The sequence below is a fragment of the Teleopsis dalmanni genome, chromosome 2 (assembly GCF_002237135.1).
Source record: "Teleopsis dalmanni isolate 2A chromosome 2, ASM223713v2, whole genome shotgun sequence".
NCBI lineage: Eukaryota > Metazoa > Arthropoda > Insecta > Diptera > Diopsidae > Teleopsis > Teleopsis dalmanni.
In genome coordinates this window covers 98,892,222-98,951,449 of record NC_051847.1, presented here as the reverse complement: position 1 = coordinate 98,951,449, position 59,228 = coordinate 98,892,222, and the positions used below count along the sequence as shown (strand labels likewise).

Below are 59,228 nucleotides of genomic sequence, written 5' to 3'. Positions count from 1 at the left end.
GAAGTTTTTAACAGTAGCTTACGCACAAGTGACTCAGTGTCGTCATCGTCAAGCTGCGAGCAAACAGAAATTCTTTAGCGATTCTACGTTATATTGGAAATTACCTTAAAGTCATTTAAATCGTTTCGCAACATCGTATTAGGTGGCAAGGTACTCTGTGCTGCCATATAAAAGGGCTGCTTGTACTGTTGTTTGGTACAAGTATTCATATCCATACTGCTGCGTTTGCTAAACGGAGAAACTGAAGTTTCCTTACTTGGTGCTGCAATTAAAGCATACGACTAGCTGATTATATGTGATCGTATATATATTTGTTTTCTTACCATTAACAAAACTGATAACTGACTTTGTATATAAGGAAAGTGGAATGTTTTTAACGTACCTGCACATTCTACAGATGATTCACTGTCAGAATCTGTTGAACTTTCATCTTCTGTTGAATCATGCTTTACTGGCCGCGACATACCTGACATGTCTATATATTATACAATGTCGTTCTAGGCAATTGTTTACATTACCTGGTATATTCAAAATATTATCGAATATCTGCCCACTGTTACGGCTTTTTTGTATGGCTTCCAAAGATAAGCGTGCTTGTTCATGGTTGGGTATGAGATTTAAACAGTCGGTATAAGCTTTTATTGCTTCCTCCAGACGATTATCTTCCTTATAGCTGTGGCCAAGTGCTACTAAAGTTTCGCCCATGTATTTACGTGCATTAGCATGTTCTGGCTTTATTTTCATTGCACTGTCGAAGTCCTCGATTGCTTTCAAAAAACTGCCTTTATTTGCATAAAGTGCACCTCGAGCAACGAGTCCTTCCTCATTTCTTGGATCAATTATTAATGCCTTATTAAGGCATTGAAATGCTTCCAGTTGTTTACCTTGCTTGAAGTAATCAATACCTTCAGCAACGGAACTGCAATATTAAAATTAGATAAGAAAACATAATTTTATATATAATTCAATAAAATATAAGAGATACCGAAAAGCCCATTTATATGCTTGAGCTTGGCGTAGTTCCTTAGCATAATCTTTTTTCTGAAATCCGTATTTTAAAGAGCTCATTAACGAGAAGTTATCATCCACATCTAAACCATTCATTTCAAATAGTACATCGTAATTAGGATTTTGTGCTTCACTCGATTTTAACAAATTTTCTTCATAATTATCTGAAACTCGTTTTATAGACTTTCTTTTTTGTGGAAGCGGAATAATAAAAACAAATAGTTAATATTGAAAATCAAACTTATATATGACCTACTTGTAATAGCTCGGCAAATTATGTGCGTTAACCAAACCTAAACGCACATTACCGTTCTTAGGAAAAACGTTTTCTATTCCTAATAGCAAGCGATCAGCATCCACTGAAATTTCCAAAACTTCACAATACACGTGGTCGTTAACAGCAAAACAGCGCGGCTTGCCGTGTTCATCCAACGGTAATTTTGCTGTACTAACTTGTTGCAGGAAAGCCTTAAATACTATGTGTATAATATTTGTTTCACAACAACCATACAACAATATATACCTTTGTTGGTATATCATCCAGATGACGAACCAAAGGTGGTGCAGTGCATAATGGTTGCACTTTTATAGCAGAACCTGGTTTAGGTGCCTTTGTGATTGCCACATATATCAGGTCACCAGGCTTAATGGCATCCAAAATGCAACGCCATCTTCTTACTTTATCCTTATGCTTATTGACGAAAACTTCATATGGTGGCAATACAGCTGCATAAGACTTGGCTAGAAGTTTGAAATTTAATTGGAATAAAGGATTGACTTCTTCAGTCCAACATTACACAACAATTTATACATTATATTACCTTTTTCTGCATTTTCATTATTGTTTGCCTTGCTGGGATCCGGTGTCAATTCGTTATCATACAAATCCGTAGCCTTTTTAGCAAAAAACTGATGTAATTTCAATCGTTTGGCACGGTCCTGAAAAGTAAAGTGCTTCTGCCGTTCTTGATAGATGGAATAATTGATTTCTGCTGGCAGACCGCAGTTTTGTAAGTCACCTGTGCCTCTTTCATCCTCCCATATTTTTTGCATTGGCTGCCCGTGAAAGCACAATGCTCTCGATAAAAAATTCGAGTTCATATTTTTTTTTTATTCTAAATTAAAATATACACAAAGTACAACTTCTGAAATATAAAATCAACTCATACGAATTTTGCGTGCATATACACATATCTGTTCTTATATGAATCGATACTCATATTGTGCAGTAAAACTGTATATATGCTTGCATTAAGGCGTTTACCGAATTGACGAATGCGACGAACGGTGTCTGTACACGAAACGACGTAGTAAAAAACTCACAATATGAGCACAAATATTATTTTTTTAAACACGAATAACGATTATTAATTTTTTAGCACTTCAGCAAAATTAACTTGATAAAAACTAAAATATTATACTTTCCACTTACCTTTTGTCCTAACCAAATATCTAAATATCTCAATGCGTCAAGCAGCCATTTCTGTACTCCATAAATGATTCTTGAATGTCAGAATAAAATAATAACAAAATGTACAAAGTGATGCCAACTTTTCAAATGTCAATCTCAGAGTTGATAATGCAGTTTTGTTTTAAAATCGAATGGGTCACAATAGTTTTAATATATAAAATATTTGGTTTGCTAATTATTTTGAAATATAGTGATTAATTTTTTATTAGTACTTGTAGTTAATTTTTAGGATTCTACGATGTTAGTTACCTTTGACATATTAGTTTAGATGTGTAATTAGTTATATATGAAAAAATAAAGTAATTTGCTTAAGTTACATCAAATTAAAACAGATATCTAAATAATAAATAGATAGATTTTTCTTCTTTCATAAATTTAAAATTAGATGTTGTTTTATGACGCACTTCGAAGCTATTGTTAAACAGTGAACAATTATTAAATGAACGATTATTACAGCAGTGAAACTGCCCAACAGTGAAATAAAAGACTAAACAATAAAAAAAGCAAATATTACAGTAAACTTCGAATAAAATTAAATTATTTTACATCACTATATGATAAAAAATCGTTAATTAAATTAAGTTTTATTAAAAATAAATTAAATTAAGTTGAAATTTCTTTAACATATTCCAAACTTTATTGTGTTTATCTGCAATTTGCTATTGTGAATACGCTTTTTTCTCCTAAATGACATTTTTAAACGTATTTTTTACGCACAGTTAAAATTCCCTGTTGAAATGTAAAATATTTAAGCATGCATTCGCAGGTAATGGTACATGCAAAAGTTCGTTTGTCCGCAAGCGTTCATTTTGGTGGGGTTATACGTTAAGATGCCTAGTTCAGATGCTGTAATATCAATAGTAGTTTGCTTGACATTAGGAAACGAATAGGTTTCCTTCTTTTTGTCTTAGCGGAACTAGATACATAGGTATATGAAGTTTTGAATTTATTTAATTAAATCTTTATATACAGTATTTTATTCAAGATTAAAAGGCTTGCATTCTAAGCTTTAAGTTTATCCGAGCTGTTCTATTAAGGTATTTTTGAAAAAACAGTTATATTGCCAAAATTTTTTCATGAGAGTGCCGCTTCCGATTGGTAAATCTGGGTAACTTTTTCAATCGACATTCATTTTTAGTGCAATTTTGATTTTTGGTTGATAAATCTCGAGTAAAATTGAGATTAATATATAGATTAATATATAACATTCTACATATTTCTCCAGAGTAATAAGATTAACAGCTGATTTTTATGACTTGGTAGATTTAGTGCGTTTTTATACGACATACATATGTATATATGTATTTATTTTTTTTTTTTTTTTTTTCCTCCTTAAGTTCAAATACTCTCCCACCTTGTTAAATAACATCGACGACATTTGGTTCCAACAGCTATAAAGCACTTTTAAGAATTGATTTATTTCGATATCAATTTGGTTTTAAAATTTATTTCCAGGAATGGGCCTCTCGATAACTTTTTATGGAGTTATGTTAATTCATTGGTTTATGTCGACAAACCATATTATTCTATGTTGAACCATTGTTCATGCCACCATTGATGCAATACAACTACATTTATTGTAAAAAGGGTCAAAATTTGGACTGATCGAATGAATGTAACTCGTAACCGCGGCGGACAAATGCTGGTAATTATAATCACGATCTCTCATGTAATACAGCAGAGTCTACAGTACAGGACTTTTATCAAATGAATTGATTTTCGATTTCAAGATGATCGAAATCATATCATCATCAGGGTAGTTTTGTAGATGGTCGACACAGAGTGCCTAATTTACTGTGAATGATGTATACGATGTGAACTGTAAGCGACTGAAGGCGCTTAAGGTGCTGCCAATAACATTAAATTTAGGTGTGTTCTATCTGTCAAAGCGGATATTACTTTTTCCGATTGTGATGACGAAAGTGATGAACGGAATGATATATTCATCGAGTCTATCGAATTATGGCGAATTATCAAGAAAATTTGAGAAAATTACAAAAAATTTGAAATGTACTATAAAAGCCAAATGAATGTACCAAATGAAATCAACCAAATGAATCATTCCCATAAGAAAATAAGGAACGCATGTGGCATACCTAACTAGTATACCTAGGTCGGTGAAGTCAGCTGGCCAAAACCACGCATGGACTTAATAAATCTGAAGCAATACCAGATTATTGTTCTTTAAGGTAATTCAGCCGCGGCACAATAAGTTTTGTGTTTAATTAGAGATCTTTAAGAAATGGTTCACTCTATTATCAGTGACGAAGTTTCAATCATAACTATTAGGTATTATTTAATAAACGCCATAGTCGAGTAGTATTAATAAATAGTTTTAGAAATAAAAAAATATATATAAATAAAATAAAATTAACCTAAAAATAAGATGAAAATACGCAATGGGTTATCTACTTACTCGTCCTTGCATTCATCTGCTTCAGCTGCTAAAGCATTTACTACAGCTGTAATAGTGTTTGATTCTGGATTACTTAATTGCTCATCTTTTTGTTGCATAATATTTGGATTTTTTCCAATCTTATTTAACCGCTCCGCAGCAACAGTCTCCATTGTCTTTCTCATTAATGGATATTGGTCGAGTACACAATTAAAGTGATCCACGCTTAATGAAAAAAGATTACAATAAGTTTCAGCACGTACACTTGCAACTCTTCTTGCATTAGTTAGAAGACAGATTTCTCCGAAATATGAGCCATCGGAAAGAGAAGTTGCTACCTGAAAATACGAGTTAATAAAATATTGTTAATTGCATGTGTATGGAAAACAATAATACTGAAAAAAGCTTTTTCAAAGTTGCTGAGTTGGTGAATATTAAAAATTTGTGGCGTATAGTTTGTGGCCCTTTAAAACTGTTTTGATGCTGGTGTTCGAATATATGCAGCATACTGTAGTCAATGCTAAAAAAAATAGCTCTGTGCATACCACATAATGTACATACATAAATTAATTATTCTAACTTTTTAATTATTTTTGGATTTTTGTCGGAGATGTTATATATTGGATAAGTTTTTTAGTTGATCGTATGTTTGAAAATGTATAAACGCGATGGAAGTTCAAGACCGTGTGCCAACTACCGCATGTTTAAGGCGCAGACTGAAATACCGACCTGCATCCTGCATGCGAAAAGATTATTTTTATATGTTGACTTGCAGAAGGCGTACCAACCACCAAATTCCCATCGCACTAGGTGATATACGGAAGACGGCGATTACTACCCCTATTGTGTTGTTCGAGTTCCGGTCCGGACGTTTGGCTTACGGAGCGCAGCTCAAACATTCCAAAAGCTTATTAAATTGGCAACGATACTGGATTGCTCTCTTTCACTAACTGTAAAGGAGTCAAAACGTTTTCTATGATGATTAACTGTTACCGTCATTTTTTACGCAACACCGGCAACCACTGACTTATATTCAACCTCAGTCCATGAAATCGTAAAAACGATAAAATCGAATTCATCTAGAAGCCATAAGACATTACAGCATTCGTTGCTCAACTTTATGACGCAGTAGGTGCAATTTTGCAGTAGATTGTAGAGAGTGAAACTCAACCTTTAGCATTTTATTCGAAGCATTGAATACTGCACAGTTAAAATACAGCGCACATGGTTGAAAGCTGACTGCCATCACCAAAATCATTCATTCATTTCGGTACTCCGTGTGTAGTCATCATGGACCGAGGGCGTTAATTCTAGTCTATTATATTCACAGAAGTGACAAAACTACTGAGAATAACGCATTGGCATACAGCTGCCTATCACTTTCAGGCGAAAGACATGGTGCAACGATTCCATATTATACTAAAGACGTCTAAAGGTTGTTACGATTTTAGCAGCTGGACCCAATAGCTTCCATTAGTATTATTGAAACAGATGTGTTACCATCAGACATTACCATCAAGCCAATTGAATCAAATTTTGGTAAATCGTTATGTAGAAAATTAGGTGTTGTCAAAACCCAATCTGGCACACAACATGGTCAACAATTAGTGTTTGTGCCCAGCAAGCTGCTAACTAGCAAATATGTTTTCTTGTGAGCCAATCGCATGTGGACCCCTTTCGAGCACCTTATGAAAAGCCTTACCAAGCAAAACCAAGCCGCCATTTGTGAACCAACAAGCACCAAATTCCTCGATCTCACGCACGGGCATAAGCGTACTCTGTCCTTCCAAGTTGTGTGTCTACACTAATTGAAAGACTTAATGACAGTCGCACCAACAGCGCGAAGTCGCATGTACTTCCCCGTTAAAGGGGGATACTTTTGTGGCACCACATACAATCTCGCGATAAAAGTATAACGAAAATTCATCATTTAAAAAATTGCTGAAAAGAAACACAGCTAGAGTTCTTCTCTGTACCCCTATACGACTCTAAGCTCTCTTAACGAAATTTCACCACAAACATTAAAAGTGATTTAAAAAACTATTAACTTTGAGCGGAGAAATATAAGAGAACGCATAGACACAAATACACAATCATTGTACTTCGTCCTGTATTTTTGCACCCATGTGATATGCATGTATAATTTAAACTGGTATCGAAGAATATATATGTATGTTTTAAAAATTGAAAATGGATATGGTGTTCATTATACAAATCTTTATAATTATATTTCTGGTGCAAGTATATTTATAATTTTTTCTAACCTCTCCATTCGCCATAACAATATCTACAACTCCTTCTTGTATAAAATACATTTTTGTTCCGATTGTACCCTCTTTTATAATAATGTCACCTAAAATAAAATAAAAATTATTACACCATATAATCACTTAACCAAGTTTATGTACCAGGCTGGAATACTTCATATTTTAATTTCGTAACGACATCTGATACAAAGTTAGAGTCAGCATTTGCAAAAAAAGGCACAGAAGCAACTAAAGACCTTTAATTGAAAAATGTGAAAATTTTATTTAAAAAATTAATATGTCATATAATATATAATTCAATGAGTTGTATTCGATTTTTTGATTTATTTACCTACAGTTGTAGTTTATCACATCTTCTCTTAACTTTTCACTCAGCTCTCCAAGTATGCATTCTTCATCAAAGAATTTACCCTGATATCGATGTTCAAAATATTCTGTAATACGTTGTCTCATATCACGTGGTAGTTTTCTATAAGCCATATATTCTTCGACTTGCTTAACTTTCTCACGATATTGCCTTCTACTGGAGTCCAAACTTTGAATCAAGTTGGTGGCATGTCCCAGAAACAATGCATAACACGTTGCACCTGATATCATCGACAGCATTGTAAGCCACATATCTGTTAGTGATTGCGGTGGAAATCTGTAAGAAGTAATGGATATAATATACACATGCCATAAAAACTGAATTATTATTATAACACACCTTCCGTAACCTATACATAGCATGTGAGACATTGCTTTAAATAGTGCCCATGAATACTGTTCCAACCAATATGACTCCTGGAGTATTGAGAGAAAATTATGACAAAAATTTAAAAATGAATGTGAATCTAAACTATATTAAGCTTTTTACACGCATATTAACATAAACTGAAAGCTATAGTCTGATTATGTTTAAGACTACTAAATGGAATTAAGAGTAAAAGCACAAAATTTCAAAACTGTTTGCTTTTACTGTCTATGTAAATACTTCGATGAGAGTCGTATTTCATATATTTAATTAATAACATCATCGCTAGCTTAAAACTCTAGCTTCAATTTAAACCATTTTAACTTAATTGAAAACTTTGTTTAATTTAATTTAATTTAATTTAATTTGTTTAATTATTTGAAACAAATGGGGTGAATATTTTACAAGCAGTATTATTTAATAATGCTTTGAAAAGAATTACTTTTTCACTTGACATTTTAATAAAAAAAATCGTATTTCTGCCACAAAAATATCATATTTGATTCATGCAATAATTAATTTAAATAGAAGAGAAAAATTAATATTAATTTCAAGAACTGTCACAGATTAACAAAATAGATTTTGTGTGCAAGAAAATAAGAAGAGTGCGGATAAGTCAAAAAAACGTCTATTACAATTATTAAAACATTTATTGAATGATAAATTAGAAATGCAACAAAGAAAAATTTCTTTTTTCAATTGATGTTCATAGCAATTATAAAATAAATTGCTTCACTCCATTTACGCAAGCTGTCAATACTCAATTTTACTTGTATGTAAATTTTCGGATTCCATTAAAATTCGCGGTGAATTCGAAAAAGTTTTGGCAGCACTTCTAATTCTTCCAGATCGATTCAGTTCGTTACGGCAGAAAAGTTCATATGTGCTGCGAAATTCTCGAGGTCACACTCCTGGACTTTGTACAAATGAGTCGATAAAAGATTCCCCATAAGCTTTGAGCATAAATTACACAAATTTTTCAACATATGAAATTGTCATATTTTATTGTTTTTTTCGCAACGCCCTACTTAACTTTCACAGTTAAACAACTGTCTGGATCTCATGATAGTTAGAATCACTACTTATAGAAAATAAGCGCCAATTTAATGAGACCAAAGCTTTTCGGTAATGTTGTACATAGGTCCATTAATTTCAAAGCAAATTCCGGGCATCCAATCGCATACAGAATAAATTTAAATTAGTTCAATGAATGGAAATGCCCAGCAAAATTAATAACTTTCCATAAAATTCATATTTGATTGCTTATATCTCCGACATATTTAACTTTACATAAAAACTGTCTTCTCAAAGAGTTATAGACCTATTAAAAATAAGCAATTCACTCATACAAAGTTTTTCTGTATTTCTGATAGTTATTGAATAAAAGCAAATACAAGCTAAAATCCCCAATTAAATTTAGGTAAGTTCTATGAATGCATTTGCCCGCAAAATAATAAGTCCAACATTTGTATATTTATATACATAAATAAATTTCTGTGTTATTCATTGGGAAACAAAGTGAATTTTATAATATTTTATCGTAGTGATTAATTCAAAGTGATTACATTAAGAAGTGTTACCGAGATTTCTTCTTTGAATTTCTGTAAAAATATATACCTTCTTGGTTATTGTTGAACAATTATTTGAAATACCTGCACTGAAAAATGGTACCGGAAGAGCACAGGCATCGAAACTTGTTTAATTATTGAAAAACATTTAGAAAAAGATCTTTTATATTTAGCTTGCAGACATCACATTTACAAAATTATTCCCAAAATTAACCTCCATGCTAAGGTTTGCAAGTCTGAAAGCTCAAATGTTTATTTATTTCAACAATTTGAAAACTTTTGGCCGCAAATAAACGTTGACATTTTGACAGTCAACTTAGAAAATGAAAAAGTGAGAAAATCATTGAACACAGATGATGTGTTACGAATTACAAGTTTTCTTTATAAGATTCGTAAGGGTGACCGACTAAGAGTTGATTATATGGAAATTCTGAAACCATGGTACAGCCGCACGAATGACTTGCTAAGAGGCCTTAGAATAGGTCAAAAAATTCATAAGGGACAGAGCTCTGAAGCTATATGCGAAAACCGACAGGCTGCCCCACTTAGCACTATCTAATCTCAGAGTAATCTCTAACCGCATGGGGCGATACGAGGATCTTAGATCAATCATTGAATAATCACGAAAATTATCAGGAATACTCAAATTAGTCAGTGAGATGGGCAGAATCCCCCCAGCTATCATAAAAGTGCCCAGATGCACTAACTCGGAAAAAACTTAACATAATAATAATAAAATTTTTAAGAGAAAAACCGAACTGCAGATGACGAAAGCCATGCATGCATTAAAATTATTTTTATTTTGGAAAGAGTTCAAATTATCTACAGAAGAAGAGAATGCTCTTTGCGATATATGTATATTTATTATTAAAGTGTGTGTTGAAGTGTGATTTAATGCTTTGTCATCAGTCAAAGCTCATTACCAAGATTTTAATCTTCTTTCTAGTTTCAGTCAATATAAAAAATTGATGAAGATATATCTAGAGCTACTTTGGAGAAATTATGTAATCATCTTTGGTATTTAAGCTCAGCGCTTGTTCGTTTCGCTTTTTTTGAATTTAAATATATCACCTGAGACAAAGACAAAGATGGTTTCGAATTTGAATATAGAAAGTGATGACATGGACGTCAAGAGAGTATCAATAGATCGCGCAAAAATAACTGAAATCGTAGAAAAGGGAATTGAACAGTTTGTATACAAACATACTAAATACATTTTTAATCGTTTTAAGTTGTGCGATGACTTTTTGATAGAATGACCTAAGCTTGAAAGTAGTAAATGATACGGCAGAGCGAGGAGTGAAACTAATACTGGACTATAATTCAATTTTAACAAAAAATGAGATCCAAACACAGTACATATTAAAAATTGTTAACGATTACCGCCGTCGTTTTTCAAATTCTAATAAAGATACTTTGTTCCAGCAACTTTAAATAAAATAATAAAAATTACGTCGGAGAAAACCAGAACTAGCACATTTTTATTAGAAGAAATATTAAATTATAGCAATTATTGTAAAGTTGAAGTGACAATTATATTCATAGCACTTGGAAACCTAGCAATCGGGTGACTTTAGCTTATTTTTTCTTTTATTCAATAATTATTAGAAATACAGAAAAACTTTGTATGAGTGAATTGTTTTTATGTAAAATTAAACATGTTTTTATGTAAAATTAAACATGTTTTTATGTAAAAATTAAATATGTCGGAGATATAAGCAATCAAATATGAATTTTATGGAGAAAATCCGTTAATTTCCAGTTTTTGGGGCTCTTGATGCGCCATTTCCACTTATTCTAATTGAACTAAAAAATTTTACACAGAATTTACTTTTTTAGTAAAATGAACCGATCTAGAGGGTGCTTGTCAACCGGATTTTTCGAAAAGAAATTGCCCATATACCTTAATTATTATAAGTATTAAATTAAAAGTCACATTTAAGCTACATGGGCCAGAATCCAGAGAAACAAGAACAATGCAAACACAAAAGAAAAACGATAAGAATTTGCTGTATAAATATTCAGATATATTAAAAAATTGAGAAAATATCTCTCTATAAACATTTTTTCAATGTTAACATATATTTTCTGATGTGATCCATAAAACTATATAGACGCTGAATAGTTCAGCAATTTGTAATACCCTAGGAACCAAATTTTTTGAGCAATTATTAGAACTATTAGTTATAGAAACAGGTATTTCAATCATTGTTCGAGAGTTCTTTATCTAATATATGTATACAATAAAATAATAATATGAAAATTGTGGACAATATAGTGTCTGTTTATGCCAAAATAATATAATGAGCAATATAGGTCACTTTTTCATTAAAAGATATTACTTCGTCTATAACTAGAAGTTAACGTGATTGCAATATAAAAATTTTGAGTAATTATATAGTTCAGTTTTTGGTTTTTGGAGAAGTTTTTGTAAAAAGTGTTGCATTATATCAATTTTTTTAGTAATATTGGTCAAATTCTGGGAGATTAATTTTTTTAAACTTTTAATTAAAACGAAAACGATATTTGACTTATAGTTAGATATGTGTGTGTGACGAATAATTTTTCAGAATTCCTGTGTTATTTTTTGTACTTGATCCACACGAGAGTTTTGTTTGTAATTTTAGCTGTTATGTTTGTAATTATAACTGTCATGTTGTTGCTTTCAATGCAAAATGAAAATTTTTGACAGCTGAAATTACAAACAAAATCTTCCGTGTGAATCAAGTATTAGTGAGCGTTCAATAGCTCTTAAAATGAAATAGTTTTTCAAATAACAAAATGTCTAATGATAACAATTCTTAAGAATATACATATGTATTCAATAATTTCTGCGTGAATAATATACCATAACTATATGGTATCTCTGAAATGTCAAAAAATGTAATCACTAAATTTTGTTTGGTTAGCTTTAATACGATTTGTTTCAGTCGACGCAGATAGATAGGTAGAGTTATATGGATGAGACAATATAAAGACATGAACATAATAAATTTTGTAGGGACTTATCTCTTTTACAGTAACATAGGTACTATATATATATATATAATATATAATTAATTGTAATTAAAATTTCAATAATTTTAATGTAAATAATAGTGTGGTATGAATAGGTGGGTATGAAGAATTTATCTACCTTATTCTTCGTATAATATTGCACTGTGTAGTTGTATAAATTTTTATCTTTTTAAATTTTAATGTCAAAAATGTTTGATTGCTCAAAACCTCAAAAAACCAAATGTTCGAATATTTTCCCGACTATTTTAAGATTATTCGAGCGTGAGCTATAGGTCTATATTTATTTTACATATAGATCTCACATCTGTAGTAGGTGAAACGATTATTTTGGTAAAATACTGCGTTTAACTTAGCATTTTTAATTTTTCCGATTGTTATATTCTATTTTTAACGAAATTTAAAAAAATCTATATAAACAACGGACCATTATATACCTTAACATCCATTTCATTAATACAGTTTTTGTTTTATTTTTTCATTGCTCTTCAGTTTGTATTTTAGATGATTTTGTTTTTTAAATTTTTTTCTTATTTTTTAGTACAACAATAAGATATTTCGTTTTTTTTTCACTTTTTTTAGTTCGTGTTTATTCCTTTTGAACTGTTTGTAATTTCATATCTTTTTGTTATTACATTCTGTTTTCTCTTGTTTTTTTTGGAAAACATGTTTCAAAGATTTCAAAGATGATCCAATTAAAAATCAAATATCAATTGTTATAGTCGCAGATCAATTTAAATTGAAAAAATTTGGAGAGGCTTATAGATAAGGCACCTTAAATAAAGAAATTTAATCTTTAATAATCTGTATTACTTTTCTGGTGTAGTGCCAATAGATATCATTTCAATGGTAAAGTTTATAAATCAAGACAGCAGGAAAAACCACATGAGAAATGCAGCACAATAAACTATTATTCTTACCGATTAATGACTAGAGAGAATAAAGACAATCACATTTTAAAATGTCGTCAATTGTTTCATCAATACATAGTAGATAGGTATCCAAAAATCAAATCAGATCGTTTAATATTCATTCGTTCGAAGGTTAACTCTGACTAATCGAAAATTATATTATATTTCGAAATAAAACCCTCTTCTATTTCTAGGAGGGATGTCTACGAGACATAGGAGGGATGTCCTATATGTGTTATTTAAGCTTCTGCCTACATGCTTAAAATAAATACCAAAAGCTTGTGAAACATTGTTTTTTTTACTTAATAAAATTTTAGCAATTTCTAGTACTCTTAACTTTATTCATTCTTTTAATCCTTTTTTATTTCTATTCAAAAATATATCTTATCAATTTTTTGCTTATTTTTTCTAATAGTATTTCTCTTCAAATATATTTTGAACTGAATAGCACTTCAGTCGTTAACAACTATAGTCGTGTGAAATCAGTTTCATTTTTATAACATTTGTATAGTTAACTTCGGATTAGAGAGATGCGTTAAAAACAAATAAAAAATACATATATAAAAATAATTTTTTTATTATATCTTACCTGCAGTTCATTAATGGATACCCATGAATTCGATGGAAAGCCTTGCAACATTGGAACTAAGAATTGAAGGCAACCGCTCCAGTGACCAATTAAAAGCATCATACATATTAAATTAAATATTCTCATGAAGACGGATGCCATATTAAGGAACTAAAATCAGATTTATCAATACGAAACTCACTTAAATGATCATTTTATTAGATGAATTATAAGTCAAAAATATTATGGTTGTTAAACTACAGTAAAATAAAATAAAAGAGAATGAAATTAGCATTATTACAATAGAACAACATTAATAATAATTACATATAATCGTTTTATTATTTGTAATTGTTTTGTTAGGTTCAAACGCCAAAGTCGATAATTATGGTAAGAAGATATGTGTGTATCTTAATACTGCATTTTGTTTTCTGCTTTTATCGTAATTTTGTAAAAGATTTTTGTATAATATATCATTTAGTATTAAACGTAATTTAACCAAATATTATTACTTTTCACACAAATTGAACCGCGATTAATTAATACAAATCTAGAAACGTTTGCAATTAATTTAACAAATATGTATGTTTTAGGAGTGATAGCTACCAACTCAAAAGATTTTCGTTGCAAAATTGTGTTGATTTATAAAACTTTATTGAAGCATTATTCACAACAAAATGCTTTTAACTGATTATGCACAAACCATAAAAACTGAACACAAAACTCAAATTAATTACGAATGTGCTTACTTACCCACATTAATTTTAATTCGCTATTACCCAAAATAAGGAAATTTAGTGTTGGTATTACAATAATAAAGTAGAAAAATTTAACTTATTCAAAACCATGGCATGCTGGCGATTTTCGAAGTCTTAAATTATAAAAATACTAAAAAGGACCAACTAGTGTTACTGTTTTCTGATCCAAGATCTATCTGTTAAACAGAGTACAGAGAAATTATTTTACGATATACTAAGTGTTTTTTTTTTTTTAATAGCGACACAGTTGGAAAGGAGATTGATAATCCTAAGTGTCTGATTTCAACTGATAACATATAATTATCTGGTTTAGTTTTCATTTTTTATTATCATTAAGTTTTATGACCGTCTTAAATGCATTTTTAATATAGACCTTTTTTTTTGTAAGCATATCACAAAAGAATAACATACGAAACAACAACACTGCTGGCTTATTTAGTCCAACCTTTTTGAAATCGCTTAACTAACAAGCAACTCAAATTACATGGTTGCCAAGACTAAAAATTTATCTATTGTGAACAAATTTTGGAAGTAACGTACCTACGAAATTTCTAGTTAACTGTCAACGAATTCGTTAATTATTCGTATTTCGTGTCGTCATTTTTCGTAACAAATACGTTATTTTTTCTATTTATTATTTTTCTGTTAAAAGGCATGAAAATTCATATTTTATTCACAGTCATGTAAAAAAAAAAATATTCTAATATGTTAATTTTAAAAAATTATTGTTAATTTTTGAAATTTTAACATTAAATTTTATAACGTGTTTTGCATTTATAAGCCTAACAAAATCTCCATTTTGTCCAGAGTTGCCATCGAAAGTAGTGCTTATTTTTATTTTGTTTTTTTGCAACAAGCTTAGAAAAGAAAAGGTCTTATATTGAATCGCTTCGATGAATGCAACAACATGAAAAGCTTAAAGCTTCTGTAGAAATTTTTAAGTGCAGAAAAAGATTTATAAAAACATCTTATGACTGAACAAATAAAATTTCAACAAATTTTCTATATATTTGCATCTTTTTAATTAAGAACATATTTACTGAAATAAAAAAAAAAAAAAAAGTAAAATTGTTCAATATTTCAAGTTTTTAGTAGGTACAATAATATCTTAAATACAATATTTATATTTTTTAGCACTTTATTAAAAGGTTTTGTTGCCTATTTCTATTTCTTAGGTTAAAATATTGATAATGAATAGGTTGAAAATAATATCTTTATAAAACCCCCTAGGGATTTAGGATATTTCACATTGTCACGAAATATCTACATGGGATGGCCCAATTGAACTGAATTCAAATTCAAACTGATATAACTTTTGAAGTAGTGACAATACTGTTTCTATTATTCGACTAATGACAATATAACAACTGATATTATTGTTTAAAGTCATATGGAAGCATTTACGCTTTAATTTTTTTTCTGGAAAAGCAATTACGCGTATTGAATAATTTACACAAATCACATAAATGTGTAAGTGTGTGAGTGTGATAACGCAATATTTTAGCGGAATAGTGGGTATTGTTAAAGTCCTTGCAACGTAAACCCGAAACCAAGCTTAAAGTAAATTGTAATATATTCCAGAAACAATATTTTACGGATGTTAAAGAAACAAGTCTAGAAGAAGTGAAGGATTCACGTTTACGTATTCACGTTCTTACAATACGATATGATGATTGAATATTTTTTAATTAAGCAATTAGTAAACACATTGCTTAACCGAGTTGGTATTATAAGACAATGATGTCAAGGTTAATACGAGTGTAAAGTAGACAAAACCCATAGTCATCAAAACAATTTATTCTGGAAGAGTGGGCATTTTAACAACTTTCTACACGAACCAACCAACAATACCTGAGCGAATTCTTTCACATAACACAAATATTTTATTGTTTCAGCAATAGAGAATACTAGAGTATTGATTGGTTCAAGGAAGCTGTTCTTCGTAAGTAGATGAAGATTTAATAGCTTAACATCCATGGTGCATGGGACTCGCTTTTAAACTGAATCAATGCTTTTGTTTGCGCTAAAAGGGATCAAATTAAAAATTTTATATGAATTCGAAACATTTGATTACTTTTCAAATTTTTGTCTGTTGGTTTACGTTGAATAGACTTTTGGGAAAATATTTGTACCACTCACTTTTTCACTACACATACAAATTGCTGTTTACATAAAAGATTTGAAAATAATACTTCTTAGAATTCAAAAATAAAATCTAACTTAAGTCTGCCTATTGCAGATGCCGAGTTAATAAAAAATAAAACGAAAAAAAATATACAGCATTCTGAAAAGACGCAGCTCAATGGGGCCATCTGTATGCATGCTTTATGACCGACGACAGACTTAACGGTAAATTGTATCAATATAGTTAATACATATCATAAAAAAAATCTTTCTCCTTATTTATTAATGTAATTAATGTAACACGTAATTTAATTTTATAGTATTATTCAATAACATAAATAATAATATATCAATTTTTTATGTTTTCAACATATTTCTATTCAGTTTACATACATGCCAAATTATATTTTGAGTTATTGTTTATCATTGCTTTAAATAGATGATCATTTTTTACAGGTTTTTTTGGGCATTATAATTTTTCTGATTAGTGGTGCCGTAAGCATTCAGCTAAACAAGCAAATTTAATATTTACATTAACCAATGACTTAAAGGTTTGTTTAAATTATTACTTTCAATTTTTCCTACACTGTTATTCATAACATTCAAAAATTGGTTTAATAATTACCTCAAGGCATAAAGAAATTAATGCTTTGAGAATGTATTATTGGAAATTGCTTTTATAGAAGTAGAAGATTCGCATTTATATATAAAACTAAAAAAAAATCAGTAGCCCCATTTATGATAGCTATTTTGTAGAGCTGTCACTGAGTTATAATAAACCAAACATGTAGGTTAACATAAGTTTTATAAACGGAATAACTTTTATAATTTTTTTAGAAGAAAAATATTGACGAAATTGTAAAAAATGTCTGAAGACAAGCAACAATCAAGAGATACTTGTAGATTGTGAAAGAAGGTATGTTTGGATGGGAGTTATATTTGAATGGAAAAATTCGCTGTATAAAATTAACATTAATAATTTTGCAAATCTTAGAAAGTCTTCAATGACAAAATAAATAAGATGAAAGGTAAAACACAAAGTTATTTGAAAAAATAAAAATATTAAAATTTTTTGATATTAATTCTAAAAATATTTGATATAGATAATTTATTTACTTTAACAAGAGAACAAAATCAAAAGGCATTTCATAATTGCAGAAAAAATTGTTAAATTGGCTAAATTCAAATTTTTGTTATATGTATAAATTTGTATTTACATACATCTACCTGTATGTTTGTTTTAATTGATAATTGGAATATGTAACTAACTTCGCTTAAATTAAAATTCAATACATAATACATAATGTGATTTAAGAAGCGAACTAAAATAGTCTATTTACACTTTTTTTTGGAAAAAGAAAAACAATAAAAATTAACATATAGTAAATTTCATTTCAAAGTAAGCGGAAACTCGCTCATTTGCAACGAATTTTGTCGCTTATAAGCGTAAGTCCTTTTTATCTATGTTGATTAATAAGTTAAACTCATTTTAGATTTTAGTATTGATGCATAACGTCTGGTGATTAAAGAGATTTTTGCAATAAATAAAAAATAAGTTTATCTAGCAAAGCCAAACTGAGTGTAAATAACGACTAACTTAAAGCAGACATTTTTCAAAGAATCGAGCAAATAAAAGCGATCAAAATAAAATAATTATTGAACTAATTTAAATTACTTTCAAACAAGTAGAAAACAAAAAAATTTTTTGGAACTATTTGTCTCAATAAAGTTAATAAAAATATTATAGATTTCTTCTAAACTCTTGAAACTAGTTTTTATTTTCGTTTGAATCTAAAAGCTCTAATATATATATATAAAATCAATGAGAAGAAAATTAAAATGTGGCAAACTTTGGGAAGAAAGTATTTAATTTTTTTGTGCATATTAAAAACTAGATCTAAATGCTTTTAGTAAGAGCAGTTGTTATATTAGACTATTACATATATGCATATATATATATACTTATGTATTATTTAAACGCGATAGATTTAATAGATAACGAGAATTAATTAGTCTTATTTCCTTATTAGGTTTAAAGTACCTAAGTTTTTAATATTTTCTTCATCCGAAAATGTTGTTCACGTTATTTATACATCATTAAGCGACAGTAAGTGCCAAAAAATATTTTTTGTTTTCATTGAACATTATTAATTAATTAATCAATTGCATAATCAATCAATTAATCAATGTAAGGAATTAAAAAATTTTTGTATACGGGTTACCTTTAAAATTAAGTTACTTTTGGTTAAGCCATCTTTGTCTTTTCTGTGCATTCTCCCTCTGCGATCAGCACTTTTTTTTTGCAGATTCTGCAGAATCTAAAACCATAATAGGAAGACCCCGATCAACTTTATTTTCTTGCATGGCTCAGTTTTAGCTATATTACAATAGTTTATTATAGTGTACATTGTATGTTTAGTATCAGGTAATGTGAAATTTTAAGTACATTAGAAAATAAATTATTGTACATAAAAAAGAAAAATCTCCATAAATAAATTTAAAACATAAACATCAACACTCTCAAAAAATATAACAATTTTTTGTTATTTATATTGATATTGAATTAAGCTTAGTTTTGATTTAATAACAATTTACGCGAAAACAAAAATTACATATTATATCAGTTAAATAAAAAATTTTTATTATAATATTTATTTAGTTTAGATCATTTTACAATAATAGGAAATTTGACACAAATTATCAAGAAAGGAAATAAAATAAAATACCAACAGTCATGACTCTTACTTAATGATGATGATCAATCATTTTATATTATGTATATTAAATTGATTTTTAATTATTACAACTAAAGTATATATTACATTTTATAATTTTATAGTTTTGTATTAATCTTTAACAAGTACCAAATAGATAATATATTACAAACACTGTATTCTAAAATAGAAGATAATTTTTTTCAATATATTTCTTTATTTACAATCAAAGAAATAGTAACCTTTACATAAAATTACATACATAAAGAACATTCAAGTATTATGCAAATTTTTGTAATTTTCGGACGTTGAAAAGAGGTCTGATATACGGCTGTGAAAGACAAGATAACTTTTGATATATGCGGTCATGATACGCTAATAAATTAATGGAGAAAATTCGAATAATACGTAATTTTTTTGAAATTGTAATAATATATTAATATATATGAGCACTCAAAGGAAAATGCTTTGTCCCTTCTTACATACACCCCTGATCTTTTTTATTTTGTGGAGAAATAATTAGGAAAATTAGAAAAATATTAGTTTTGTCACTACTGGATCTACATACCCAGTATTTATATCTTTATGTAATAAATAAATGATTCATTTCATAATTTCACCTCTGTTAAATACTTTATGGACAATACGTAATAAGAATTTGTCACTCATTATAATATATGTATATTACTACATATAAATTTTAGTTATTATAACAAGATTTCGTTCTTAATTCTATCATCACAAAATATTCATAATTCAGTAAAGATATCGAAGTTTTCGTTAACCGTATTCTTATATTCTGCAGCACTATAATCTGCAGATTATATTCTGTTTATTGATGTCCAACGACGTTTTTGTACACCGACAACTAACCAATTCTAACAAGTAAGTCGAAAGAGATCAAGACAATAATTAAATAAAATTGGCTGATTATTAAAAATGTTCATCTCCATAGAATACTCAAATTCTTCAGTAAACTCAGATATGTTTAAATGAGCGCAGACTGTTCCTAATGTTAACCTCTGGATACCTGGCATTCTTCCAGATTCAATACACTCTTCCTGCTTCATACGAAACTAGTGCTCTTCAGTTTGAATCAGTCTTCCTGTAGTATGGGGGACTGATTCAATTATTCTGTGCATGCACATTTACAGATAGTATTATAAATACAAGAAAATAACATATAGCCTTTTTAGTTCTACAGAGCAGTTCACCATTACGGTAGTGCAACAAATTTGAAAGTGATAACTGAACAAAGAGTTGCAACGGATACCTATATTCACATATTCACATATGTACATAAATACTTGTTATTGTCATTAAATCTGACATCCACACCCTCTTCTGCATCCTCACTATATAATATGTGATTGTGTGAAATCTTTTTGGTTTACTAAAATGAAAAGCAAACAAAAAGAAAAGTAATTCAAAACGTTATGCTCTGTGCTCTGACGACAAAATCATCGCCTTCTTCAGTTCTTTTTTTGTTTTGTGAAATTAAGAACATTATCCTCAAATTCTATATAAATCAATAATGATGTTGCATTAATGATGAAAGAATGCGAAACCTATCTGAATTATTAATATTCAATGAGATTATATTCTAATTCTTAAACACGGTTATGCGATATAAATATGCTTGCATATACTTGATCGGATTACTGTAATATTCTTATTATAAAAGGAATAGAAAAAGATTTTAATATTTTTAATAGTTGTATAACCTTATAATCACTTAAGGAAGACATTAAATCAAGAAAAAAATGCTTGGATCTTCAATAATAAATCCATAAAAATATATATATCTAAGTTTGCTTTCTGATATTGAAACTTCTTTAGATGTCATTTGTATCGTCATCGAAGAGACTAACATCCGTCACATCCCTAACTGAAATTATAAAAGTCACATTAGATTTCAACTCTAAATAAACCGATAGTTCTGTGGGGGAAAAATATATGAAATATATTTAAAATATATGACATGATCAGCTGTTGGTACAATAACGACCGACGACATTGCTATAACTACGTCATCATGCTGGCTTGACAAGGACCAAATGCATCTAAAACTTTAGTGGAAAGATAAGGATACAAGCTGAATAAAGATCCACAGTTGAAGTACAATCCGCCAATCCACTACGGTCATCCTCAAAAATTGGAATAAGTCTATTATTGAAGCCTTTACTATATATTGACATGCTTGTCGCAAACCGTTATTCTTTTAACAAGCATATTAATCCAGTTTGCGTAAGCCTAAAGGTAAGTTATAATTCTTATCTACATAAATAGTTATCTACATAGATGGTTATTTTGTACATATTGGAAAGTAGGCGGGCCAATAAACCTTATAGTAATATATTGATATATACCAATTGGCATTTCTAGTCTGAACAAAAATGCATAGAGTCAAACCGCGGTCGTAGCGGTTGAACTCTTGGGACTTGTAAATGTAAATAGAATGTGTTTACAGCGTGGAACTAGTACTTTAAATTTACGAAGGAGGCTTAAAAATTTTTTCGATAATTATCAATTTTTTTATCTGAAATATCAGAAAATGAAACGGTAAAAATATTGAGAAAAAGAAGGTCTGAATTGACAGTCTTTAATAAAATCAGTGTTAAATAAATTAAAAGTTATGTTAAATAAATTAAAAAAAAAAAAAGAATAACAGCTTTCAAATTAAATTATAATAATTAAACTTATAAACATTAAAATTGAAAGAGAATGAGTGATATTATAAAAACGATAACATCTAAACACATTGAAAATGGAGTGAAACTTATATTAAGATTTACTTGAATTAAAAATTAAATAGCATTTTCGTTGAATATCTCATCAATTGTTAAAGAAATAAAAATGAAGTTGAAAGTAATAATTAATAAATAGGACAATAGTTTTTTTAAATAAAATTAAATTCATTGATATTTAATAAGATAAAAGTTATATTTAAAATTAGTAATTATTTAAAAAAAGGAACACCTAAGTCTTCTTTATTCGTTTAATATGATCACATTTTAAATACATTAATTATAAAACTGTGTAATTGATAATTAGGTACAAAAAGAATAAAAGAAGAAATGTGTAGTGTGAAGAACATAATAAACTTTATATTGCTTGATTTGCTTAAAGTTTCCAACGATGAGTAATTTCTTGTCCGTCTTGATATATAAAAAAAAGTCCATAACTCATCCTAGAAAGTTTATAAAAGTTAATCTGTATTTTCCCAAAAATTTAGATCTCCTTCCTTAGTATACAGTTACCAACTGTACAGATAACTATCATAATTTTTCGGTTATATCTTTAAAACATCGACTTTCTCTGCACTGCATGGATATGCCGACTACTCGATGATAACCTAAAAGGATATCAAATTTACATACGAGTATGAGAATAAAACTTTATAATATAATTGCATAATTATTTTCCGGACTATATCTCAATGAATGAACTATAGCATTCGTATAAGGCCATAATATCGCCCAATAAGTCTATTTCTGATGCTGTCGAAAGTTATGGAAATCCTGTTTCTAAAGCGCCTTACACCGATTATTCAACAAAATAGACTCATCCCTGACCATCAATTCGGTTTTCGCTAAAAACATAGCACAATAGAACAAATTCATAGACAAGTTTTTGATAAGTATAGCATTAGGGACTTCTTTTCAAACTTAAACTGAATCTACCCCTAAATTTTTTCACTTGACAGATTGCAATAAAATAAATGGATTATACAAAAAAAAAAATATAAGGCCATAAGACTTAGGGCAAACCATAGCTATCAACTCGAAGTCGATTGACATTAAGAAGTATATTTAATCTTGGAACATTAAGTCCACTTAATCCTGATTATTTATAATTTGATTCAGATATCGTCAAGATATTTTGTTTTGAATGTAAGCAAAATGATTCTAGGAGTAATTCTTGACACAAAACTTAACTGGAAAGCCAACATCGACGAAAGAATTCGTAAAGCTTGTGTGGCTTTCTATGCGTGCAAAAGGATGTACGGCAAGAGCTGGGGATTGCAGCCCAAAGTGATTCTCTGGCTTTACACAGCCGTCGTTCGGCCAATATTAACATATGGATGTCTGGTGTGGTGGCCTTCATTGAACAAACAGTGCATTGTTCAAAGACTAACCAGAATGCAAAGATCTGCCTGTGTGGGAGCCACTGGGGCTCTAAGATCTTGCCCCACCAGTGCGTTCAATGTAATACTTAACTTGCTACCTATTGATATTTACATCAAGCAAGCTGCTACTCTCAGCGCGCAGAGGCTTAAAGATCTAAACTGTTGGCGCTCGAGTGCTTTAGGACATGGTAATATCGCATCACTCTATCCGATAGATGATGTCAGGGTTTCAGACTACCTATGTCCTCGGTTACTATTCGATAATAACTTCGCCACCATAATTCCTTCAAGAGGAGATTGGGAGGCGGGTTTGCCTACAACTCTAGGAAAGATAGCGATCTACACCGACGGGTCTAAAATGGATGAGGGCGTTGGAGCCGGAATCTTTTCTACGGACCTAATGATTAGTAAATCATACCACCTCTCAGATTCCACCTCAATATTTCAGGCTGAAATTTTTGCCATCCTTAGGGCATGTGTTCTTGCTTTAAATATGCGCCTTCACGGAAAAGAGGTCTGTATTCTAACTGACAGTCAGGCAGCTATTAAAGCTTTATCAGCAGTCTGTCTGTCATCAAGATTAGTAGAAGAATGTAAGGAAATTATTTCTGAACTAAGTGAGAGGTCCAAGGTTACTCTAGTGTGGGTTCCCGGGCATTCTAATATTGTGGGAAATGAGCGCGCCGACGAGCTTGCTAGGCTAGGCGCCTCTTCCACGGGTACCCCTATTTCGATCCCTGCCCCTGTCAGCTACGGGCGTAGGCTGATTTGTGACCATTTTTTGCGAAAGGCAAATAGTGAGTGGACCCTTACTCTGTCAGCAGCCAGGTCAAGGGCTACTTGGCCCATTTATTCCAAATATAGAACCTCTGACTTAATCTGTAGAAATAAATCTGAGGTTTCTAAGCTAGTATCTATCTTTACGGGTCACTGGTCCATAGGACGGCATGGAGCCAGACTTGGCCTTTCCTGTGGTACCTCATGTAGTGCGTGTCTACCAACACTTGAAGAAATGACACCAGAACACCTGATGTGTTTTTGTCCAGGTCTGGCCAGAACTAGGTTTAAGTTTCTAGGGGCCCCTTTCTTCAACTCACTTAGCGATATCTCCAGCATCAGCATTGGCCAGATTCTTGCCTTTGTTAATGCCTCTGGTTGGTTCTAGTCTGACTCTCTATCTACTACCCACTTTTACGAGGTTTTTGTGGACTCAAAACGGCTTTCATCCTTAGCTATTTGAGGAGGATTCGTCCTCCCTCCACCACAACTAACTAACTAACTAAGCAAAATGATGCATATTGGTTGTTCAGAGAGGAATTTTAAAATCTTTTTTAAAATTTCACAGTTTTTATACAACAACTATTCCTAACCTATGTTAGCAACATTTATATCACTTCGTTACTTGTAACATTACTTGTATCAAAATTACAATTACTGCAATAGTTAACTACAAAGAATACTTGGACAAAAAGATGGTATTGAATGGTCTCTACAATAGTCTTAATTGTTCATTTTGAGAATACAAAAAATTGTGCAAACCGACCAAATCCTTGTGCTTTTCAATATCAAATAATTCAGGCCGAAGCACGTTGTAAAGAGCGGCGCACGCGTGCTGGCTTTTGAGTAGACCTGGTCTAAATGAATGTGGTTCCATTCACTACAGAAATGTACAAACCCCTTTGTTTTGATTATTGTGTTATTACTTACTTCTGACTAAATGCTGTTTTTAAAACTTTTAAAATGAAGAATTGCGACTAATATAATTGGTTATAAATATTAAAATATTAATTATAAAATATATTTTACTGAAAATACGTTTTACGCAAACCCAAAAGAGGAAAATACTCAGACATGTGTGAAAATGAACAAACTATTAAAACTGTTTTTAATAGCATGTTTACACTATTGTACTTAAATCGTATTTGGGTTTATACCCATCCAAGGAAATGCGATGTGAAAGCTTACTTATTATTTAAGTCCGTTACCTAAATATTTGCAAAATGGCAATCATGGGTGCACAAGGAAAATAAAAAGCAACGAATTTAAGCAAACTTAAAACAACATATTGTGAGCGAAAATATAAAGCTGAATGTACTAATAGTAATTATATATTATTATAAATTTATTATATAGTTCAGGAATTTTGAAATTTTTATTTAAACAATTAAAGGGTATGGCAGCAAATATATTAAAAATGAAGATAAAAAAAAACAAAATACTCTTTCTTTTTCTTTTGTGTTAATGTCGCTGTTATCAAAGTTAAAGTGTAAATAATTAAATTTTCTTAGGAGCATATTATGTAGAGTATCACGAGTACGTCAAAATCAAAATTGACGTTGCTTTCGATGAAAATTAAATTGAGTGTGAGAGAAAAAATAAAATGTCGGTTTAAATTTGGTCATTAGAACCTAGGCTATATTTGTGCCTCGTCATTCAGTCACAGCTGTGTTGTACGTTTATTAGGGTTTCCCTTATTTTTCGAAGTTTTAAATTTCTAAGGCATAGGTCTTAGTTTTGCTCATTTGTCTTGTTTTGCTCATGTAGAGTACTATAATCTGTGCCGACTTGCATCGAATTATGTTCATATAAGCTACGCGGCAGTAGCGATGCGTATTCACGACATTTGTCATTTGTTCTCAATTATTCTCACGATTAATACGTATTGTTTTACATTTAAAAGATGGCAGTGGAATTAAGAAGCAGTAAAAAATGTGTTTTCTTAATTTGTGACGTAAATTATCAAATAAAAAGCGCAAAGTTACCGTCTAATCGTCAAGTTCTTGCAGTACTTTTTTTTAACATTCGCGAAGTTAAATATACTGTTAGTGAAAGTGCTAATCTTGTCATTCGGGAGTGTATTATATTTTGGGAAAAAATTAGAATACCTACCAGAGCTTTACTTAACTGTGCAAAAAAACTTGTGGAGTTGTAAAAAAATTCTAAAAAAATACAAGATATTTACAAGCGCCGTGAGGAGGACTTTAAGAACACTTTAGATTATTTATTTGATATAGCGCACGCTGATGCTTTGGAACGTATGAAAATTAAAGAAGATAAGATATTTTGTACAAAAACTAAGAGAACCAGGGCGTCCACGGTGTTTAGCGGGTATAGACAAAAAGTTACCCAGAAAAGTAAAAGGATCAAGATAAAGGAAATTAAATGAAGAGAAAAAAAGTTGTGAGCAAATGTGTTTCGAAGGTTTATCGTCATCTCTTACTACGCAAGATTCTATTCAAATGCAAGGACATTACGATCAACTTACCAGCTCTGATGATGAAAGCCTTGAAGAACCCTCAGCATCCATCTCTCAAATGGTAAGTTCTAAAACTTTATCACGCCTAAGTTAGTTGCACCTTCATTCTGTCTATATAATTTAGGTTGTAGTAGAAGTACTAGATCTTAGCTGTGATGATTTTCCGATGAACAAATCGTCTATTCAACGTATTCGCGCACAGAGTCGAAAAGTTAGAGCGGAATCCATAAAATTAGATTTTCAGAATAATATGCCTGAAATAGTGACCGATCACTGAGATTGGAAATTATTACCTGGACTTGACGTGAGAAGTTCTACAGAATAACGCCTGCCAATTCTAATTTCATTTGGAGAAATGGAACAGCTTCTTTTAGCTGTACCCAAACTGGAGAGCTTTTCCAGCCAGGATGAAGCTGAAACTGTGTTGTACGCACTTTATGACTGGAACCTCGATGATAAAGTAAAAATAGTGTGCTGTGACACAACTGCGTCTAATACAGGGCGATTGAAAGGAGCTTGTGTACTTTTAGAACAAAAATTAGACAGGGAATTACTACTCTTTGCTTGCCGCCATCACGTTTACGAACTGGTTTTCAAATGTGTGTTGGAAACAAAAATCCACCAAGTCACAAGTAGCCCCGATATTCCACTGTTCAAAAAATTTAGAGACTGGAAAACTGGATGAATCATATACCGATATCGGCACACGACATTTTTGTAATACAACAATACAAAATTTGTTGACATTTTATAATCAAGAACTGCAAAAAATCATTGCACGTGATGATTATTGGGAACTGATTGAACTACCTATCATTTTCTTAGGAGGAGACAGTGAAAAAAAATTAAAATTATACTTCCTGGAGCGATGCATCAAGCAAGGTGGATGGCTAGAGCTATTTACTCTTTAAAGATATGTTTGTTGCAATCTCAGTTCAAAATTAGCGCCAAGGATAAGCGAGCACTTCAAGACGTCTGTTTATTCATTGCGGTTTTATATGTAAAACCATGACTTGAATGTAGTCTGGTGGAAAAGGCACTAAATCAAGATTTGTGCTTTTTAAAGAGTCTTAAAGAATATGAACTTAAGACTTTTGACAAGGTGGAATCTATTAGGTCTGGTATTTTATTTATATGTGCAGCCAATCTGCAGGGCAATATATATATGCCCAAGAGAGATTACGTCTAGTGCATGTTTTCTATTTAAAATGGAATTGTAAAGCTGTTTACCTTTTGGATTACAAAGCCATGAACCCCAATACCCCAATCTGTCACCTAGAGTTAAGAAGTATTTTGTAAATTGGGTCTCAGTAATGTTGAAGCGAGGGGAGCAGTAAACCGTCGACAAAATTAAATTTTTTTCTTTGTGCTTAAGGCATATTGATGTTGCTTGCATATAATTATGATCATATGTACCTAGAAAATTGTGTTTTAAACGCCTTTATATCAAAATATCTGTACCACCATGTGCTTTCCCATCCGTGTGATTGGTTTTATAGAATAAATAACCAAGAATAGAAAACAAATTTTTGTTTGTTAGATGTGTTTCTAAGTAAAGCATTTAATCCACAGTTTCGAGAGAACTAAAGTTTGTGAGTTCAAGTTTATGTTGGCTTAAGCCATTTGCATACCATGTACATGTTTTTAAAGTAGTCATTAATTACACAAAAACATTTGTATTATTTCGCTTTTTGTTTTAACTATCTCGCTAAAAATAGTTTGTATGACTGACATAAACTGAGCTCAGCTCTGGGGCAGAGTAAAGATTATCATATTCAAACTATTGTTTTGAACTAGAGGCGCTTGTTTCTTGTCAAATTTAACGACATAAGCATATGAAACACCTGGTTAAACAGACTTAGAAAACAATGGTTGGGGTACTTCAACCTACTTCTTGTAGGTTTGTGGTAAGGCTTCTTTCTACAGACCTAACCTGTGCTTCTGTTCTTTATAAATAGGATAGTCTTTGTAGTTTACGATGTAACCCACTACAGTTGCTTTACTCTTTGGAGTTGGTATCCTTTAGTGCTTTTTTATCGCATTCGGAACTACTGTGATTTTGTTCAAAAATCGAAAATGAGAAGCGAATGGCTCATTCTTGCATATAAAATTTCAAGCGCGAATGAGCCATTCCATCACATTCTGTATGAATGCGACCCAACGACGTTCGCATGCGTTCCAAATATGTTCCAAATGCAAAGGAATACATTGAACATATTGTAAATAAAAGCTCTTCATGACATTATGACAGTTTGAGAAAGCTGTTTAACAAATGTGCACAAATGTTTGGTGGTTGCATTTTCTTGAAAACGATGCAGCTCTTTTTATGACTTCTACTTCCCAAAAAGTTCATGCAAAATTTTTTTGGCACAGGCCAAAAATCAAATCAACAGGCAAGTCGAAAAATCAGCTGTTTGAAATGAGAACAAACGAATTACAACGAATGTAAATACTTTCAAATGGCTCAATCAAAATAAGCTATTTTCGAACAATGTAAACGCCATATTACTAAAATATATGCTAAACTCTTTTTTAAGCTAAAGGCGATGTTAAGCAAATTATTCTAATGGAATTTAAGTGAGTCTAAAATCGATTTTAAGGTGATGTTCAGACCGACACATGTAGCATATTAACTGACTTGGAACGAAAAGTGGTGTTGCAGAAATTCTTTTAACATTAGTTTCTTGCATTATTTTTTACAATTTTCCAATTGTACTGATTTGTGTTTATAAGAGGCCTTTTCTTTTGGAATCACAAATGAACTACTACTTATTTTAAAAATAACATATAAAAAAACAACACTGCTGGCTTATTTAGACCAACCTTTTTAAAAAAGCCTGATGTTAAAATACAAAAACGGACACGGAGATGATTTAAAAGTTGTAATTTTTTCTTTCAGAGTAGCAAAAAAATACTTGCAACTTACAAAAGAAAACATATGAAGCAACAACAATGCTCTTAAAATCTTCAGAGTTAGGGATTAGGCGAACAAAATTTTACATCTTAAGTTTCAGTGCAGCCAAATTCAAAAATCAAGCTATTGTGGAAATATGTTGCAAAATTCCAGTTGAAATCATATGATCATTTCATTTACTTATAAATTTAAATTCATAAATAAATTAATTTATTTAAGATAAAAATGTTTACCATTGCCATTCTTTTATGCAATTTGTTTTATTTCATTTAAAATTATTAATTTTTAATGCTTACAATTTTTATATCTTATATTGTACACTGCACAACAAAAAACATATGTTAAAAAAAGCACTTAACGTATTTTAAAAGTGATGCCAATTTGTTTCAACTAAATTTATATAGACACTTATGTCAATTTTGAATGAAAAAATGTCATTGTATAAAAGAACACATTTTTTTAGAGAGAGTTAAAAAAATAATAAATATTAAATTAATTATATTTAATCAATCATTTATAATATTTGCAATAAAATCATAAAAAAACTTATAGATTATTTTAGATTTTTTTCGAGTTTAAGTAAGGAACTGTCAATCAATTGCAAATTCATTAGAATAAAAGTAGTAGTTATTTTTTAAATCATTTAGTATTCAATATTGTAGCAGGATTATTAAAATAAAATAACGTGTCTTGTCATCTGAATGAATTTTTCACCTAAGGACCACATTTGTTGTTACTTTTAATGCTTCCGATTCTGTAAAAAAACATTCAAAGCAGCAACAAATTCAGTGATCGTGGATCATTTATTCATCTGTGTTACATAGCTCAATGAGAAACACATACATATACCTATCAGAGATGTTTAAGTCAAGTTTCTCTTGTGTACGCTAACACTATGAAATAAAAGTAAATGTTTTTTGTGCGAACACAGAAATTAGCAAATCGCAATTCATTTTCTAAAAGAAACATTATTTTCAAATATATTTTCTTTAAAAAATTACTCGAAAACAACACACACCTCTGAATCTAACAATTCCCAACTTCGATGTCGCAGGAACGAATAGATTTCAAACAAAATATTTTATTTAATTAAAAGTTTAATTAAAAGTTCGCACAAGAGAAACAACACGTCGAGTGAGACAACAGGTCAGCATCTGTAACTACTTAAATATAATTACATACATTTAACTTGTTCGTACGAACACGCAAGACAAAATTCGTTTACAATGTAACCGCTGGCTTAAAATAATAGTTAAATTGCAATGTAAATGTCAATCAACGAAAAAGCTTGACTAACGTGGCAACACTGCATGTGTTAATTGAAATTGTTTGTTGTTACCATATTGCACTGTCAAGACAGAATTGGTTGCACTATGAGAATAAGCTGACCCGTTCTACTTTATGGTGATCAATTTATTCGATCATTCGTGCAGAAGTAAAAAAAATAGGAGGAAATGTTTCATTTTGTGCTCTCCCTTTAACTTTTGCTCACGAAGACTCTGAATTAAATAATTCACTAATTTCAATAATCGCAAATCCAGATATTTGATGACTCCGGATTTGCAAAAAAACCAATTTCTTTTTTCAATTTCAGCGACTTCAGTTATTATTCGATTAATCGGATTCGCCGAATACTTCGTAAAACCGAATACGAACAGCACTACTAACTATTTAGTTACCGAGCTCGTTAGTAGTATGAAAGTGCATTCACACCAAAACGAACGCTTGTGAACGAACGAATACGAATGTTCGTTCGTTCACAAGCGTTCGCTTTGGTGTGGATGGGTCTTTAATGAAAATCTCTATTTTTTAAATTAAAAAATATTGTGTATCCAAAATGTTTAAATATAATAATATTATAGTATTAATAGTCAAGAATTAAATACAGGTGAATAGAATTCAATTAGAAAAAATGTCGAAATATAAACTACTACATATGTGTACTGTAAAAGCCATATATTAAAGCGAAATGTAAATTGAAAAAATTTAAATAAAACAATTTATTAAAATTAAGATATAATGGAAGTATGTATATATAGTGTAAAGATATATAAAATATTACTTTATACATTATTACTTAAATAATATTATTAATTGTGATTAATGTTTATTACAAACAATATCAAAATTTGCGTAGAGTTATTAACTTTTGTAAACTTTATTTAAAATTTGAAACGTTCTTGTACTCTCTAAAATACATAAACTATATGACAACTATATTGAATCACGGAATTTAATATATTTTACATATCATAATTGTTAAAAATGGTACGTACCTTTTTTTTAATTATTTATGACTAAATTTTGTTATAATTTGACATAACGCAATGCATTCTTGTCAAACATCTAACAAAATAAATTCATAAAATTATTTCGATATCAATACTACATGATAATTATAGCGATAGTTGGTGAAGTTAAAACAATTTAGCATGATTTGATATAGCGTTAATTTTCTTTTCACTAACTCCCTTATTAATTAATAAGCAAATTGTTAAAAAAATTTATTTCACAGTAATGTTTTATTTTCTTGGCATTATTTGGCAAAAAATATTTAATTTCATTAAAAATTGAATCAATTCAATAGCATTAAAATTGTGTTGTTCTCAGTATTAGAGTGCGGTTTTGCGCCAAAAACACGCCTTGGAGGGGTTTCAGCTAGCTCTGATTTAATCATTGTAGCCTTGTTTAGTATGCACACTTTGTCGTTTACGACACTAATATCTTTTAACTATTTTCGGCACTAATTTTGGCAAAACCGTTTATCGAAACAGTTCATTATATTTGAACGATTATGAAGTGAGCATTAAACTTTCGTAGTTTTCGGAATTCGAAATTAAAAGTTTAATAGAACTACAGATCGTACGTCGCAGAAACTTGGGAAATGTGCGCACTGCCATAAGATTGTCTTATGCGAGAAGGCGCTGCAAAGCATTCTGCGCAGGATATTAGTATGAGTTTGATTATGTGATAAATATTTAATAGTTATTTTATTATAGTTATTTTGATATTATTTCCTTGATAAACTGTCACATACGTGCAACTCAACATAATGGTGAAGTTGAAAAACTTGTGTTATACTTTTTCACCATATTATATGTAAGAATAAAGTAGAGAAAATAATAAAAAGCTAGTCATTAATTACACTTAGACTCGCGTATTTTACTCGTACAAAACATAAACTATCGAAAGTTATAAGGATGTCAGTAAAAACGTTAGTAGTATACGATTATAATAAAGTAAGATCAAATGAAAACCAAAAAAAATGCACATTATTATCCTATTGCAAGTTAATTTATACCAAACTTTTTCCATAACTTTATCTCGTTAAAAATACTAAATTTTAAATATAAAATCGCCTTTACGACAAACGTAACGTATTAACGAATTTTTTTTGTGACTACAAAATTAAATAAAATATATAAAAAATTAAAAATATTATAACACGAATCAACAGAAATGTGTATTTCACGAGTTTTTTAAGTTTTCTTTTGCAAAAAGGACTAACAGAAGTTTTTTTTTTTACAATTATATACCTATGTATATATTAAATATACACCTTTATTTATAAATATAAAAAATATTTTTTAAAATAAAAAGGAAAAATTACGAACAAAACATGTAAGTATATAGGTCTGAATTGATAAGAAATTTTGTAATATATTTATTAATCTCTTTAAATTTATAAGCATTATAACTATTTAGTTATACTTACATATACTTCTTCCCATTGCGAAACATATCGTACAAGTCTCGACAATCGTAATAAGCGAACTAAAGAGAGTAGTTTTGCTAAGCGTAGTATGCGTAAAGCTCGGCCAGCGTGAAGTATTTGAAATGAGTCCGAAAAATCCTGTAATTTCATTATCTTAATTTAAGAATTGAGGTCTGTAATTCAGTTTTACGTACTTGATTAAATATAAGAAATATGTAGTCGAGAGGTATTGATGAAATTAAATCAAGAAAAAACCAAGTTTTTAGGTAATGTTTTGCTATTAACTTTGGATCCAAAATAACTTGTTCCGCGTTGTCTTGTTGCATTATTCCTTTAAGTTGTTTTTTTATTTGCAATTAATAAGTAAAAAATTTATAATATATAAAAACTTATTTATTTAGAAAATTATTAATATAACAGTATAGTATTTACGCTTATATTTTTTGGAGGCTATTGCTGGTTATTTTTTTGCTGAGTGAAATTTTGACCTAATTGGCGAGCTGTTATTCAAATTATTGAACTATTTGTGTGTTATCAACAGTAATAATTTACAATGGTTTATATGTATATATATATATATTTCCGACTAAAAGTGACTTTTAGTTAAATAATTCAACGTTTGTTTAATATTTTCTATATGTCGACTCTCCTTGTCATCATCTGGATCGCGATCTAACATAAATTAATATTAATTAAACTATATCTACGTCATCCACTTTATTTTATTGTCTATATTGCATTTCTATTGTATATTGTCAGTGCAATATAGACAATAGAATAAAGTGGATGACGTAGATATATAGCGATCTAACATAAATTAATATTAATTAGACTATATCTACGTCATCCTCTTTATTTTATTGTCTATATTGCATTTGTATTGTCTACTGTCAGTGCAATATAGACAATAGAATAAAGACAATGACGTCGTAGATATAGTTTTATTAATGTTAATTTCTGTTAGATCCAGATGATGACTTTCAAGGAGAGTCGAAATATAGAATTATTAAAAAATATTATATATTTTATATGTATAAAAGCCATTATAAAAAACACGTCGATAAATAAATTCAAAACTTTGTAGTAATAATTTACTTTCGTAGTTCAGTAAAACGAACGAAAAAGATACATACTTGATTGAAATATTTTTACTTTTAGAATTAAAATAAATAATGATTGTAATTATTTTACAGATATTCTTTCAAAAGTATATTAACATTTAATATTTAAGTATTTAGAAAAACTAGTTTTTACAATTAGCCATATAATTAGCGCCAATTTACATAACCATTTAAATAAATCAACATAGTTTGATTGATCTGTAAAATTAAGTATATCTAACTAATTAAAATAATTTTTATTTCATTAATTTCATTATTTCATTAAAAATTTTAAATACTTTTCAAAATCTTTTTAAGTGATATGAGACTCCATACTGCGTATCATAATATAAAAATCGAAAATAAAAGACTAATGGAAGGTCTAATGAAAGGACTAATTGGTAGAAAATTAATGTTACATACATATATAGTAGTGTGGTGCGAAAATAAAAGTTGCGCATAAGTTGCCTCTAGTATAGAGGAGAAAACTGTTAAAAAAATAAAAATTACCAGTTGATATCTTCCGTTCGCGCATCGCCTCCAAAAGTTGGCAGAACTGATTAAATCGATCATACATACATATGTACAATTAATGTGGTTTCACTTTTGTTATTCAGCTTAAAGTTCAAAATATTTAAATAAATTAACAAACCACTGATATAATAATATAATATAAAACAACCTAGAACTTAACACGAGTAGATAGTTGCACTTCGAGATCCATCCATACCCTACCCAACCAACAATCCAAGTAAATGGAAGATATTAACTGATTAAGTTTACTTTTTTAGTTTTCTCCTCTATACTAGAGGTCAGTTTTGCGCACTATAGCGTTTCGAAAAAATTTTTTTTTATATTCCAACCACCTTTATATATATTATATAACTATGTAATGGCACAGAGTATAATTAACAATAAGAAGGTAAGTTAATTTCAAAATACAATACATCAAAATGAAACTGAACCTAACGAGATATTAATAACTTCGATTTAAAGCTAAAAACATAGTTTTATATTTACCAGTTCTGAAATTAACTACGATATCTATTAAAAAAATTGTGTCACTGAGGCAGTTGAAAGCAATCCATCTTGTGCTCAAATCATCGTTAAAAAATGATATCGCTACTGGCAGGATAATAAGATTAGCTACTAATAATAAAAGCATACAAAGGTCCCAATAAAATCTAAAATTTTATTTTGCATGTAAATTATCATTATAGCAAATTTATAAAAATATATATATATAACCTGAATGAACTGCATGGATGAATAACCCAATGACCTGAAGTTTTCTGACGTATTCTCTCTTTTACCAAAGCCTTTCGACTGCCAAAAAGCTTCATGGCTAGCCGATTGTCCGTTGGCTGAAACCATGATTGCAGCTGACTTTTTAAAAAATTTGCTGAAACTTTTTCTGAAACGATTGGAATAGAAGGCATCGGCTCCTCTTTGGGAGTTCCATACAACGACACATCATCAAAGTGAACCTGAAAAGAATTTCTTATGTTAATTACTTTAATTGTTAGATGTTATGTTAAGAAAATCTTAATAGTAAAATAAAGCATTTTTAAAAATTATTTTTATCTCTATCTTATTTTGGTTAACATAAGCTCCTGCACTTATAATACAAATTAAACCTTTGTTCTTGCCATTTCGCTTCCTTGATCGCATATTAGAAGAGCCTCATCATCAAAAGCAGTCACTAAAGAATCTGTGCAGGTGTTTTCGTACGATCGCTTAAAGTCGTTTTCATTCAACACAGAACAATAAGAACATCGAACAGATTCGTCGCTTTCTCCGCGCAGTAATCTAAAATTAGAAAGGAAATATCTATAAATCATGAATAATAATTAGAATGAAGTAATTAATTATTAAAATAAACAAAAAAAAATATCTTTTTATAGACAGATATTATTTTTAGACAAAGCAGAATAGTATGAACATTTGGATATAAATTTTTAAATGGAAAAGTAAGGATGTCGTACTGAAAATTTGAATGGAATACACAACGCCAGTAATGTCAAAGTAAAACAAATCCACGATTGAAAACTATTATAATATTACCTGAAACGTGAAAGTGATAAAGAATTTATTGGTAGTTACTGATCGCGATATATGGTATATTTAACAATAGAGTATAAATGAAGCTATTGATGGAGCATTTCATTAGCCTGCATCTGTAATGTTGCAATTATGTATTTTGAATTCGTAGCAATAATCCATAATAGACTATATTCTACTTAAATTGCTCCCAAGATAAGAGAGTGCATTATGCTTAGTTATTCGTATACATCAAAAGCATATAGAGGTTGCAACAATAGTAAAATAAAAGTTAATTATTCTGTGCCATATAGTGTTATAATAAGCATAGCTGACCTTAATTTTGTGCCTACCCCAACCTCTTTATCAACTATAATCTTTTCCCTAATTTACTTTTACAATATTTTTCTCCCAAATGAATTTGTATTTTAAACTATTAGTATTTTTTTCTCCTATTTATTTTAGTTTTCGGAATTGGAATTCCTATAAAGGACTAATTGACAACGCATTCCTGGTATATGCAAAAAACATAATTTTTAGAAGTGCAAGTACTGATATTGCTAAAGAAGTTTCTAAAAATTGGGTTATAAAAACTTTACAATTGTTAAAATTGAGTAAATGAAATATACATTTTATGTGTTTTTGCAAAAAATACATATATATAAACTTTAAATCCATAATTATTTAGAATTTAATTTATACTACTCGAACTGTTTTTCTACGCTTTTTTACCCTTTGTTATGGAGTGAATGAGATATTGGACCCTTCCTTTATAAAACGTCTATACAGAAGGTCTTAAAAAGGGTCTACTTGTTTGGCGATCACTGAACGTGCTTTCATTTACTACCTTTTGAGAAAACTAAATGAAAAATACAGAATTCCAATAATAGAAGGAAGCGGCAATAACAGAAGTCTGAAAAGACAGCAATCAAGGTTTCTGATTGCATCTCGATATTACTTTATGTTACATCATTGACATTTGCAATTTACCCAAGGATGAATGCTAGCAGCACATCATTGTAGAATATTTTAAACTACACATACCCTAGGTCATCCGGAGAGCAGAGAATATCTCGGCTGATATAAAAAAGAATGTTTTAAAAATTATCACGGTAGGTCATCATAATAACCAGGCTAACGGACCAAAAACAATCAAACCAACCAACCTATCGCTTGACTAGTGTAAACCGTTTCACTAAAAGGTCGGTAGCTATATGTGTTGTGGGTATACATCGCTACGTTTAAGAAGAATATAACAATATCCGTAAGTAGACTATACAGTTTTCACGAAAAAATTCTTAAGAGAATTTCATTAGCCTCTGAAATGTTACATGGCACTTAAAAACCCAAATAGCATACGTAGACATTTATAGTGGCTATTAGTTGTAGATATATCACCTTTGTGAATGTCTATTATATCTTTTTTGTTTTTTTTTTTTTGATAACGAACAGTCCAAAACACATTTGGTCTTAATTTCATTACTAAAGTTTTCAACTGAATTTTCTTTGTAAGATTTTAAAATGTATAGACCTCTGTATATCTCTTCCCACTGGTTCATTAAAAAATTTAATGAAAATTTGCTCGTTCTTAGGAATCTATTTGGTTAAATTAATATGCAATTTAACTTTGTTAGAATATTGTTCATAATTATTCCGTTGATATTCCTTTTCAAATGCCACTCAAAAGAACTTACGCAAGAAATTATCTTATGTAAATTCTTCAAAAATAGGACCTCTACGTAGTTGTTGAATTGAAATTTTATCGTATAGCGCAGAAATGTTTACATTTATTTTAGCTGTCCATATAAGATTACAAATATCTTCATTTATTAAACTAAAGTAAAGTGCATATATAACCTTCGCTTTACGACGAGATACCTGCCCTGCACTTCGTATTAATGGGAAAGTAATACCCCAATGCAATGTTACAAAATACTTAGGAATGCATCTCGAACGAAGGCTTACTTGGAAAAAGCATATAGAAACCAAGGTAGCCAGAACTAAACTTGCTGATAAACAAAAATTCTTAACTTAATCTCACCCATAAAGTGCAACTTTACAATACAATGATAAAACCCATACGGATCTACGGAATTGAACTCTGGAGCTCTGCTTCTCCATCAAACATTGAAAAACTCCAAAGAACTCAATCAAAAATCCTCCGGCAAATAGTCGGTGCCCCCTGGTATATAAAAAACGCAAATATTCATAGAGATCTTCGAATTGAAACAGTCACAGATGTAATTACCAGCAACACACAAAAGTACAAAATCAAACTCAGGAATTACCAAAATCCACTTGCAAACAAACTTATCCAAAGCACTGGAACCCAGCGACTCAAAAGAAACTACATAAACCCGGCTATTCAAGAATAATGTTCGACATGGAAACGAAATTGGACAAAGCTTTGGCTAAGGACAATTAATTATTTATTTTTTTTTTTTTTTTTTTAAATATTTTTATTTTAATATTTTAATTAGCAACGATAACTTATTGTTAGTTCGAAGTTTATTTTTAGAAGATTCAATAAAAACAGCAGTTACCTACTCTCTTCTTGTGTTCGCCTTTATTATTAACGCTAGCAATCAAGAACGATGAAGGGAAAAGTTTTAACACTCGTACAAAATCTTAAGTTTCAAAAAACTTTTTCGAAGGAAATCAATCCCTTAGGTACACCGAAAAGAACACACACACATATATTTTCGCCTGTCTTAAGTGGAGTAAAAGAAAGTATTTGCTCCCTCAAATTAAAAAAAAATGCTAGACATAAAATAATTTCCGCTGAAGTGCATAACACAGATCCTATAATAAGAGCACTCATTACAATACGCTATTTAACAGATGGCATAATAATCCTTATCCACAACAAAGTGGATCTGTACCAGTAAAAAATTCGTAATAAGATGCAAACAATTATTGCAAAGTATCCTTTTTCGTCACTCTCAACAAGTCAATTCTGCAGATCACGAGTCAGAGTATATTTGTGATATACCTAAGTTACTTCAAAACAAGGTCTTGGTTTAAAAATAGTTTGTGGGCGAAAGAAGTTGCTACTAAAGAGCTCGTGCATCTGTTTAACTAAGGTAGCGTATCACGCCTCAGTAGAAAAAAAGTTACGTTGTTGTCACGACCTACGTTATCATCTAAATAAGATGGAGACAGAATGACATCTATGTATGATTTGAGGTAGACGACATTCTCTGTAGTTATAAAAGGTGTTTAGCAGTAAAATTACATTTATTGTGTCATAACGAAGTACAAAAGAGCTAATTCAGATGTGTTACTAAATAAACAAATACTAAATAAATAAAAAAATTGAAATGAGCAATTTAATAAATTTAGGAACTATAAAACAATAACTTACAAATTTAATTTACTATTGTCTCCTTAGTGCAGAAGGCTGATCAATATCAAAATATTTAAAATTAATTATGTTCAATAAAAATATAATCAATATGTACATTGATCTTAATTTAAAAAAAAAATTATCTGAATTATTGGAAAACTGATAAAAAAGCACTTCAAAAAGACACTTGATTATATTTGTAATATATTTTTATTTCATTATAAAATTATATTAAAATAGTCCTTGAAGTATAGAAAGTAGTGTAAAAAATAAATTACTAGATATAATAAATTTATAATCATACTATTCGTGTACTAACAAGATTCTTCCAAAACTTTTGAAGCAATCTTCGCGAATTAGCTTAAATATTTCCTGCTACGTATGTAATTATTTTCAAAAATATAATTCAATTAAATATTCTACAAATTGTAACATATGCCTAATGTTGTATCAACAATCGGCATATCCACAGCGATCATAGAACGGAAAGAGTCGATATTTTGTTAAATAACTTCCTCAATATAAAAACAGGAGAGCAAAAATTTAGAGATCGTAAAGAGAGCTCAAGCGCTTTAAAATTGCATATGGGATTAAAATAAAACTAAAAAAAGTAACTTTTTTCTTACAAATAATCAAATTCAATGGAGCAGATCTATATATAATGCATACCATTAGTATGCTCATGATTTCATCGTCTTCTTTAAATTATAAAAGTCTACAGTTTATTTCTCAAAGCAGTATTAAATGTCTTAAATAAATTTGAGCATTGCTTTTATGATGTTTACTATAAAATATTTTATAGTTGAGATGTTGACCTTAAATTTACAAAGATCACATGTTTTATGTATGAAAATGAAGTGTTAGCGCTGCCGATTTTATCAATTAATATTTCTTATCAATTTACTATTAATTTTTATGTTTTAATTAAAATACATTTCGCTAAATTTAATTAATATTTAGCTGTCTATGGCCTATTTACCGGTACAGTAAAAAGAGAGCTTAAGAGCAATTATTAAATTAAATGCAAACTGTACAACAAACGAATAAATTCGAATTTCTTAAATACATTTAATATCGTCTTTAAGTAATAAAAAGTATCTAAAAACGGGAGAGCATTGATTAAAGCGACCGTAAACTTAACTATATTCAAACGGTAACCAATGTGTGAGCCCATTTTAACATTCCAAAAATTGATCTTTTCTGTTAAAATTATTCAAAAACTACCAAATGAATGTCTATCACTCTTAATACTCATATCAGTAAAATCAATTTGTGATTTTAAATCATAGCGTTCAATGAATCTTGTCTATTTTATGAATGTCTTGAATATCTTATGCCGATAATGAAGAATAAACGAATTGCAACTAAAACCATCGATTTGGATTCAGGAGACAATATTCGATTATTGAGCATATTCATTGAAGTGCTCCAAAAATATATTATATCCGGTATCTCCAGTAATCGATCGTGTATGGCATTAAGAATTTTTTACCAAAAATTTCTATCCTTAAACTTTTATGTGATCATATAATCATGTTTCATTCAATAACTGTTTTATGTGTATAATAAAAGTTAAATGTGTTTATTATACGTCATCATAGATGTAGTTCTATAAGGTGAATTACACAATTCAATGCTTCACGTAAATTTTATACGTCACTAGAAAATATCTAGACGTGTGCTTAAACAGTTATCTCTCAGAAAATGAATATCTTTAACAAAGATAGGAATGGAAAAAATCTCGGAATCCCATTTTGCAGCTGACCTGGTAAGCTATTTTTTCTAACCTTGAAAATAAATGCAACGATTCTACTTTGAATTTAATATTATTCGCACAAATTTTTAGAAGCTGAATATAAAAAACACCACCCCCGCTCATAGCACGGCATTCGAAGCAATAATATGCAAAACTTTAGTAGAGTAGTATACCATAGAAAATGCAGCTTACTCAGTTACAATTCTATTATCTATCTACAAACCTATATTATATGAATAAAAAAATTTATACAAAAGAAACAGTGGACACGGACACGTAACACGGTAAAGTTATAAAATCTTCTGTGTATTTGTTTTACAGAGAACTCTACGGAAAAAGAATTAAAAAGGGGTGCTCAAACGTTCATCATTTTTTTTACTTCATCGAATACCCAATTACCGAACAATGACTGAATATTCCTAATGTTTTTCTACCATATTGGGATTGCATACTATGATCTAAGTTCACGACAACATAAAGAATACAATTACAATATTATTTATTTAATTTTTTATTATTTGAATTGCTATTAAACATACAATCCTACTGTTATTTCATTTAAAATAAACTCCAACAGTAATTTTAAAATTAAATATCCATACTTGTTTACAAATTTTTTCTACATTTTTACATTTATACATTTAATAAGAAGAAACCGTCATAGTTCATTTGTTCTTAACTTTAAACATCTTTCAAAGAGTAAGTAGAACAAAAGTAAAATTATTTATAATTATCTTAATTTATTACAATTGTATTTCGATCGTAACTTATACACATATATAATATTAAAATTAACTTTTTGAACAATTACAGCTGAAAGAAAGTTTATACCAATTTCAAAACATACGTTTATCTTAAATCTATGCAACAGATACCATGTAGAAAAATGTGGTAGCGATATTAGATTAAAACCGAAAAGTTTGAGAATATCCCTACTAAATATATTTGGGCTAAAACGCTATATGCATCAAGCTTTCGATATAATGAAAGATATAATATTGCCTAATTGGAGTCTATGAATTCTTGGATAATAAATCTATCTGTAACTCATTTAGTTGAAATAGCTTGCGTTGTATTGGTATTATCGATATATTTTATTTATTTATTTAATTATAAGTTAACATTAAAATAAATCTACAAGTTAACTAGTACTATTTTTACATTGTAAGATTAAGAGAGAGAGATTAATTTAATCTGCATTTTTAATCTACACCGTTTATATTAGGGGTATTCAGGCAACTGATTCGTTGCTTAGTTGATTCAAAAACTTCATATAAAAAAAATTTAACATTTTGAACGACCCAAAATGCGTAATCTGATTCTGATGAGTTTGTTGTGTGTAAATGCCTTGGCAGCACTCGCATCAACAGCAAAAGCGAAACATACGTTAACAGTGAAAATTGTTTACACACAATTCAAACAGCTGAGAGAGACAGCTAACAAATTTCTATACTAAAGTTCATTTTAAGTTATTATTACGACACTTGGTATTGGTAGCCCTATTAATCAAATTTGTACTAATCTGAGAATCACCGAAATAGTTGATTCTCTGCTTAGTTTCATTTTTGTGTGCAAATTTTTGTTGTAATCAACTACTAAGCAACTAATCAGTTGCCTGAATACCCCTATTATACATTGTAGATTAATTTTGACGTTACTCTTGTGGTTTCTTTCGTGTGTTTAATAAGTTTCTGTAAATAAAGCAGTTCAATATCACTTTGAAAAAAAAAATTTATTATGAATTTAAAAAATAGTTTCTTATCAAAACTTAACAAATCTTAACTATAATTATATATAAAACTATTGACAAATTTAATAAAAATTTTATTTACTTCGACTTTTTGAAATATTTAATGTTTATTTTAATTAAATTTTAACATTTCTTTTCCAATTCTCCTAAGATCGTAAAAAAATCTACGATATTAAGACATTTGCCAAAATGAAAATAACTTTTATAAATCACTTAACTAATGAGCAGCTCAAATCACATGATTGACAAGACAAAAAATTTGTCTATTATGAACGACTTTTGGAAATACCTACGAAATTTCTTGTTAACTGTCAACGAATAATTTCATTAATTATTCGAATTTCGTGTCGTCATTGTACGTAGCAAATACGTTATTTTTTCTATTTATTATTTTACTGTTAAAAGGCATGAAAATTCATATTTTATTCACACACACAATCATGTAAAAAAATATTCCTGCTAATAATTGCAAAGAATTATTATACATTTTAGAAATTTTAACTTTAAATTTTATAACGTATTTTGTATATATGAGCCTAACAAAATCGTCATTTTGTCCAGATTTTCCATTGAAAGTAGTGCTTATTTTATTTGTTCTTTTGAGACATGCTTACAAAAAAAAGGCCTAATGTAAACGCAATATAAGAATAAAGAACTGGTCTGCTAGGTCCTTCGTCCTGGTATTATCGATTCAATGCATTTGATTATTTAAACCATGATTATATTTAGTAAACTCCAGGGATTCATAGTTACGCATGAAATTCAGGTTAAATTTGACTCAGTTAAATAAGTTAACAGTTAATGTTTAATAAGAAAACGCATTTTATATGTACTATTCGTTACTCATGGTAAAATTGATCGGCGTTGATCGGTATGATCAATGCAAGTTGATACATATTAAATTGTTCGTTAGTTCAAGCGTTTGTTACATCGGTTTGACCTGAGAATCTACTGCAAGTTAGCAACACAATTTTGGAAGTTATATTTCCACAAATGATTTCATCTACAAAGTAAATTTAATTTGTCTTTGAAATAACTTCCTATTTTTGAAAATTCACCTTTGTTGTCCTATATAAAACAACAAAATTATAACAATTTATACACAAAAATTTTGTGCATTATTAGAACTGTTTTATAATTTATGAAGCGGTATTGACAAACTTGTCTTTAATTGCAATAAATATATTAGTTTTGAAGTGAATTCTACATAATCATTTGTTATACTGAAACTAACGTTGCACTATATATGAAAATTTATTTCATTTTTGTCATTACTATTTGTACCCGACTATAATGAAGTAAAGTTTTAATCTCATAGCCAATACCACAATAAATATCGTGAATTTACACGTACTATAAAGCTTCAAGTTAGTTCAATATATGGTCATGCACACATAGCGTTTAGTAATTTCATAATATACTATAAATTAAAAATATTCAATATGTAAACGAATAAAAAAGAATTTCGATGTACTTGAATTTTATCGCGTCACAGTGAGGCAAAATGACTGAAAAGCAAGTAAAAATGTATGCTTAATGAATGAACGCAAACTCGTTTTAATGCATTCGGTTATAAGTGAAAATATATAATTATTTGTATATAAACAGATTTATTCATTATAAAAAAGTTAACTAGAAGTTGAAATTTCATCAAAAATATACAAATTACCAGAAAGTATCTTTTATTGAATCTGAACAGATTTATCGATTTGTATTTTTCTGCCTATCTGTCAGTCGGCCTGTCTATTTGACGGTCTGTTTGTCGTCTAAACTAATCTTTAATTTCTGAGTTAATCAAATTAAACTTTGGAGAAAATATTTTTGTGAATAGAGGCAAATTAGGCCTTTAATTAATTAATTTGATTACAAGCAGCAAATAAATGTTTTTATAAATATTTAGACTTAATGAAATCAAAACTACTATCCAAGAAGAGTAAGCTACGAATGTACAAGACAATAATAAGACCGGTAGCTACATATGGCTCAGAAACATGGACAATGACGAAGGCGGACGAAGAAGCTTTAAAAATTTTTTAAAGAAAAATAGTTCGCCAAATCTACTGGCCAATTCAAATTTATGCAGAAAGTTTTCAAAGACGACCAAATAATGAAATTGAAGAACTGCTTAGAAACGAAACTATAGTGATATACATTAAGTCGCAAAAGTTACAATGGGCTGCTCATGTAATAAGAATGGGGTCGGAAAGAAAACCGAACAGCATATTCAACGCAAAGCCAATGACAACCAGGCACAGAGGTAGCCCAAGAACAAGATGGGATGAGGACGTGTATGGTGATGCAAGAATGATTGGAGTACTGAACTGGAAGAGAGTAGCAGTAGATAGGGACAGATGACGGCAGATCGTGAGGGAGGCCAAGGTCCATACTGGACTGTAGTGCCAAACAAGAAGAAGAATTAATTAATTTGATTAATTATTTTACAGTAATAAAAAATAACTGTAGGATATAAAGTTTTGTATTGTTTAGTATATATTTATAAATTTATAATTTTTATTTTTATATATATTCATTTATTGAATTTCTTTCCATTTTCTAAACTAACATAAAATTTATTTTTTTTATATTTTAAGTCAAATATTCTGCTGTTTTTCATACTACTGCACAGAAAAAAACTTTTAAGTACAAATTTATATTTATTAACAATTTAGTACGATAGAAAATATAAAAAAAATTAAGAAGAAGAAAATTAAATTTAACGAAAAGTCCTTAATATTTTTAACTGTGTTCTATATTTTATTTATATTTGTTTTGGAAGCCATATCCCGTATTCCAAAAATGTTTTACTATAGTCTTTTTCTATGTTAGTGGATAGAGCGCAGTGTTGAATTTTAATTTGCATATCTTACATATATAATAATATGTATGTAATATATGTTACATATATACTACTATATATATATTATATTATATATTATACATATACAATAATATTATACGATGCTTAACAGAATTAACAGAATTATGTTTAAGGTTACATTACATCCACAGTATTCATCTGACTCCAGCTCAATTTGACTCGTCGGCAACGACGACCAATGCCTCGATCCCACAGGGATATCGTAAAAAATTGTACATATTTCTTAAAACTTTACGAAACAAAAAATGATTTTGTTTGTCTCTTATTACATGAATAAGAGAATTTTTTAACAATGAAAATATTCCCAACTTTGGACGTGGGTGAATTATTTACTATATTATCCAACTTTTTGAACTAAATAAAAAGTTCGAAATTGAAAATATTATTTTAAGGATATTTTTAATAGGTATTTTTCTAATTTCTATTTTACTCGAAAATTGAATTAAGGTGAAAGAGAAGGTCGCACATGGTTAGTTTACTTTAATATCTATTAAATAGTCTATTGATTTTGATATAGATTTTTTTCGCACATGCAGACACGGATGATAAAGAAAGGATGCTGTGACTGGAAAGATTTGAATCGCATATTGCAAAGACACAAACAAAGTCATGGGCACAGAGAATGTCTTTAGCTTTTGATTGACGTGGCAAATTCTTCTACAACAGCGAAAACGTTTTTCGGGTTTATCAATAACATCTATTTGTTTTTTTAAAGTCGGGAGAGCGTTGAGAACTTGCAAAAACTAAATTAAAATTGACTTCAAAGTCTCTCTCCGAAACAAGATGAGAGCGTAGAATCAAAGCCAACAATGAAAGCGATATTTTTGCAATCTGATGTCCTGAAAAATAAAACTGATGATTTTGAACTTGTAAGCAATTGTGAATGAAATGCTAACTTTCGAATTTGTGGTTCGTTGTTGTGTGGTTCGAACTTTTAATATTAGTGAACAATATAAATAAACTATGGCACTCGACTGTAGTGAACTTGCTAATCGCTATTGACAATCTACGCCCTTTTCGTACCTGAGTAAAATATTATTGTAATACTGGATTGTAATGCTTCAGGTATAATACTTCGGGAAGGTGAAAATAGCGACTACTAATAAAACTTCAGATTTTAGCTAATCTAAAATATATATTATGGGCATAAAAGTATTTGCGCATCACAATATTCTGCAGACTTAGGATTTAAGCACTTTTGAACATTTTAAGTTTTCGAATTTGAAACTAATTTTACTCAAGCTAGTCTTATATTTATGTTTAATTTGATTTTACTTTTCTTATACAGATATCTATAACACTAAGTCATTTAAGCGGCTGTATATGAGCCAAACACTCGAACACCAGTATATTCGAATATCAACAAGTTCGAAGATTCCAATTGCTTGAATAAAATTTAAAGCTTTATTATTTTTTAAAAATTTAACATGTGTATTTATTTCCAACTCGTAGTTTTACAATATATATCTATAAATTGAAATATTTTGTCACTTTTTACAAAAGCTGCCTCACTGTGCTCTGTGAATTACAAAATTTCATAATAATTGTGTGCGTTTATTTATTTTTTCAAATTTTTATATAACGCTCATCGGTTTGCCCTTGCTCCGCACTTCAGGTTTTAAGTGGATAATTATTATTATTTAATTTTTTGGTTATTTATTATATACCATATTCAGCAAGTCATTTCTTTAAGGAAACACCTTCAGGCAGTTACAATCTAAAATCAATCATATAACGAAGTTTTTTAAATTAATATTTATTATTACACCCTATATACATAGTTTAAGATCTATTATGGTTATTAGAGCAATTTGACGAAAGAACTCAATCGATCAGATTATATAGCTATAATAAAAATTAAAGAATTTGTAATAGAGTATTTCCACTATAGTGCATAGTCTTAATATTAGTATAGTATATTTCAGTAACGAATGACAATGGTACCACAACAAAATATATAGTAAGACCAGGTTTAGCAATTTTTTTAGTTTGTAATTTATTGTTGCTCAGTGGACTTTCTTGATAAAGTGGATTGTACCCATAATGTATCAAGATAGTAATTCTTAGCAATTCAAATATTCGGTTCAAATTGATATATGTAAATAGAAGTAAGTAGATGTAATAGAACATATTATTTAATAAATTTTTTTTTTGCTACAATAAATTTAGCCCATCAATTACTACAATAAAAAGTTCAATATTTATTAAGAGTTTAAGAGCGAACTGCATATGCTAAGGTTACTTTGATTTCGGTAAAATCTCGTATATCATATAATGTGATAAACAGACAACACCAATTTCCAGAGTTCAATTTATATTGATTTTAAATTTCATTTGCATAACTTGAAAAATTAAAAATACAACTTCAACGTGTGTTGTTTTAGGTCTCCAATACAATAAAAATGTGTGCTTGATAAGCGACGTCACTGTTTGAGATACTTGTATACGCTTTCGACTAGATTATCAAGCTCCTAACATTATAAAAAAATGTTGACGCTTGTTTGATAAGTCATAATAATATCGAAATTAAATTCATTGATCGGGTTTTTAATTTAAGTTACTAAAATAAAAAACACAAATTATTATAAGCAGATAATTGAGCATTTATTTTTTTGTAAACCTGTATCGCATGTTGTTACACCCTTTACATATTTATATACCATATAGGAGAGTATTTCTTTTAATGATGTTTTGCACTTTGAGTTTTTAGAAACGGGTCTTTAACTTTTATTGGAATGATAAAATTTTGCTAACCCTATTGTAAAACTCAACAAATAGAATTAATATTTAGTAAATATTCAATACCTATTACTTATTAACGTGGACAATATTTAATAAATAAATTAATTTTTGTTCAAACGTAAATTTATGTATTTATATAATATTGACAATTTATTTACCAATTTACGAGTATTCCTTACAAATTCTGTTTCGACGTGCTGATGCAAAAATCGTACATCGTATAAACTATATACTTGTATATAATTAAAACGATTATAATAGTGCATATAGCAATATTCATCTGTCTCTTTACCTATTTCAATGTTGTATATTTTTATCTAAAATTATGATCAATAAGTTTTTATTTCAATAAAACCTGTTGAGCTATATTAAGCATATATAAATATTTTGTAAAAAGCTGTCTTTGTTATTATTGAATTATAGTAATGTAAATTTTTATAATAATTCTACTATTCTTTTATATTTAATCTCTGATCTCTGGTCAATATTTGGCAATACTCGAGATAGCTGTATGGTCAGCCAAAAACTCAATTAATTAAAATAATATAAAATGAATTTTTTTTGTTGTAGTTCACTACTGTTCGAAAAATTTCTTTATATTTAATCATGATTTACTAAATCAAAATTAACTATGATACTCGTAAATGCTTTGTCCTGATTTGAATCTGAGATATTAAACATGCATTCTTTGAGGTTATTTCATACATCTATTGATAATCATTGAAAATTTCCAAATACCTTAAAATTAGTTTGTATATATGTAATTATATGTATCATGTGAATTAAAAAAAAATTATTGTATTTAGTGTCTTTTCAAATTGATATGTAAGTACACATTTAATTTGAATATTTAAAAAATATGAATTACACTCATCAGAACAAGACTTATTAAATTTATATTAAAATTAATGTATTGTATATTTCGTAAGTGTTAATGACTATAATAATAGCCTGCATGTACCGCAAGCACGAAACGCTTTAATCGCAAAGTCTTTAATTGTTTTATGTAAAGCATTCAGTATCTACGATTTCAAAACAAATTTTATTCCGGTTTCCTGCTACTTTAAATAGAGCTTGTATACATTTTCTGAATTCTAAATAAAAACTAAGACTTATGAAATTACAAATTACAAATTATTTATTGAAGTTGAGTATTTAAAATTTTGTCTAAAATTACGAGGTTTTGTAATAGCAAAATCGATTACAACCGATTTGAAACCGATGCACAAGGTTTAAATGTATACATACAGTTATAAATTTGCAATTAATTATTAATTAAAAAGCAAAAAAAGCACTAATAATAATTAAGATTAATAACAACTTTAGCATTAAAAAATGTTTAATAGAAATAATTATAAAATATCAAATTTCTAATATTATGTTAAGCTTCATTTGAAAAATCTTCGACTGAAGAATTCAAAAACAACAAATTCAACAATATATAATTTGTTATAGTGACATACATTTTATATTAAACTATCTTCGGCTAAACTTCATGACCATTTTGGGAAGATGAAGTGAACAAAAAATACTTCATTAAAACTATGTGACATAACTAAATACATACGACAGCATTAGGTCTTCAAGAACGACCGGTTCTACGTCCCGGAGCCACTCGTCGAAAACGACCAAGTGCCGTTCAACATCCCCCAAAGGGGTCACACAAGTAGATCCTGGCGGGCTACAACAACAACAACAACATTAGAACAGGCAAAAGGTAATCTTATATAAAACCATTCTGAAATCTATATTATTGATTTAATGAAGCAACGTTAAATGTAGTAAATAATTCAGGGCATCGAACTGGAACCAAACCGAAAACCGGAAAAATCGATATTTTTGCAGGAACAAAAACCGAACCAAATATATCGGTTTATTTCGGTTCAGTACCATATAGTTTGGTATCTGTGCATCTGTTTCTTTAGTTGTGGATTTTTTATTTACATATTTATTTTTTTTTGAAATATACTTTAAATTGACTCAAATTATTCCTAAAATAAGAAATATTTGCACGAGACATATGTTAACTAAATCATTTAATTTACAACTAAAATACAACACACTACTCAACCAAAAAATTCTGGTTTGATGCCATGATATAATTCCAGGCTTTTGTATTAAATTTACTTATTAATTTCTCAAACGCTCTAGTAAATTACTGAACTCTTATTGAAAAACAGCAATAGAAACTCGCTTCAAAGGACGATTGCATAAAAAATGATAACTAAAAAATTGTTTCAAAATAATAAGATATTAATTATAATAAGATCAGTAAAAATTTTGGGAAACAATAGGTTTTTCGAAAACCTCTCTTCATTCTACAAAAAGAAAGTGCTTTAAAACAACATTTTTTTTAAACTCTAAAACAGACACCTAGACAGAACAAAGTACGATTAGTGAATTGAAGACTAATATGTTATATGATATACTGTATCCTATATACATACGTATATATGTATAAGATGTATTACACAAATCATTTATAAGATATTACACTTTTCATTTCTAGAGAGATGGGAAATCATATTTAAAAAAGCGTTATTGAATGTTTAAAAAATACTATATTTGAACGAGTTCAGTTATTTAACTTAATCCACTTATTCGCCAAGCGATCATTTCTTCTTGAACCTTATTAGCGAAAAGTAGTACTTTTAGAGTTTCAAATCAAGAGACATTAATCACAAAAATGCTTTTATCGTAAGTAATTCCGCCTTAGCGCTAAGTAACTAAAAAAACTAATAAAAATTATTTAAAGAATAAGAAAAATGTGGAAACAAAATATGTTTATTGTTTTATAAGTGTTCCAAATCTATTGTATGAACTCACCTTTCATTTAATTTTGTGTTTTTATTTTTTTTATTTTGAGGTCGGTTAAAACTGTTTGTACATGAGTAAGAAGTTTGTTTTGGTAAAATACAATGATGTGATTTTAAAGCACCCGCAGAATTGATTCCTGCACTTGCAACCGTTGACGTTGATTCGCACACGGGCTCATTGGCTGCAAAATGAAATCCGTTACAATACGATTGGGTATAATCGGTAGGTGCGCTGAGTTGCCGATTAAATTCGGTTTTTCGACGCGTTATATCGGTGAGAAAGTGTTTGTTTAAATGTCCATTGCTTGATAATGAACTTTTCGGAGATATTGCATAAGGTTGTGTTGCATGCAGCTTATTGCATGAATTTGTACTCACACTTAAGTTTGCATTACCGGTAAACAAGTTACAGTTTTTGTTGTTTATTTTGCTTGGTTTAAACTTATTACTGAATGAGGAATTAGTACTGTAGTCTTTTATATCACTTTTCACTGTAGACCGATATGTGGGATAGGATTTGACTGAACCGTTTACTACAAGTTGTTGATATCTAGTTACTGCCGAAACCGCTGGCAATTGCCGTGCGCAGTTTCCAGATGGTGAGTTAGAAGAAATAGAACCCGTCACTGAAGAACGCGTATGACTTTGCTGAACACTTTTTTTCTCAACTAAATACAAATTAAGATATTTGTCTCCTGGATGCAATGAATTATCTGAAACTGCATTCGTTTTACTTATAATTTGATTTTTTTTTTTAACTGTACGTGTTTTTAATGATAAATTTCGTAATTTTTTTGATTGCTCTTTAATCTTATTTGCTTTTATAAACGGCGGACTATTTGCGATACATTTAAATATATAAGTTTTATTTACTAATTGTTGTTTGTCACCTCCATACTGATTATTATCGTGCTCAATTTTGAGGTTCGTTAAATGTTGCCCTGAATGTGGTTTAGGATAAATATTACAGTCACTGTAGTGGCTTTTTAAAAATGAGGAAGCGTCCCTATCTTCCAAATTACTATAACGCGTAATCGGATCTGATTTACTAAAATTATGTACAACAATGTTTCTAAGATCGCTGTGTGTATATTTATTACTCTCATTAAGTTCAAAACCCGTGCATTCGTTGAAGTCATCACAGGCGGACGGAACACCACCAGTACTACTGCTGGTAGCACAACTATTAGGGCTATTTGAAGCTAGATTTGTGTTGGTACAGTCAAGGTAGTTATGACTTTTACCAGCTAAGGACAGCACCTGTGGATATTGTCCATAATTATAACTTTCATAAGAACTCTGCTTTGATATGCCGCAATAATTGCTAGTTGTATGATCGTTCTGAATCAATGGCTGCTCATCAGCTCTAATGTTAGATAACCCATCACAGTCCACGCTGTATATATTTGATGATGCAGGATTTTTTTCACCACTACCATTTGATATTAAAAGTTCACTTTCTGCTTTTGAGCGATCACCATGGAGGTTATGAACAGCTGTAACAGACACGATAGTTGTCGTACATTTAAGAGATTCACAACTACACGAATTAGACTTTTGTAATTTACTGCTTTTAAGTGGAGTTAATAATTTAGTTTCTGTTGCCTTCTGCGGCGTTGTAGAACTATTTAAGTCGTAATTGCAATTACTACTGTTAGTGTTGTGTGCGCTCGTAAGATTAATTAAAGACTGTCGAAGCAAATATTGATGAGAATGTTGTTGCTGGTGATATTGTTGCTGTTGCTGGAATTGTTGATTCTGTTGATCGCTGCTCACATTTTCTCTACTTACACTGCAAAACACACAAGAAGAAATGGAGAAATTTAAGAAATTTTTTTTTGTAAGACAATAAAAAAATACATAAATATTTTATCCATATATGTATATGTATATAAAAGTCCATTTACATTATTTAAACTGAATTTTTAAAAGCTTAATACCAGCAAGCGCAACTACTGAATGAATATAAAGTGTAGCACATATTGAGCACATACGCAAATTATACGTTAGAATTTAATACAGATAAAAAGATCATATGTAAATATATGAACAAACATATACTAATATGACTTCAATTTTATAAATGGATAATTAATTCGAAATAGTAAATTTGAAGAGTATTACTATTGAGAACATTTTAAAACAGAGCGGAATAATATAAAACTTTTCAGTAAATTGATTTAGTTCATAATATTGAGTGTAAATATTTTCCATTGTAAACATTTTAATTTCTTCGTAAGAATTTTAAAAATATTGCAACTAACTGATCTGCAAATTACGTGTGCAATCTATTATTATAGCTGTTTGTACCCAAAACAATTAGTAGGAATTTAATTTTTAAAATTCAAAAAGATGGAAATATTTACAAATAACAACTTCATGGATAATAAAAAAAAAATTGAAAATAGAAGCATTAAAAAATATGTTATATATATTTTATATATATACCAAAATTGGAAGTTACTAAAATATAGAAATATAGAATTTTATATATATATAAAATATATATATAAAATTATAAATTAACCATGTAAAATTTGTCACATGTCTATCTGTGAGATTGTTTATAAGCAGATGATTTCGGCATTTGAAAAAAAATTTATAAATATCGATATAAAGCTTTGAAAATAATAAACAGATTCATTTTATGTGTATGGTTCTAAAAAAAACTTTTTGTTTATTAGTTTACTAATCCCTTTTAGTTTACTATACTTATATAATCAAAAATCAATGATCTTATACATTTCTGGTGCAATCAGTCAAAGGAAATTATTAGCAAATAATATTATTTGTATATTTGTATATATAATAATTATAACAAATCAAATTAAAGAACAGTAAATACCATAAGGAAAGTTATTAATTAATTTTAGATTCTATTTTGTAGAAAAACAGTATTTGTAAATATTACTAACGGATTCTATATAGTAGAATATTTTTTAATATTCTATTATACACAACTAATTATCTAATTTAATATATTGAATAAATTTGCAATATATATAATGTATGTTTTCAGCTATACGAGGGCCGTTTAATAAGTCGGCGACAACTGTTATTTAGTACAGTTTTAAAATATTTGTTAATTTTTTTAATTTAGCATAATTTAAATACTTAAATCTGGATTATTTCTTTATTATGGGAGCTTTTTATGTCTTAAAATCTGTTTAACGTATTTGCAGTTATAGTGCAAAAACATATTCGCACAATTTTTACTACTGAAAGTGCATGATCAAAATGATCAGCTTATGAGCAACTCGTTTCCTCCCAACTTGCACATATAATCACTATAAAACAATGTTTAAAATATCTACGTTTAATCTAAGAAGACCCAACATTAATTTATGATTAGAGGATTAAGATAAGATATGAGTACGACAACAAACACTTCTCATTTCTTGTGATGAATGTACTCTTAAAAGATGAAGACGATTCCATCAGAGGATAAAGTTATGACTTCTTTTTTAAAACCCGAATACGCCTGGAATAAAACTAATTACATGTATCTAAAAAAGCTAAACACTATCAAGGTCATATTATACAACGCTTTTATATCACTTAAATAATAATATTAATATTTTCACCATTTCTATGCACCAGCAGATTAGTTATGAATTCCTACCACACCTACTGTATTCACCAGACTTTGCTCACTATGACTTTTATTCGACATAATTGGAGTACTATTAGATTAAGGGCTTTTTTTTAACATATAAAAAAGCGCTTTAAAATATATGTAAATAAAATTATGTAAATATTTCTTTTACATAATAAGGATAAAATAAAATAGCGGAAAAATATTGAAGTTTACATACAGGTGAGTAATGTATGTAGTTAGTTTAGTTTTTTTTATTAGGTATAATATTTACATTTAATAAATATTTTATTTTTCCGGCAATGACTGATATAGTCGTTTGCCATAGGTTTAGTTTGATTGGTAATAAATTCAATAATTAATTAAATAAATATTTACAAATAGTGACACCCAATTCTGATCAACATTTTTTTTATACAGATAATTCCCTTTTCATTTAACATAGGGCATTCTCCCAAAACATTCTTCTTTATTTGCAAATTATACTCTAAATTGTTGTTTCGTCTACAAAAGACATATAATAAAGTTTTGAAAGTTCTTCTTTTGTTTTCAATCTGGTGCTTTTTCTTTCGATAGCATTCAGATGCAATTCGCTGCAAATGACATGTTAACTTTCGCTCTTCATCTATCTGAAGTTATAAGATCAAATAAAATTACCGGTGAAATTATTAAAGGGCTACTTTAAATTGCAATCACTCTCATTTTGTACATATATTGTAGCATGTTTCGCCTTTTCTAGCTCCACAAATCATGGAAGTTTTGATACAATTCCGAATACTTTTGGAATAACATACGAGAGCCTGTAGTGGTCTTATACAAGCCTGTAAGTGTAATGTTATCATTGAAAAATCATTACTTAAAACAATTAAAATTGGCATGTATCCACAACACCAATTTGAATTTTAAAACAATACGTTGAATTGTCTCACATGTGAAATTTGAAATTAAAAAAATACTGCACTGCTCTTTTCCTAGATGGCATTTGATAAGGTTTAGAAAGCCTTAAGTAAGAGTTAAGTACTATTATATCTTCCAACATTTATAACATACTAAAAATCTTCCAATTCTTTCGAAACCTTCGACTGCATCAAAAAATTATACCTTCGATAGTTACTCCATTCTTGTTGAAGTTCCATAACGAAGTGTGTTGGAACCAGAAAGCTACAATGAGTACTCAACACTCGATTCATGGCTATATTTCATTAATGCACATTCTATATTCGACTCCATCTGATTCATACATACAGCTGATAACACTTATAATGATTTATACTCTTCTGATATGATACTCATAAACACCGACACCAAAATGATGAAAGTGACATGAATCATTCATGAGTATCACCTCACAGTCAGCAAATATTTGCCTGCTATTGCTTAGTTTTCAACTAAAACAACAACCGTTTGCTAAAGCCGACCGAATAGGAAGTCATTCATTTATAATGAGTGCATTTATTGATTCATACCACTCAAGTATATACTATGATTTATGAGTGATGAGTGATTTGCAATTTACCAGGACTCGTTCAAGTCCTAATACTATCACAATAATAGCTGTGTTTCAGCAAACATGATCCGCTCAATGATCTGAATCATCTTTGCTGAAACGATACGGATCACGTTTGAAAATAATTGGCAACGCATGAAATATGACAGTTGGGTTTGTGTACAAAATTTTTTGATTTATGTGAATAATTTTGGCGCTAAAAAAATAAGTGAGAAAATTTTGAATACAGAAAATCTAAAAAATGGAAAATAAATAAAATCTGTTGATATGTCTGAAATATGAAACTTCAATTTAATTCTATAGTAAATAAATGGAAATTGCAGATTTTATTAGAATTATCGAGCAAAACTGACTCCTCCATTTTCTTTTTAAACACTAGTCCAAGTGTATTAAGCTCAAGGGATGAAGTGCATCCATGCTATATAGTGGAAATTTTATGGAAACGATCAATAATTGTTCCCATAAAGACTATTTGATTGGTATTTGCGCATAAAAAATACAATTGCTATATATTAATTATGTTTCATATTTTAATAGATTTGTTAATAAAATCCAATCAGCAAATACACAATAACCGTGGTGGTCACAATTGAACGAGAGCAATGAAGGAAATTTATATATTTTTGTAGTATATGGCATATATAAATACTTTTCGCAAATTTGGTATTTGTTTTGGCATTCCAAGAGCTTCTGTGTGGGGAATAATTAAAAAACTAGTGTTTAGCTTATATCAATTGGACACTAATTTAAAATACGCACTTGCTAATAATGCAAAAATGGAAGCTTCGAAAAAATTCCCATTCGTAATTGGTTGCATAGACAGTACACATCTAAAAATAAATGCACCAAACCATAGCAAATAGGCTTATTTCAAAAGACTATGGCTTATTCTTGCAGGCAGTTTGCGATGAAAATGATTTTTTTATAAACGTATATGTTGGAGAGCCTGGTTTCTTATGTATTGTTCTGTTTTAATTAAATAAGTTGAATACATAACTTAATTTATATATATGCATTTCAAATTAATTGATTTTAATAAATTATCAAACAACACTTTTTCAATGATAATAAAACGCAAATAAATAAGGTAATGATTTTAATTATAGTAATAGTTAAAACATTATTTTAAACAAAGAAATAAGTAATAACGACATATTAAATAAATAAGTACATAAAATAAATAATAAATAAATAAAATCAATAATAAATAAATATAAATGTAGATTTATTTATAATTTTACTGCACCGTTGCATCGCATTGCCAACCTCATTTGCATTAAAATACGTTCCACTTTTATCTTTTACACACATTCCACATTGAACCAGAAAGTGAACCAGATCAATTGCTGGTTCACCCCATTGTTTTTGTTTTGCATGTAAAATTGAGCGGATCATGTTTGCTGAAACACAGCTAATGCTGCAGTAGCAATTAAGTGAAGTGGACCAAGGGCTAATTAAATGTAGAATTATTGAAATATATTTAAATTACGTTTTGTCCTTTAAAAAAGAAGTCTTGTTCTTTCTTTATTAAGGAAAAAATTATTTCCCAAAGACATTCTATTAACTATCTGCGATTATCGCTGGACAGAAAATTGACATTAAGAAATCTTTTAGTTAAAAAACAATACAATCAAAACTAAATCAAAACTTAGTTTAAAGAACAAAATCCTCTTATTTAACATAACGATAAAACCATGCTGAACGTATCTGTAGAGTTTTCTGATATGCAAATAATATAATATTTACAAGGACCTTTTATTCAATATGACAAAAAAGTAAAAAGTTGAGAAATTAGACAATAGTTATATGTTCAAATTATTAAAATCCCTAACAACCTACCTGAAAACTCTTAATAAGGCACTGACCAAAGAGATTAAAAAGAAAGGGCTTTAAGTTCTTAAACTCAATTACAAATAATAGATGAGAACGCACCAGGTTAACTGTTTGTTAACCTGATGTATACATCCCTCGTATAGTTACTTTTTGCTTTGTTTTCCACTGACTTTTTTCTAATACCCTTTTCTGCCAAAATCTGCATTTTTCCATATCACCCATATCACGAATCTCATCATATTCACCATCATTCGGGCTTTTGTTACTTATTCGAAATATCACAATTTTAAATTGTAGTTGTTTGTCGGTTCATATAACT

The 59,228-nt window shown here is 29.3% G+C and overlaps 2 protein-coding genes across 2 annotated transcripts; both read right to left on the bottom strand.

The window, feature by feature from the left end:
- Nucleotides 1–2: 2 nt before the first annotated feature.
- Nucleotides 3–2,530, bottom strand: LOC119675161 (tetratricopeptide repeat protein 14 homolog; the record flags this gene model as incomplete). Its single annotated transcript, XM_038086349.1, has 9 exons — nt 2,441–2,530; nt 1,830–2,123; nt 1,532–1,749; nt 1,265–1,476; nt 986–1,195; nt 519–919; nt 383–466; nt 105–262; nt 3–53 (listed from the first exon to the last, which is right to left on the bottom strand). Coding segments are annotated over exons 2-9 (1,614 nt in total), but the record flags the coding sequence as incomplete, so codon positions are not given.
- Nucleotides 2,531–4,891: 2,361 nt separating this feature from the next.
- Nucleotides 4,892–56,705, bottom strand: LOC119675160. The gene is made up of 13 exons (XM_038086348.1): nt 56,671–56,705; nt 51,985–53,832; nt 36,296–36,455; nt 35,895–36,133; nt 35,667–35,830; nt 33,741–33,877; nt 33,547–33,684; nt 13,958–14,107; nt 7,848–7,924; nt 7,473–7,784; nt 7,283–7,377; nt 7,139–7,227; nt 4,892–5,212 (listed from the first exon to the last, which is right to left on the bottom strand). The coding sequence occupies exons 1-13, from the start codon at nt 56,703–56,705 to the stop codon at nt 4,892–4,894; spliced, it is 3,765 nt and encodes a 1,254-aa protein (XP_037942276.1).
- Between the last annotated feature and the right edge of the window lie 2,523 nt (nt 56,706–59,228).

What these genes read in the sequence shown, in the direction of transcription:
- LOC119675160 (XM_038086348.1), bottom strand. Translation starts at nt 56,705, where the DNA reads ATGGAACTTCAACAAGAATGGAGTAACTATCGAAG. An exon ending in CGTAGTTAATTTCAGAACTG is followed by an intron (nt 33,878 to 35,666) that starts GTAAATATAAAA and finishes AACAACTTAAAG; the next exon opens with GAATAATGCAACAAGACAAC. An exon ending in CGCAATGGGAAGAAGTATAT is followed by an intron (nt 14,108 to 33,546) that starts GTAAGTATAACT and finishes ATCTGATTTTAG; the next exon opens with TTCCTTAATATGGCATCCGT.